Genomic DNA, 72,089 nt, shown 5'->3' with positions numbered 1-72,089 from the left:
AGGCAGTTTTATAAAAATGTAATGAGGTGCTATTATTAAAGCCTATTAACTTATACAGGCTTGTTGCCTGATGAGAACTCAAATTTTATTTTCCTTAAGCAGCAGGCCAGATTGCAATCAAGCAGTTTCTCCAGTGAGTATCCCTGCAAATTCATCACCCTCTTTCTTAGTCTGAGATAATGCCACAGTAGAGACAAAGCCAAAACTTTCCTTTTTCAGAGTTACAACAAAAACATATTTACTCTTTTCACAGTAATTGCCTGTAGTAAGGCAGTTCTTTCCTTTATTTTGTAGCTTCTTCTCCTGTTTTCCAACTTTTATTCCAGAAATTAGACTGAGATATTTATGAACTGTGCTGAGCTCATGGATTTTAATTAAGATTTCTACATACCTGAATAATTTCTATAACTTACCTCTTCTAGCAAGACTATCATTAGGCTCGTGCAGCCTGTGTAGGCACAAGACCACACAAAGCAGGAGGCTTTGCATTCCAGGTCCCCATCTCCAGAGGCCAGAGAACAGCAAGGGCTGCCAAATTGGTTTTGATGGGCCCCAGCTCCGCCTGCAGCTGTCAGGGCCCTCCCACGCACTGACAGAGAGAGATTTTCCCACCCTCCTCTGACCTCCAGAGATGTGCCTAGTATGGAAACCTGCTGAAAGCACCAAGGTGTTAGGCATTTCTGCTTAAAACGGCTGGAAGAGGAGAAAGACCTTGAAAGCACAAGGTTGTTTGGCTTCAGTTCCTAGTCCTGTTGCTTGACTGACTTTACATTTTACTCCCTCTAATATTCTGTTTTGACTTTGTGTTTCATAAAACATGAGAAGAGAACTTCTAGCTGTGATTCATGGAAAAACACAGCCATCAAACTGTGCTCAGGTTATTAGTGAACTTGTAGAAATAGGTCAAAACTTAAAAAAATAAGGGGGGGGGGGTGGAGTTTTTCAATATAGACTACAAAACACAAAGACCAGATTCATTACAAGATAATGTTATACATTTAAAAAACATTAATAATTCAGCAGCTTGAATATGTGATTCTGCTCTTCTAAAAAAAAATTATATTTCATGCATACTGGGCTCCTGAATCTCAAAAAACCAACATCTTCTGGCGCTGCAAATATCTCATGAGATTCCTTAATTCGAATCCACTTGTGAGTGTCCAAAACGTGCAGATTTTTGGAAAGCTACTTTCATTGAACTGGAATTCTTCCTAAATTTCCTTGGCACTGATCTAATGATATATGAGGTAATTTAACAAGTATTTCACAAATGCCAGGCCTAAGACAAAATGCTACTTCAAGTTATCTCTGTGGATAGGTTGAGTGGAGATAGACAGTGGGATGGCTGAGCAAGATTTTCATGGCAGACCCTTCAGCAAAAGACCCAGATAATGGTATATTCCTAGCAGGGAAGTCACTTTTAAGGAGGTTTCTATATTTCCTGTTCAGTCAGCTGGGGAAAATGCAGTGTCTTCAAGGCATCTACTGAAAGACTCAAATCTCCCTTAGTTTTAGTTTTAGGCACAATAGAGAGGTGAATGGGACTTCCTTTAGAGTAGGCACAGGTTACTGAGGCAGGAGAGACACACCTTCCATTACCAAAGGCAAGCTGACCTTGTTTTATGTGAGGCCTTTCTGTGGCACCAAAGAGAAAAAGAGAACCACTTCACACATCAGTCTATTACATCCATTCTTGAACTTGGCTCTGCCCATGCATCTCCTTAAATCAGCTAAGAAGCCAATCCTGAACAGAACAAAGCCTTCAGCGTATCAAATTTACATCTCCCTCTATAAATTTTCTGCATACTAAAGCCAGAAGAGATTATTATGGTCATTTGATCTGTTGTATAATACACCACCTAGATTTGTCTTCATAATATATTTTACAATAATATACTGGCTTTTAAAGCAATTAATTTCTAATTATACACTTTCAAACTCCATGTTTCCTTAGCTAAGCTGTTCTAAACTTTCATTAATTATAGTTAAGCTCAAGTTTCACATGACAATAACTTGGAGGAGTGCGATTTAAAACAGAACTTGTGAAATTACCACTTCTGTGAATGCTGGTGTGTAGCTAGACAGCAAAATATATACCTCCATATAAAAATTGACATACCTATTTCTGATGTGAGCCCTGTCATTAAATGGAGTCAATTATTCCTTTTTGCTATTCAAAATTCTACCAATTCCTTCCAGTACAACTCAGGTTCAGTTCTTGGCTGCTTCTTTATGCTTGCTCTGTGATTTTCTCAAATCTAGCTTTTCCACTCATTAAAGTCACAGCTAAATTCTCCTTTCCCTCCTGTGCCTCTGCTCCCAAATCTCTTCACCAGCATGTCTGATATGTCTTATCAAGTCAGAAGCAAGCTCCTTACTCATGTCAACCAAAGCTCTGGAATACAGCTCCCCCCTACCTCTGCAGCCTTCCCTCTGCCCATTCCCACGGTCTCTCTCCAAGCACTTCCCAAGCCTTCAGCCTATCTACTCCAGTTGGCTCTTTTCCTGCTCTCTGTGGTCCTCAGGAGTTGCCAGCTGGCCTGCTCTTCAGTCTTCCTTAGAAAATTAGATACTTTTGCTGTCCCCACTACCTAATGTGGAGTCAGGTTCATGTAACCCCATCTTCAGAAGGAGAGCTCTGAACTCATCTTTTTTCTCTTGCCTTGCTGTTGACACCATTTCTGGGACCACTCCAGTAAAAGAAAATCAAAAAGTTGTATGTGGTTCTTTGCAAAGGTATAATGAGCTGGCTCATGGACATCAGTTTCTGGATGGAATCTAAGTTCCTTGATGGTTTTATGAGCATGTCACCAAACACTGATTTGCCTGCAGTTCCAAATCTTTATTATTTGTTTGGGAGGCAGAAGCATCTTAGTTGTATGCAAAGATGGTGAAAAAACAATCCATAGTTGTCATTAAAAAGAGAAGAATTGGCTAAAATTGTTGCCAGAAAAAATACTTAATTTGCAAAAGAAATAAAAAGCTCTCTTTCTCCCTCCAGTATTTAAATGTTATAACTGGCCATGCAGTTTTGTTGCAATGTATTTGGTAGCCACTGATTCTTCACTTTGGAGTGTTAATACCTAGTTTACAAATTTCCAAGTGTTGAACTACTAATGATATGGTTATTTAATGTTTCTAGACAAAGGGAATTACTTTTCTCATATGTTATGAGAAATAATCATCATGGGAACAAAAGGAAAATTTGGCTACTGAACCAGAGGAACTAACAGATCCATTACTTTCCTGGAAACGTTTCCTTTTAGTTGGCTAATGTGCATCATGAGCTAACGATAATGATGCACATGACTGCATGGAAGGGATAACCTTTTTCTCTCTATTCTCTGAGAAGACAGACATAATCTATCTCCACTTCAGACAGCACACAGCACATTAGTATGTTTTAGCGTCTATTTACACTAGAACTGGGTGCTAGGACAGCTCAGTAATTTCCAAGTCACAGATGGTTCATGTCTGGGCCATTCAATGTACAGCCTGCACCCATTTTTATGGCCATACCCACACATGAAAAGCTCGGTTCTTTGAATATCTTTTATTTTCAAACTGCCTTCTGGGAGTGAACTTGATTTCATTTGGCAGATGAAAATGAAAAGAAATTAATATCCATTTCCCCCTGTGCCTTTCTCCCAAATGGTGTTCTGAACCTGGGTTGCTTTTATTTCCTCTATTCTGGCTGAGGTGTCTCATTCTTAGTCTTCCAGCTTCATCTTATTTTTGATACCCATGATATGATGGAGGGGTCAAAGAACCCAGCTCATCCTTTTTTGTTCTCAATCAGCAGGGAAAAAATTGTCTCATTCTAGAATTGTGTCCTCTTCCTTCATTCCCTCCCTCCACAAACACAAAAAGAGAAGAGGAGAAATACCTGGTTACAACAAAAGACAGGACTGGAAAATTGCTGTATGAATATCACCATGTCATGTAAGGCTTAAATGATACTCTGTGTCATGCAGAGGAAAGTACTCCTGTCAAAAGAATTTTTACACCCCCATGCCTCTTAGTTTGAAATTGTTCCACTGAGGAGAAAGGAAGATTTTTTTTTAATGTACTTAAAAATTATAATGGTGCTGAAATTCCCCCCTTTAATCACACAAGTCTCACAAATATGTTGTCATGCAGACCCTTCTGACGTTTGAAAATTCGCTTTGTTCTTCAGTCTGTTAACCATCTTTTACAGCAGGACCTGTGAAATCTGAGGCTGAAGTAGCATACATGTTTCATAAAGAAATATATTTTAGAGACAGCATTACGCAGGAGGATAATTAAATAGGGCTCCTGAATTCCTCTGTGTGTGAGGCAGGGCTGCACTTGTCTTTGCATGCCAGAAAATATCTAAGATGAAGCATGGGACAGTTAGTTTTTAGGTTATGCCAAATTCTGTATAGAAAAAAGAGATATGGGTTAGGTACTATGTGAAAAGCTGAAGGCTTTACTCTCTGGTTTGGTCCCTGATTTAAAGCAGTCAATTTTTTTCTGGAAAACACAGAAATTTTTATTATGCTTGTTGATTGACTGCCTCTGGCCCAAGACAGTAAATGAAGCACAGTTACTCTTGGATTAAACCCAGTTTCACCATTACTGATTGATCTTCCAAAGAGAAATCAGCACGAAAGGCTCATCGCCTGCTACTGCTTGGCAGAGAGGAGACAGCAGTGTCAGGATGGGACCACTGTGTCAGGAAGACAAAAACAGACTTCTGAGAGCAAGTCCGATTTAATGTCAGTTTTGTAATTCACCTGTGGCATTACATCCTTTACAGCTGGGAATGCTTCATTAAATACCAGGCATTGTTTAAAAATAAGTTTGCCAAGCTTTTTTTTCTTTTTTGTTTTGTTTTGTTTTGTTTTGTTTTGTTTTTCTTTTAAGCCTAGAGCCAGCAAAGAAACTGCTTTCTCAACAACAGAGATAGCTTGACTTCAGCAAATGTACTAATGCTGATAGTGTTGAAGAAGAAACACATCTCTGATAAGGACTGAGCAGAGGCTGCACAGCAGATAAGGAAATTATTTTGTAAAATAAAGCCAAAGGAAAGAAAATGGAATAAAGATAAAAAGACTTTATAGTTGGGGTTTTTTTTCCAAGTGACAAAAATCTGCCAGATTAATACAAAATCAACAGGACTGCCTCCTTAAGGAACAAAGTTATCTTGAGACTTGTTTATCAAACAAAATATTCTAAGAATCTGCTTTAATTAAGAACATTACTTCTATCTTTTATCAAGTGCAGTCTTCTATTTGGCACAGCTTTAGTAACAAGTGGCAGATATTTAAACAAATGGGATTTTAGCCATGGAAGAGCGACGATATCTATCCATTTGGTTTGTTTAGAGCCCATTCACACCTTGAGTGATATCTATAGGTCTTGCACAGATGTAGCAAGGCAAATGCATGCTTTACTTTGTGTTGTTGGCTCTCTGCTACATAGGAGTGCGTTGATATTGCAGGGCACCGGCAGAAGCCTGATTACACAATGCCACTCTCTCCCCCTTCTGGCAGAATACACTCTCTCCCCTTGCAGGAAGAGCAAGGCAGGACATAGCCCCAACAGCGATAAACAGCTGTAGAATTATCCCTTCTTATATGACACAAATCACAGTTGCTGTGTTATTGAGGAGTTCATTGCTTTTAATTCTTCCTTCTTTTTCTCCCTTAAACTTCCTCCCTCTCACAGGCAGGTTTGTCCCAGCCAGGCACACCTGGCCAGTCCCATGTGTCTTCCCATCTTTGCCCTGTGAGAGAAGAGTCCTGGAATTCTGTACATCAGAAAGGCAGAGATTTAGCAGTGCCATTCCAAGCATACATCCTCATTTAAAGCAGCTACCTAGTTAATTCAGTAGTTAAACTTCAAGTGCTATTTTGGAGAAAAGCGTGGGAACTGAGATTTGCTAGATGTGCCCCAAAGGAGAATTTGTCTGGTTTTAGATTGTGAAATACTCCAGCTTCTGGTATTGTTGTTCCTTTTTATTTCTCAAAGTAAACACATATTGCTACTCTGACGTGTCTGGTCCTTCAAATGTTAACACACAAGAGTAAACTTTTATGGTTTCACAGATCAAAGGGTTTTACAAAATTAAGAACATGCATAAAGTATTTGCAAGATCAGGAATGCAATCAACTATGCCCAAAATAAAAATTCAGAGAAATTAGAGAAAACTTCGTAGAAATTTTCTTCCTCTTGAATTCAAATACATGAGAATGGCCTGAAGCTGAATACGAAACTTTGGAGTTTCAATCTGCTTCATGAAATCTCTGTCTTAGGCAAAGAATAAACAACTCTACAGAAAATGAAATTCTGGTTCTGGCTCTGCAAACTAAATGCCTGTGCTTAACTTTATGAACAAAACCTTTGATGTCTGTGGGTTTACTCTATAATGGTTTGTCACACACTGGATCTGGGGGACTTTTTATGGCTTGGCATACTTAGGTGTACTTTTTTGCAGAGCGCTAAAAGGAATCATTGGTCTTATATGTGTAAGTTTAGCTTTTATTCAAGGGGATTTTTTAAATACCTGGATTTTGTTGAGCAAACTATAATACAAAAATTCTTCCTTGCATTTGAAAAACACAGCTTCTCCAACACTAGCTGCTGTACTTCACATGCGTATAATATTGCTATCAGCTGCTTATTGACTTAAAAAATATTTGATTTCTCCCTCTCTCTCCTACTTAGCAAGATTAAAGGCTTAGATGTTCTGTTATACCATACCATATGTTAAGAGGAAAGACTAATTTTGGCTGCCTACAACATTCCAAACCCTATTTAAGTAATATTAGCTAAAAGCTCATCTTGTATAAATGCTTAAATCTGCAGATGTAAAGCTTTGATTAACAAAGTCCTGTAAGGAACAAAATCTGCAATTTACTGCTTTTGAAAAGTCTGCCATGCTCCAGGGAGATGTACTGTTTCTTGGTGGAGCCCTGGCAGGACTCTCTGAGGTATTCACAGGATCTGTTCACACCCACTGGATTTCACTTAGGAAAAAGTCTGTGGAACTCCCCTAACCACATCATTATGATGGTTAAAAAGCTCCAAATTAAAGCCAATTTCTACTTTTCTCTTGCTTAGCTCACTGACAACTACAAGCAAATGCTGGAATTTTTTTCTGTATTCTGTTCCCCTTGCTGTTAAACGAGGCCTGAGTGAGGGTTTCCTTTCTGGTGAGTAAGTATCACACCATGCAAGTACAAGGATAAGAGTGAGCAGAACTGCTGACATCAGCCTTCTGCCAAAAGCTCATGAGCTGGAAGGTCAGATTACACAAATCAGCCTGTGATAAAATGCTAAGGGGAGATGATCACATCCTCATCAATTGGAAGAGTTCAGTAACTTTTTACAGTGTGTTCTCAGACAGCTGCTAGGATTAAATTTATAGGCACTAAGTTAAGGATTTATGGTTCTCTGATGAGTGTAGATTCAGTAAATCTTCATTCTTAGAGAATTTGGGGGCTGTGGGTTGCTGCAGTAGGCAAGGAGAATGCTGTGTTTCAATCTCAAATGTCAGATTGTTGCTTGAAGAAATCAGATAAATATTTTTTCCATCCTGATGAATAACTTCAAGCGTTCTTCTGTTTATTTGCTCATTTTCTGTTTAGCTAGTGGGTTGTTGTTTTGGATTGTTTGGTTTGGTGCATTTCTCCTCCCTCTGTGACACTGCACATGGGAAACCTTGGGAGAGAACAGCACTCTGAGAGGATAAAAAGGATTCCTTTGGCCAGCTGGAGCTTCTACATGAAGATTAAGGCATAGATCAAATAATACAACCATACTCTCTAGCATTGAGTGTAGTGAGATACAAATATATAAATTCAGATGTATTGGTATTGCAAATTATAAATATAATTCCATTAAACTCTGTTATTTTAACTGGTATTATTTAAAAACAGGAAAGAAAATATAAAACCTATGATCGTTATAGCACACCCTTTTTTATGCCATGAAGTCATCATGCTTTGCTTAAGTACCCCTCTTTCCATACAGATTCACTTGCTAATCCTTCCATATCTTAACTTAGATGCTGGATCTGCTCTGCTGCATGACTGATCCACATCTCTCTCATGTGCATGTATTTTACCATAGTTAGCCATGGGTGACATCACCTCAACAATCAGAGAAAGACTATTAATTACCCTGAAATTCCTTCAGTCTTTCACTAGAAGTCAGTCTAAAGCTCTGCATTGGAGCATAAACACATCCTTATGGCCTTTTCTTTTAAAACTTGCATCTTGCTTACAATGACTTCCGACGGTAAGCAGTAGCCAATTGAGTTTTAATGTGGCACTGTAAATATATGTGTTCCACAATGCCTTGTACGCACAAAGCACTCCAGCTGATGATCTACATCAGACCATACATCTGGCAAGCATCAAGATATTAAACCTGCTGCCTTGAAGAAAACACCACCAGCAAAGTCTGATTGTACTAGGAATTTCATACAAATACCTATTTCCATTTTGGTATGTGAATTATACAGTGTATAAATGTCTTCCAGGCCTGTCCCAGCCACATGTCATGGGTGACCCTTCAGATCCCACCTCTTTGGACCAGTTCCTTTGTATACTTCACTGTACAGCCAGTAAGTCACCATTAGGCTTTTCATCAGCCCACCTGAGATGGTTCCTAGGAAGATGGGAGAGGCGGTGACCAGGGAATATACACATGCTGTTGGCCAGTCCTGGGAGCCTTCTTTACAATTAACAGACACAACTACAGATTCTGGTTTCTTAAGGAAAAAGTGCCTAGGGGCTACTGCAGATTAGAGAGACACAGTCATGCCTTGCATCACACATTAGCATTATATGATACATTCAACAATTATACCCAGTCGGGTTGTGTTTGAAGTTTCTCTATGTAGTACTTTTCAGTTTTCTTACAGGTATTGATACAGATTTAAGCACTCTTTTTTTTTTTTTAAATAATTGGATATGCTTTTTTTTGAATGATCTGCAAAAATACCAGTGACTTTGCTTCACATGTAGATTAATAAATTTAAAGGACTATATTTGTGCTCAAACCTAGGCCTGTACTATTTATTATTGCATATATTGTCAATTGCTTATTTGCTTATTTATCAATTGCATTTATGGAATTTTGCCAATTCTTCATTCCTGATCCTCTAAATGTACTACTTGGCTTGGTAATTGACGTTTTCTTTAACCTAAAAGAAATTAAAGACATTTACATTGATGTGATTGTAACCATAACAGTGCCAAGTGAAAAAATACTTCTGGAATCTCAAAATATCTCCATATTTCAGACATCTAGATGTGTTACACTCCCAAAAGAATTAATAATTCAGGAAGCCAAAGCCCTGTCTCATTCAGCTGGGCACGATGTGCACAGCAAAGGCTGACCAGAAGAGGCTCAGCATAACTGTAGCAGTAGATGTTGTTAACAAAAGAGAAAAGCTGGAAAGGAGATTGGTACTACTTCTCATGGAAAATTCTTATGTGTTTCCTCCCAAAGCCAGATGTGCATGTTCTATGGCACCTCAGAGCGTTATTCCTACACTGCTCACATCAACTGTTGCTTTATTTTAAGGGTCCAAACAGGACTTGATTTTTTCTGTCTAGGGAGAAGCTTCCCCCACAAGGGAAGCAGCACCAGAGGCATAGGTTGGTTTTATGCTGAGTTCTTTCTTTACATATAGAAAAGATACAAACTTATCTAACAGTGGTCTATTATGATATGTCAAAATCATAGGATTGTCTTGGGCTGGGCTGTTAGGATATACGAGGCTGATCTATGTCAGTATCATTTTAACTTGGTGCCAGTTTTAGAGGTGTTTTGGACTCTGATAATGAGACACAGGATGGGAGATAGAAAAACAAATTGAGAACAGAGACAGGGGGTTTAAGGGAGTAAAATGCAATCAATAGCAAAACAGATATTCCTAGCGATTAAAAAAAAAACAAAAAAACAAAAAAACACAACTTTGGAAACCAGCCATTCTTAGTATAAAGTATGTGCAAGAAGGAGAACCTGAGTGGTTCCACTTCATCTGTACCTTCCACTGTTTTCATCACTGTAGCTCATGATGAGCCCTCTCCTCCATCCCTGTCAGTCTCCCTCACAGACCCTTATGATCTTTCCTCCTCTTATGGTTTTGAGCTTTTAAATTGCTCTACGTCTGCCAGTAAAAGAGAATGTCTAAATATATAACTGATACACCCATTCACCTTGGGATGAATGTTTTATTGGTTTGGATGTCATCGTATTCCTCACAATTACACGTTCCTCCCTCCAGCACATATGGAAAGCAGCTGTATCATACGGGCACTGCTCTTACAGTTTAAACCTGGGAGACTCAGAAGCTCAAAATTAAAACAACAAAACAACTCTGACCTCCTCTTAGCAAGCCCTAGTTTTAATCATTGCAGAAGTGAAGAAAATCAATGAGAAAGCAGAATCTGAGCAAGGAATAGTAGTTCTCCTGTGTTCAGAAGATGTTATTCCAAAGGACAAAAGGCACTATTACTCCATATCTGTGTGCAAAAGTTCTCAAAAAAAGAAAAAAATGCCCAAGTTTCTGATTCTGTCTTCTTCAATTTTATTGAACAAGCAGGAGTGGATTTTTGCATCTGGCATAGTCAGATGGCAGAGTGCTCTAAAAATAACATTCCGTGTTTAACTAGAACTTTTTATCCAGATATCTTAAAGCCATTTACAGGGGGGGATAAGGTACATTATCCCCACTTGACAAGACAGAAGAATCAAGATTCTGTTGAGTTAATAATTCACCTGCCCAAAGATAGCCCTTGTTTTCACCTAAGGGACAGGACCAGATAAATGGCAATCCAAGAAGCTGAATTCTGTTTTTCCATTCACTCACATTTCACACTAGGTGATGAGGGAGAGGCCATGGGACCTTCCATGACACCCTCGTGCCATGCACACCCAGCTGTGCCTGGCCCTGTGGGCTAATAATGCCCCACAAACTGGGACATGGGTGAATACTTCAGCAGGTGAACTGCTGAACATTTAGTCTACAGAAAACCTTTAAATCTTTAAATAAAATGATCACCTAAATTTTGTCCTTTAAAGTCCATGAGCAGACATGGCCAAGACTGCAGAGGCTGTAGTTTGAATCAAAGCCTTTGAATATTGCAAGCTCTTGGCATAAATTGCTCAGTGCAGCAGGAAATCCTCTCACACATGCACAGCACTGGTGCCTGGTTGCAAAGAGCCTCCCACTCACATGGCTATCAGGACAGAAACCTTTCAGCATGACTGCACAGCACATAGCAATCAGCCAATGCTATATTTAGACTGAGAAGTTTTCTTTCACTCCAGCTGCATTGAGAGACTGGAAATTGCATTGCATACAAGACCCAGAATTAGCTCCTTGACTTCATCTGCTCCACTAACACACCAACTGCTTTCTCCTTCCGTTCTGATGTCCTGACTTTGGTGAGCCACAACAAAAGACCTTTTCTGTAGTTGAAATGGGACTGTGGTGTGTGGGTATTTTCTTGACACATCTATCCATTCATGCTGCATAATTATTGACACATCCACTTTTACTGACAGCTTTTTTTTTTTGCTCTTTTTTCTTTTTAAACTTAGCATCTGCCAGTTCTGGGTTACTACACCTCCTGTTAACAGCAGTGCCTTGCTCTAATCCTGCATTTATTTTTTTCTCACATAAATCAAAATTCATGCATTTTCCCTATGTTGTTTCAGTTAATAGAAGAAAAAAGTCCTCCCAAGACACAAAAGACTAGAGAGTATCAGGCAGAAAGAGTCATTACTGTCACTTTTCAGGATAAACACAGAAACTATCAGAATATTTTCTCTCTTCCCAAAGCTTCCCTGCTACCATTTCCAATGGGGCTGTTCATGGCAGTCTACAGCACTCATTATTAAGAAAGTAATAGATGCTCTTCCAGTTCTCAGGACCACAGGATATGCTGCAGCTGAGCTGCTTCCTCTGCTGGTCACACTGGTGCTGTTTATAATTTCATATTATTTGTCTTGCTGTTGCACCAGAAATCTCCTGGTGTCAAAAGATCTTGGGAGAGAACTTAAATAGACCTTCAGTTACAAGTTTGGCTTGGAACTTTTCATCTCTGAAAATGAGAATGCTGTGAAACTACACTGATGATTTCACACGTGACCTCTCTAATATAACAAGTCATCTTCTAATGGGGCTGAGATGAAGAGATGTCAGGTGGTAGAGGTCAGAATCTCTGCTCCATATCAGTAACAGGAGATCATCCAAGAACATGGCAGGGAACTTCTTGATGGGTACCAGCTTAGGAAAGGCAATCAAAATCTGAAATAGTTATGAATTAGTAGGATATCCAGCAGAAGTGCTCAGACTGTGAAGTGGCCAGCACATGGAGACTAACAAGGTAAATGTGCAGAATATGCTCACTTAATTGCTAACTCATCTCTGTGTCTCCCTTTCTTCCCTGCACATTTATTGCCTCTTGATGGTGTTTTCCAACAGCACTGTAACTTTTCAGTGTACAGGCTGATGGGCCACAGTGTACATATAAGAGAACAGTGAAGCCTGGGTTTTGAATACTTCCAGATTTCTGGGTGTATCCTTCCATTGTTCATCTTAATAAGCACATAATACTGGGATGACAGGATGGAGCAAGGGTGAGGAGATGCTGAAGGGAAGTGCAGCCATCCAGTGGTCACTCCGTGCTCAGCTACACAGCGAGTGCTGCATGGAGCTGGGAGGATTTCCTGGGACTGCTCCTTAAAGCTGTGAGACAGAAAAGCTCCTTAGAGCTCTGGCAGAAACAGTGCAGAACACAAACTCACTTTACATTTTAGTGACTATATTTTGGCTTCCATGAGATGACAGGAAATACGTCAAAACTTTAATGTAAGTCTTCCTATTAGTTAGTTTACTATACAAGATAAATATGTAATATTCCTAGAGTGTTACTTCAAATTTGTATTCTAGTAGTATCAACATGCTCAAGATGAGCTCAAAGCCTGATGATCAGTGATAATACAATGATTTCTAATGAATGGCAGCTTTGCCCATAAAGATTTTAAGATCAGACAGGGAAGAAATAAAGAAGTGCCACTAGTCCTCTAAACCATCAGAGACTCCACATGCAAAGAGTGAGTGTGACTTCCACAGTCACCCCAGGAAGCTGTGGTCAATACATGAGATGAATCTCCATGTCCTGTGTTTTAGTCTAGTCTCACCCTCACACTGCTTTATTTTCTGCACTGCACATTCTGCATTGAGAAACACATTGATTTAAACTCACATCACCTTACATTTGCCAAGTGGCTATTAGGAAAATCACAGGATCATTAAAAAAAAAACAAAAAAAAACCAAACAAACAAAAAAAAAACAACAACAACAAAAAAACCACCAATATATTAGCAATTCACTTATTGTGAAACAATTGTTTTTTTCTCGTCACAGAAATAGAGTGGTTAGATTCCAGGGTTTTATCTTAGGTGGAACAGACAAGCTTTTTGTTTTGGGTTCCAGATAACTTTGGGCACTGGACTGTTCATAAAGAATAAGGTATCAACTATGTATTTTGCTGACATGTAAGAAATTATTTTCATAAAGTGCATTGAGATAACTACAAAGGAGAGATCATAAAACTACAGAATTATCATTATGTAAGGATATTTGGCCTCAAAGGATCACAAGTGATAAAACTATTCATTGTGATAAAGAAAGTCCACTTTTTTATTAGAAAGAGGCTGATAGTGTCCAGATCTAGGTTAGGGTTGTAATTTAGGTTTGAGGGCAAATTGGACAAATGCTCAGACATATTAACAGCAATATCCTGAGGCTGATTTTATGAAATTTAGGAATGTCTGAACCAGAGAATAGGCCCCTTCCAGTATTGGATCCATCTGCTATTTTGATGTTAAACAAAGATATGTATAAAATAAAATGCAGAGAGGTAAGATCAAAAATTCTACTTGGGTCATCTTTATTTTTCAACTTTAATAAATAAAATTTTAAAAAAAAATAAAAAAAAAAAAGAAAAAGCAATTTTACTTGATCAGAGCTTGGATATGATGCAGTTTTTCCAGCCTTAAATCCTGGAACCTTAATGAAATCTCGGTAGTAAGCAATGAGTAGACATGTTGAGTGTTGGACTGTCTGGGGTTAAGCCTTCAAAAAAACCCAATCTTGTTGTGGTTCCACTATTGCTGAACAGCAAAAATAAACCCTATTAACTAAGGCTGGATAATCATCAGGTCATCATTAACCCTTTAAAAGCACACCACATCCTCTCTTTTACACAGAATTGGTATAAAGGTGACATATTAAACCTCACTAATCTGGTCACAAACCCCTCTCTAGTTATTATGTTAAAACAGAACTATCCTGGGAGACCTTGAGGAAAGAGGAGATGAGCCATATTTCCCTTGAAGCATCTCCTGGACACTGGTTGCTGTTGGGTACTGGCTACTGGATTATATCAACAACTGATCTGATCTACTGTGGCAATTCCTATTGCCTTCTTCCCAAAGTATGCTAAGTTTTCAAACTGAGAAGGAAGTTTTCCTCTGAGAAGGAAGAGGTAAACTATATTAACAATTAATTGAAACATGCCACCTTCATTTTTATCTCCTAAGGTATTTCTAGTAGGTAAGATAGAACAACTTGCTTCACAAAAATCAAGAGATTTCCTCACACAAGTTGAATCCCCTTTGCCATTCACATGAGTGAATTCTTCTTTCTCAAAGATCAGAATGAATTAAGGCATCTGTTCTTGGAAATGCTTTATTTTATATATTCATATTTCTCTAAATAACTCAACTGGCAGCATCATCCTCAGCTACAAGTTCAGGGCCCTAGGAAGATGTTCATAAATATTTATCTTCCTGATCTGTCATGAACTGTCCTAAGAAGTGGACCTCACTGTACAGCTTTAGGAATGTTTTCTCTGGTCCAAATATCATATGAAGCATGAGAGGTGCAAAGAATAAGCTTCAAACCACAGCATAATTGTTACATAAATATTAAAAACCCCCAAAACCCAAAATCAAAACAAAAAAAAGGTCCTCAAAGTAAAAAAGCTAATTAAATCTATTTTCCTATGGCTTGGGATTTCAGGGATAGATTCTCCATTTCCTCAGATAGGGTTAAGAATGACTGATACTCTCTTTCAATCACCGTGTTTTTATCCATAAAGGCAACTCCTTTGACAGTCACATTCCAGCTTTCTCCTTCAAAGAGAACCCTCACACAGACCCTACATAAAAACTGTAGAAATCTGGTATGTTTAGTAGTTCTTCCTGAAATTAACCAAAAATAGCAAAAGCTTTCAGAGATACAAACACGTCTTCACATAAACTCAGCTTCTTTCAGTCAAAGTCCAAGGTAAATGACGTCCTTTTGATTGCTCCTGGAAGCCATATCCTGCTAACCTTAAAGATCCAATTTTGCATTCTGCAGAGCTGTAAGCAGTTTTACTCATGGCCAAACCAGGTCTGGCTGCAAAAAAACTACATTTGCTTCCAATTGAGTAAAGTGAAACTTTTGTACAAGTATACTTGTGCAGAGTTCCTGAATGACGTGCATTAGTGATCAGTGCTTTCTCAGTTGTGACAATAATTAGAAATGGGGTCTGAACCAAAATTCTTGGAAGTAAATAACCCCATTCTTTGATTAATTTCCAACTCAAACCCAGATGCAGCTCTAAAATTCATAAATTTGTTCCCCCTCAACACAGAATAGAACTAAAACTACATACCAGATCCCCCAAATTGAAGAATTTTAAAATCCAGCTCTGTATTTTGTGGTTTGGACACCAGTCTCTTTCTAGAGATATTTCCAAGTTAAAACCTAGTAACAGGCAAAGAGTTTCTAGTGTTTTTCTCCTCAGAAAATACATGTATATATCTTTCAGCTGGTCAAATTATCTTATTTGAAATGCATTTATAATGACTGAGTGACCTGGTTGTGAGGCTCTATCTGATCATTTGCAGACCCTGTTAAACAACAGCTTGTGCATGACTTTAGCAGATGGTTTAGCTAACATATAATTTCTATAGGTATATAAAATAACAGTTGGAATCAGAAAGCATAATGGCCTCAAGATTGTCTCTCCATTTTTGCAAAGTCATTTTCTTCTAGTTGTTATAGCTCAGCAAAAGACCATACAGAGAAAATGGTGTTGGGGTAAAAGAAGCTGAACAAGGACACTATTTAAGTATTACTTTAGAAACCTTATCAATGTCTGTATGAAAACGAGCATTTCCCAGATAGTTACAAAAGGGAAGGCCTAAAATGTCGATCTCAAGCAAAGCAGTTTGATCAGCACTGATGCGGTCATGGTCATAAATACCTGCAGTCTCCAGAGAAGCTTAATTTTAACATAGTCAGCAGTAAAGAGCTGGTCTATGAAAAAGAATTCCATAATTTATTTTCAGGAGATAACATATTTTAAAGGATATGCATTATTAAAATTAAGAGGCAAGATATTGCTCAACGGTGCTTGGATTTTATTCCATATGATAAAGAAACAATATCTGGATTCACAGCTGATGCTTTTCAGAGTTTGGAGGGACAGAAAATCCAGAGCATAACTTCAGAAGTAAGTAATAATCCATGCTATACTTTATTTGTATTTGACTGAGGGAGTTAGAGGTCCTGGAGAGCAAGAGGCTACTCTGCAATACCATGAGGGTACTTCATTGTGCCCCTTGCAGCCCTGATCCCAGCATGTGCATCCATACAGCAGGAAAGATAATCTGCAGTCTGCCCCACAACTTTTTCCATCAAGGCATAAAGTGAAATAGTATGTGATATCCTCTGTACCTGCGGACTTGCACTTCCCTTGGAATGAAATGCTGACGTACAAGTGAAAGAAACACAACCCCCACCTACCCCCCTCACAGTGCTGGAATGAGGCCATGGTGCTGCATGAGCTGAGCCTGCAAGGATCCTGCAAGGATCCTGCAAGGACCTGTCAGTCCAGTAGTGTTGGCTCAGCCAAAGAGTCACAGTGGGAAATTTCTGCTCTGGATTGTCCCCTAGGAGAACCCACCACTCCCTACCGACCATGGAGGAAACTGAACTCTTCGTCTAGAGTCAGCCTTTGTTATCACATTTGTAAATCATTTATCCTCTGTTAAATGCATGGCATTATGTTAGCTAATATTAGTTCTGCTGTGAACAGCGGTGAATATCTTGTGTGCAGAGTTGTGGGTGTTCTGCACATGCATTAATGAGAGAATATGTCATCCTCTGGAGCAAAGTGAACATATATCAGAAAGTTCTGTCAAAATGCCTCCTCAGATGTATTTTTCTTAAATATTACAGGCAACAAAAAGAGGATACAACTTTGCAAAAATGTTTACAGTTCCCATTCTAGTTTTTATTTCCAACCTGACCTACCTTCTCATAGTATTTAGGGTGTTGTAATTGTCCATCTCAAACCTAAAATCAATCCAAAATCATTATTAAGTGGTGGGAATAGTTCTGCTCATTGACATCTGTGAGTGTGGTGAAAGAATCCCCAATACTTTCAGAAAATAATAAATAACAATCAACTGCAGCAAATGAAGACAGAGTTTATAAAACTATCAAAACATATAAAACTATCATTGCCAGTCCTACAACACCCACATACACAAGTCTAATTTATATGAATTTTTCCAAGCCTCATTTACCAAAGAAAATTGCTGTCATTATGGATACATCAGTGAATTGGTCAGGATCATTTTTGTTCTACTTCTCAAATTAGAACATATTGATTACTTCATACAATATTTTTTCAAGGGGAAATGTCAGTTTTGGGAAATGGATTAAAAAGCATTTGCAAATGTTTTTTGAAGTAATGAAGACTTTGTCTCTAAAAATGGCCATTCTATGTCTCAAAATTACATTTCGTGAAGAAATATAAGCAACTTGAATTACAAAGTATATATTGAAAAATACCAAAGTATTTCCAAATTGCCAAAACAAAATGTTACAGCTGATTTGAACCAAAACCATATCTTCTGGATTTATAGCTCATGATGTTTTTAGATTTTTGACTGCTTTGTCTTGATTCAGGACATAAACATTTTTCCATACTGTTACATTTGGCCAGAATGTGAAACCTATTTCCTGCCTGTTTCTTTTTTACTACCACACTGATGGCCGTTCTCCTAGCACAGTCACAGCTGTAAGATATTGGCTTTGCTGCAACCGTAAGGCTGCTTTTGCTGAGATATTTTATATCAGTTCCACAGACCCAAAAGATAACTGTGGTGCAAACCCAGTTTTTTACTTGCTAGGATAACTATATAGTCTTACACACACACACACACACACACACACATCCATCAGATCTAGCTTGTGTTAATCATAAATTTGAGTAGATTTTCCCCTATTTACATCAATTAATCTACTTCACTGAAAGCATTCCTGTAATTCAGCAAAGTGAGTGCAGAGGGTCTCTTGGGTCCCATATAAGCAATGTTAATGTTACTGTAATCCATATTTTAATACTTGAATATAGTGATAGGAGATGCATTAATACCATGGAAATACCCCAAATACCCCTGTTAAAAAAAAAAAAAAGAAAGAAAAAAAAAAAAAGAAAGAAAAAGGCAGAATTATTAGAGGTTAATAGACTTGCTATATTCACTCTGCTAATTTTGTGTCCTGCTCCTCTTTTTGACCTCTTTCTTGCTGCTCCAGTTGCTATCTGTGAGCTCAGGTAAGGCTGTTTGTATTCCTTCTGTTCTCCAGCACTTGGATGTGAGAAGAGCTGAAGAGGGACCATGGACTGTGTTCCTTTCCCTGGCCTGGATGTGCTTCTCTGTTTTCCAGTCACAACACTACAGCAGAGGGGTGCAGCCCTCGGTGGAATTTTATGACACATCTACAATAAAAAGCAGTTTGGGCGCTATTCCTGTATTCTGAGGACTGCTGGCAGGGCACAACTCATGTTCACAAGGGTAACATTTCTTGCCTCCAAAAGCAGAGTGTCTATATGGAAAATAGTTTGCTGTCCCATTAAATCCTTGCAGAAGAGCAATGTTGGAAGAGCCCTGTGTGGCACAGCTCAATCGTGCCCAGGAGCACCCTGAGAGCAGAGCACTACAGGCAGTCATGGGCTCAGGCCTGAGTCCTTCCCCTGCCTGGTGTTATTTACTAGCGTGGACCTGTCTGTCCAGCCCAGCATCCCAACAAGATTGGGAAGAAAAAAAACTTTGCTGGCAAAGGTTTCCAGGACCCCCAGCCAGCAGACAAAGAGTTACTGACAAGAATATATATAACTTCCACCTGGAGGTTGAGCCCCAGAGACAAACCCCTGACCATCCAGAGGGTGAGGGATCAGTCAGAGAACCTCACCTTGAAAGCTCACTGAGCCCTCACCTACAACACTTAGCAAAGGGTGGAGTGATATTGGTGGTGAAGTGATATTTTTTGGCATTGGTATCATGGAAAGCTTGAAAATAATTATTTCATACAATTCCTAAAATAGTATTGTGATGAATTTCAGCTAGTTTGAATGAATACTGATTTTTTTTTCCTATTGGGTGAGCTATTCCTTTAAGCCTATAAATACCTAAAAGCAATTTTTTTTGTGGTTTGTTTGTTTATGTCTTGTAGAGATCTTGCTAACAAAGAGAGGGCAGGGAGCATGAAAGATGGAAGAGAGAGGTTCAACATTTTTAATTTTGACACTGGACAAACCACTAAACAGTTGAGTTTGCATATGATATAAATTTCTTAGCCCCTTGTGGGTAATGAGAGCTGCAGGATAATTAATCACATCATCACTTCAAAAGATAATATGTACAACCCTAATGTTTTCAAATTTCATAAAGATGACACAAGGGCAGCTGGAAACCTGCCAAACTTCAGAAGAGTTATTGAATTATATGCACAGTATTGAGGCACGACATGCATGGATGAAAAACCAATGTTTTGTAGAAAGAAACAGAAACTGGAAAATAATATGATAATGGATAAACAGACATACAGGGTCCACATTTTTGCTCTGTGATATTACACAGGCTGATCATGTCTTGTGCGTGATTAATTAGTCTCCTCCATGTTGCGATCCCCACAATGTTTCTAAGATGGTAGACAATTCTGTTCTTGCTCTCCCCATGTGTGCTTCAAACCTCTTGCAACTGCAAAAAATGGTACCAATGATCTCAAACATAGGATCAGCAGTTTTATCACATTTGTTGACAGGTAGCAGCTCTCAGCATAAAGTAAGCAAATGACCTAATACAGTTGTGTAAATATACACACTGTCATTAAATATGTGTAATAGCTATTATAATTTGATATATTCTTAGCTGTCAGCAGGTTTTGGACTGGGCTCTGGGTGTTCCTGTGTGGCAGTTCAGGCAGAGGTGGCAGCCAGCAGACCCCTGGCAGGCACTGCCAGCTCTGGGAGTGTTGGCTGCTGTGAACAGGGAGCTGTGCAGAGGTGAAGCGAGCAGTGCCCCGAGAGCGCCTTTGGGGGATGCCAGCATGGCCACGGGAGCAAACAAACTGCTGTATCTGGCCTTCCTCCATGTGAGGAGATCTCAGCTTTCCTGTGTGGCCATCGCAGCACTGAGGAGTCCAAAACACCACCAGAGCCAAAGATGGCTGTTACAAGCAAAGTAAAATATAATGAGTTTTCTTTTTTGACTACCACTGAAAGATATAGGGCTTGTGATTGTCTTTGTCTGGTTTTGTGTTAATACTCGACAATTCTGCTTGTGCAAAACCAACAGTAGTATTTTAGGATTTTATTTCAAATACAGCATGGGGAATGAGACTGACCAACTTCTTTAGTTAGGATAGGTCCCATTTCTATATATCCTAGTTTTGCCTTTTCACTGAAGGAGAAAAACTATTGAGAGTTGGAAAATAAACAATTAGATTTTAAGTGAAGAAAGGCATAGCCTTCTTTTTCAGAGTTGGTGCCAGAATCACTTCCAGGTATGACAAAAAATCGAGAACTTGCATCTAAGTCCTGGGATTTAATTTTGTTCTTCCTCATTTGCCATCAAAAGGATGAAGGACTCAGGGAATGCTTTGCACTGGAGGTGGCAATGAGGATTTCAAACATCCATTTAAATATAAAACAACTACATTTAAAAAGGTAAAAATAAGGGCAAAATGTGCAGGGCTTTATTTCATCTGCCCATTATCACTACTCTAAATGGGGGCTCAAAATTACTATTTATGAGATATTTTACTCTAAATACTAAGGGAGAAAAATTTGGCCAAAACTCATGACAAGCCCTCTGTTTTGTCAGTGTGAAATACTTGATAATTTGTAATGCATTTAGTCATTAATCATTTTAAAGGGCTTTTAAATGGGCATGGAAGTCCTTTGAGTCTTTTCCATATACAGACATTGGATCAGAAACCTTTGCTACAAATTACTTTTGTCTGGACTTCTAATACAAAATCAACTTGAGAACAAGGGAAATACATCACTGTTAAATTTTATTATAAGACAGACCCCTTATAACACATCATGGGAAACATTCTTGAGCTGCTCTATTAATAACAGCAGTGCCTGATTTCTTTGGTTTAAACTTACCTTTTCACATTTTCTTGTGACATTTTCCAGATATAAATTGTTATGATGAAGAGTCATTCAAAGCAAGGGAAAAAGCTGTAATTATGTTTCTCTTTTCTAAAAGAGAGTGGGGCAGGAGGGGGATTATTTTACACAGATCAGTGAAGGACACCCTAATAAAGATTGGTCTGGAACATTTCTTTTTATGACAATTGACTTATCAGCAAGAGCCATTGCAGCAAATCTGGAAATTACATAATTGCCAGAAACTGTAGATATTTGACTTGGCAAGAACTTTAGGTGTCTCTGATTTATTATTTTAAGAATTTGGCTCTGCAAAGATGAAGAAATGTTTAATGAAAGAACAGTAGAATTCAAATGAAATAGGCATAGAGCTTGTTTTCAGAGACTATATTTAAGGCTACATTGTCACTTCTACTGTAACACAAATAAACTAAATTTAAAATGTCCAGGGTGACAAACTGGCAGAGAGATCAATCTGCAAGAAAATACTAATTTCAACAGCTACACACTCATCTTTTCCTCTCCATTTTGTATTACCCTTTGTGGGTCATTCATTATAATATTATCCCTTTTAGCACAGGCAAAATAATAAAACTGTAAAGCTGAAAGAAACTTGTTTATGAGGAATTGCATTTTTTTAATCTGACTTTCACAAGGCACTGAATAATTTTCAAGCAGCAAAGTTTAAAGACATTAGGTATTATTAAATTTAAGAGAAATGTAGGTGACTAAGATCAGAGTGGTGAAGTGGGAATGTTGTAAGCATTTTAGGTTTGGAGGGCTTGCACACCACAGCAATTCTGAAAACACCCATGATTATTCTCTGTATCAGAAGACCAGGTCACCACATGGTAGATTAAGGTGAAAGTCTTTGCTTAAACCATTTGCATCAAAGAGATTTACTTTGGCAAGTCCTCCAGGAGACATTTTCCCTTTGATAAACTTCAGCCTCTTTCTGGAGAAATGCTGTTTCCTGAAAATGGTTTATCATCTGCTATTTAATATCGCTTAATGTTTCTCATGTTATCTTACTACCTCACTGAGGAGTTGCTAAGACATCCCACAGTTTATGTGTCTTGGCATTCAGCTGGGCAGCAGCAGCTGGAATCAATGCCACCACTGCTGCTCCTGGCAGCAGCTGCTGACTGCTGCAAAGGGAAGAAATCCTGCTGTGGTGTGAGATCGACATTCCTGTCTCTGAGAAGACACAACAGCTGGCACCACCATCACCCATTAGACCAGAAGCTTTGAGTCTGCTATCAGGCTGGAGCTTCTCTGCTGGCACTTGGACAGACCACATCCCTGCCAGGGCTCTGATCATCTTTGTTATGGAGGAGTAAAAAGCCTTGTTAGAACAAAATGTTTCTCTTGAAGTGGAAAACTCACATTATGTATTTCAGTGTCAGAAGATTAGGAAGAAATATAGCAAAAATATAGCCCCTTTGTTATCTCCTTATTTTTTTCCAAGAGTCAATGCTGAATAGATGTTAGTGGACATGTTGGGAAAGGGGAGAGATACCAAAGAGTCTTATTTTTCCTAAATGATGGAGATATTAATAGCAATAAATTAAAATTGCTTCATATTTCTCCTGTTCCATATCAACCCTGATGTCATTAACTACTGATGCTGCATAGACAAAGATGTCTCCAGACACCTGAACACCAAAATCTTCTTTCCTCAACCTTGACTAGATGATTCCAAGTAAGTTTTTAGCAAATAGGAGCAAATGAGTATTCCTATGTTCATCAGCAACAAAATATGGAAGCATCACAAGATGGAGCACCTGTTCAGCCTGGACTTTACCACCCAGTCCATGTAATCAGGAGTAGCATGGCTTGTGCTGCATGTCGTGCTACAGCTGAATGGAATAGCTTATTTACTGGAGAAAATTCCACTTGATGCTGGCCTGAAGCCCTACACAAGAGTCAAACTTGTATCATTTCAGGTGAATCTTAACTAGTTTGGGGCGGAGGGGACGGGGGGTTGTGTTTGTTTGGTTTGCTGGATTCCTTTTTAGAGAATTTTTAGAACAAACTGGAAAAAGACTGTTAGATATAAGAGCTATCTATTCTTTTTTTTTTTTTTCCTCTTGGTTTTCTTTTATAGCTTAGTCTATGAAGAATGTTGATTTTCAGTGCAATTATACAAATGGAAACATGAAGTATTTCAAAATGGTAACAGGATTTGAACTCTCTACTGATGCCATAAGACCAACTCACAAAAAATTGTCTCAGAGTGTATTACATGAAAATTTGTGCCTATTATAGATTATTATCTTTTTTCATTATATAAGGAGGGTTAGCATGAAAAACTTTATGTGTGTTTTCACATATTTCGCACTATTACCCATCCTTATTCCAACATACTATAAAACTGGTATTCAAATCCTCTAAAATAATTCAATTTATGCTATGTTTTTTGCTATAACTTATTTGACTACTTACCTTCTTTTTCATTTCATCAGAATCATGTACAGTGTGTGGTCTGCTAGTTAGAAGCTTTTTCACGGCAATAAAAAAACCCACAAGAATTAGATTACCAATTATTTTGGTAATAATACCAAATATCAGCTGCAAAGACTTCTCTCATTTTTGAGTGAATACATTGTTGGTAGAATACATATAGTTTATATGCTATAGCTCTATTTCAACCTGGACTGTTATTTAAGCCAAATTTGCTCTTCTCCTCTTAGAATATAGCTAGGGAAAAATATATAATTTGGGTTGCATTAATAATTTAAAGCAACTTTTTTCATACTTCAGAAAGCTAAATTTGCCAAGTTTTGAGGCTTTGGAAAATCTGTTTATACATGCTCAGGAGAGATGTACTTGAGTTAGCAAAAATTAACCTGCTCTGAGAATATTCTTTTCTCACCTAGATGCCCAAAAACCTCCTGCAACATGCTGCAATTCACAGGAAAAAAAAAAAAAAAAAAAAAAAAAAAAAAAAAAAAAAAAAAAAAAAAAATCAAAACCAACCAAAAAACAAACAAACAAACAAACAAAAAAAACAAAAACCCAAACAAAAACAAAATCAACAAAAAAAAACAGCCACCAAAAAATCAACAAAAGCAAAAGATAAAATCTATTGTAATGTATCAAGAGTCTTTTGTCCAATGTTTCTGAGCTATTCAGATGCTGTTATAGCGAGGTAAACTAGAACTGCAGGATTTAAATTTTTCCCTACTCTCAGTGGTACTTTTTTGACATTCATGACTGACAAGGATTCATAATTTGATGTAATTCAGATGAACTGGAGATCTAAGGGACTTTACAAAGGGTTTCTAATGTAAACAATTCTTACAGGACAGAAAAAAACCAACCAAACAAAAACCTATTGCTATAACAAAACAACTTTTCCCTTTGAAAAGAGTTTGCCGCCAACAAAACAAACCCAGTTGCCCTTTGCCATTTTCCATTTCTATGATGGACTATTAAGTGTTAAAGATTTAACTTCTGTGTGGGCTGTATGCAGCCCTTATCACTGGAGGTCTGCTGTGGCTCATTTGAGATTTCTCCTGATGAAAATACCCCACTACTGGCAGGAAAGATAGGATTTTGACCATAGAACTTATTTAAAAGATGTGGAAGAAGGTTATGCATAAGGACAAATATTTTAAAACAAATTAAAGAAGACAGTGATAAATACCATGTTCAAACATCTGTAATATTATTTGAGCTACAAGTATCAAAGGAACTGTGTCTCTTCAGTAGGAATAAATGGATTCAGACTGGAGAACAAATGGTACCAGTAGTGATAAGCACTACTTCTGGATTTTCTAAACAACAGATTTCATCACACACCTCCTGCCTGGATAGGAAGACATGTTATTTTTATTTGATTAGCATAAATGGGAAGGATATTAGAGAAGCAGTATCTACAGAGAGAGAGATGGGTATTTTTTTTAATCAAAAAACTAGCAACCAAGTCAGCTGAAAATAAATTGAAGACACAAAGTAGTATTCAAAGCTTTGAGTCAAAAATAGAACGAAAGAAAAATTGCATTGATTTACTAGCAGTGTGTATTGCAATAATGTGTCTAGGGGGTGAATTCAGGACCAGCTCAGCCTTCTGACTAAACAGTTGCATCCCAGCATCATGCAAATCCTGATTTACAATAATCCTCTGAGTCTCTGTGAGCAGACAAGGCAAAATAAAAGGACATGGCTGCAGGTCACAAAAACTTTCAATGCACTTTAATTAAAAGCAAAAGCTGGCAGTGGCTAGAACTCTCACCAGAGAACTGACAAATCTGAACAGGCCACTGGGACCTGTCAGGGTCTCTCCAAATACTACACTCAACCGGATCCCCCAGTGATTCACTGAATTTAAATGCACTAACAACTTCCTATCCACTTCTATAACCTCTCTCATGCCACAGACCACCAAATTTCACACAGTAATATACATACAAGCCCAGCAAAATGACAGAATATATATTTCAGACAAACAGAAGCTACTTGTTGAGTTGTGCTTACACAGCAACAGGCTGCCAATGAGTAAACCTGAACTGATACTGCCAAGAGCAGGCACAGCAGCACTGGGCCAGCACAGGCTGTACAAACACTTCCTAGTTGCCCTGTGCTCTTTACTGCTGCCACATTGACACACCAGTACCCAATATAACTACTTTGAAGACCCTTCGGTGAAGATCCTTGGATAATCTTTGACTGTAGTTCTTACAAGCTCTCCATCTTTTGATAAGTCTGTAGTTTCTAGCTTTGGAGCCCTCCACAGGGCTTGCCAGGCAAATTCCTGCAGTACCTTTGGAGAGACTTCACATTAGTCTTGTTGAAAAGTCTCAGATTCAGAGGTCTGGATTCATTCTCCCACACTGTGCCAGCATTACACACACATACTTTTGCCAAAGGTATTGACTTCAGCAGGACAGTCACCTGAGGCTCTCTGTGTGAAAGAAAAAAGGGTGCAAGTTAAGCCTTCAGTGTAATGAACGGTCCGCTACACATACTTTTTGTTGTTGTTGTTGTTTTTCCCCTTTGCAGAGAAAGAACATACTGAATACATCCAACCTGGAAATTTTCTGTACAGGAAGGAAAATAGGATGAAAGCTGGACAGTTAATGTATTTTCTTCAAAGTCAGGAGCTGAAGTTGATAACCTCTTTATATGATCTATGACCTACTGAAATCTCATTGAGTGCCTTTTTTTTCTGCAATTTCACACCACCACTTAAAATGAGGTATAGCACCATGTAAAATTATTTTGTGATATAGGTACTTACTATTAAATTGTAGAAGCCTCTGACTGAAAACATTACTTTTATATTTTTACTGGTGTTGCTCTTGTCATTGTTATCTTTCCACACTCTCAAGAAAAATATTGAAAACAGAGAAATGTAAACACTGCTTTAATATAAATAATACAACTTGAAAGTCACTTTCAAGGGAATTAAAAACAGGCTGCTGAAGTGTTCTCTACTGTGATGCAATCACAGTAAGAATTGATGAACGTGTCTGAGGAATGTTCAAGTCGCTAAAACAAAAGGAGAAGCCATAGCAGGAGGAGATTTTGAGTGTGGGTCTCACCTCAGTTGCAGCTGAGTCCCATAACCTCAGCTCATAACCCTCTGCACCAGGAAATTCCCACTAGCGATCACACCAACTAGGTCAGCCCAGTTTTCTTGGCTCTGTGGGGGCCAAGTGCAGGAGTGGGACTGAAACACTGCACTGCAAATGCACAACACAGCAGCACAGCTGTGGGAAAGCATGCGGAGAAGGGCAACTGTGGGAGCCTCACACTTAATGCTTGAGCTTGGAAAGGTCTGCAAAAATAATCTTCCTTCTACTGAGAGGATTTGAGAAGGGAGGAGGGGTGTCATATGGGGAGCACCTTCCTGTGTGTTCCTACAGCAGCAAACACAACAGCTCCCCGAAGCTTTCTGAGGCCCTTGGAAACTAGCACAACACAAACAATAACGCATTATCATTTCTTTTAGTCCTTACCTGTTTTCTCCCAAAAGCTTTACTTGCCAAAAGGAGGGAGGGGACCTGAACCAGAAATGGGATACACAATCCCTGAAAAAGAGAATCACATCATAACTCAAGTAACAGAGATGTTGCGTGCAGCTTGCTGACAGGTTTGAAGCTGTAGCTTAGAGAAACCCTAAATCTTCTCTTCTATTTACATTTCTGGCTCCTCTTTCCCCATCAGGAGTGCTGCACTAATCACTTACATTCCTATTTTTGGACCTGGGCAGTAACTGTGCAGCCAAAAGCATTCTTGCTGCAATTAAACTTTGTCTCCTTTATGAGTAGGTATAATCACATCATCCCACACCCCTTGCTTGGATAAACTGGTACATTTTATGACTATATTCCTATTCTTCATTGCCTAGGAGATTGTAGAAAGTGTATTTTTTTTCCTCATATTCATAAAGAGACAAACAAAAAGCTTTGTTCTCAAGGACAGCAGCAGGATGGCTGGCTATGTAAACAAAATTCCTGTTGCCCAGTTTGCTCTGTAGGTGAGTTACACTGTGGCTTAAGGCTCAAATGAGACTTGGTACGTGTGTAAAGATGAAAGGCAGAAGTTCTGGTTTTGGAATGCAGTGGATCTGTTTTTCCAATGTGCGAACAGCATCAGTGCAGTAGCAGACAGTGGATGATTTTGCTCTGATAGCTCTGCCATTGCTCTTGCTGTCCAAAGCCCATGGGACTGCTGTGCTGTCCCATCAGGGGTGCCCAGCAGCTCCATCAATGTCACTCTGGTGCACACGTTGTTTGATACCTTCCTCCAATTCAGGAAATGGGTGGGAAACCAGTTTGCTTGAATGGGTTTCTCTGAACGCCTGGAACAGGGGGAGGAGAAACACATTTAAAAGACTTCCTTGTTCTCCTCATTATTAAAACTATAACTAACGCAATGCAATAGAGATTAAGTGATATCTTTATGGTAGTTTTGCACAACCGCACAAAAAAAATCTAAGAATCTTTTTTAATAAGATGTTCTCATTAAAGACTTTAATTTAATTGAATACTTAACATGAACCCTCGTGGACAATAGCACAACTAAACCATGAGTATTTAATACATAATAGGACATGTAATTACCAGAGTGAATCTTAGAATAGTTTAATGTCTTTTGTTATGGTAAAATGAATCAATAGGGTTTCAACATTTAGGTTTCAGTCTTGCACAGACACATCCCTGTGTGGAGCTGTTTGCGTGACTAGACCCTCCATTAATTTCCATTAATAAAGAGATAATTAGTGCATAATGAAAAATGCTCAAACAACTGTCTCTATTATAGAGAGCTGAATCTAAAATTTTTCATTATATTCAATTTTTTATTCAGTAGGATCTTGGAACCCCAAAGGGTTTGTATGTACAATTTATCTACATTCCATCTTATGTGTGGTTGTTTTGCAATGCAAACATTCTTGGAATATTTGCTTGGAACGGGGACAAACCTTTCTCCAGCTCATTTTTTTCCCCTTGTGTGCTAAATGCCTACTAGGTGATTCCTACAGAGTGCAACAAAGTCAAATCCTGAACAGCTGAACCTGTTATTATTGATATGGTTATTGTCATTTGTCTTTGTTTTTATTGATACAAAAGTAATGACTTTACTAGAGATTTGTTTTTAACTCAGAAAAAACCACTATATTTTGATAGCATATGTTCCTTATTTAGTGCCTTTTCTGACCACAGATTTTCAAGAAGACTCCATTTTTGTCCTATTTGTCATAGTCCACATTCCTGAAAAGGTGGCCAGGATTGCTTGCTCACTGAATGCTTCTCAATTCTCCCTGTGGCAAACTACTAGATGGGGCAGACATATTCAGCTTTGGAGATAAGACACCATTTTTCTACTTTTTTAGTTAGCATCTAGGTAAAAATAATATTTTATCTGAATCTCACAATTCTTCTTGATTTGTTTTTACGTGTCACAGTTATGTGATGAGTCTTTCTTGGGGTAAAGATAGGTGAAAAACTGTTGTTCAGAATAGCTGGAAGAGAGTTCAGTTCTAAAAGTTTGGTTACAGTTCTATTTTCCTAGGAAGAATTATATTAAGTCCTTTAAAGAGAAGAAATCTCCCAAAAGCCAAAGATAAAATTTGGCTGCTGATTTCCTTCTGAGAAGATTAACGATTAGAATTAACTTTAGTAATAAGGCAAGTGAAACTTGTATTGCAATGATTAAACTGGATTTCTTTGGGAAGAGAGTTCATGGCTCAGCAAATCTTACTGAGCATTCCTCTGCATCTGTGCTGGATTCAGCTTTCCTTGCCACCTGTCTCATGAATATTGGAATGACTCATGCTTAGAATGATGGAGGTGGAATAGATCATCTAAGAACAAAATATCTGTGTCATTATGGGAATTTATGTGGCTGTTGCAAAAGAATATATTATTAAAGACCGTAGCAAAGCAATGCCAGGGGAAGATGAAAGGCAGTTGCCATAGATTATAATGTGATGCCACAGGTTTTTGCATTGTTGTTTCCCTGCACAACACAGAGGGTGGGAAGTGGTAGAAGAAGAGAGAGAAAACGAAAAATAATGCTTCAGAGGGACCAAAAGAAACTGTCATGAGATAAAAAAGGAAAATGAATACTATGATGCAATACCAAAGGTTTCTTCAGCATATAAATGTGCCTTCTAGGCATGATGCGGTTTCATATGCACATCCTTGGCACAATAGAACTGTTTTTTTATTTCTGCCTGTGTTAAAATAAATTTGATAGCAGCAGGCAGGCAAACGAAGGAATATAGACTGCCTGAGATCCACACTGAGCATTTGTAGAAATCATGTAGAAATGCAGAAACACATGTAGGAAATCAGCTGTTAACTGTTTTGTAGAATCAGTTCCTCAATACTAGGATTGTATTATAGGTCCTTATACTATCTACAAACAGGAGGATTTTACAAATTATTTATCTGGCTGGTCAGATGTAATGTGGCAGTGTTATCACACATTTTGCCATGCCAGGTAGACCTAGATCAAAATCATTCTCAGGTTCCTTCCTTCTGTGAACACCACACTCACGCTACAGGTCTTGGGCTCTCAGCATGAAACATCACAATGCATAGATGAAGTAAAAGTCAGTGCAACTGCTCTCTGAAGTGACCCTGGCATAACTCTGGGAGAGTTAGGTTCTGGATTCTATATGTTTGTGATATAACTAGGCACAATACATACTGGGATCTATACATTTAAAGAGAAATACCATCCTTCCAATAAAAAAATTATTGTAATTTTGCTCTCATTATTTTAAATATTTGGAAATATTTAATGTCTTTCCAAAGGAAGTAGGCATCAAGAGAAGAAAAAAAAAAAAAAACCTACAACTTTTTTATTATTTTCAGTGATGCAATTTGAGCTTCTTCTTGAATAAGAACGTATAAATCATTCTGAGTGGTTGTTCTTAACACAGGAAAAATATCAGCAGGTCAAGCAGGGGGACTTTCTTTTTATTTGAATACTTGTAACACACTTCAGAGAATGTGCATGACTAACTATAAAAATATACATACAAAGATAGAAACACAAATTCTTTTTTTTTTTAATGTAAATGCCCTACAAATTAATGCATGATAACAGAAAATTCCTTTCTTCCCCTTTCCTTTTTAGCTTAGCTCAGAAACCACAAAGTCATTCAGTTTTGGATCCATTCCTATTTCCCAGACTCCCCAGGAGGTTTAGTGAAAGCAAGACATAGCTCTTTCCTGGAACCCCATGGGCATTACTACATGTTTTAGATGTAGATAAGGCTGCTACACTCTGTATTTGGGAAGTCAAGATTTCATTTATAAGGTGCTGAAGCTGAAAGGCTTTCATGTCAGGCCCTCAGCTCACAATCTCCAGCAAAAGAGGAAATGGAGGGTATGTCAGCAGCAGGCAGCCAAGCACAGAACAGAGACATGGCAGCTCAGTGCATATGTTCACACAGCTGAGTGCTGTGTAGCGATACCACGTGCGTCTGGCAAAGTATTTCTGTTATCATAGCACTGCTTTCAGCAGCAGCGCATCAACAGCACTGCTTGGCCCCAGCACCAGATTATCATCTTTTAAGTTTTTAGATGTCTTGCATAGGTTAAAAGGAGTCTTCACTGTGTGATGACTCTTTGCTTGGGTGGACAGGAAAGGGGGGTAACAAAATAAAAACCAAGAATGTTACTGAGGAGCTTTGATTTTGCTCCTGAGTAGATGCAGGGTGGTGGGGAACACAGAACGACAAGTCCACCTGGGCACGGCTCTGTAAAAGTATTGTCCCATGTTCACACAGAGAGGACAATTCAGTTTTGTAACCACCAAAGAATTGCTTCCTGATTCCTCCTTTTCTTTTCCCCTCTTCTTCATGGGCAATGTACCCAACAGTTTAACTAAGAATTGTCTCTTCTTAGAGATCATCTTCTTAGACTAGTGCTGAAGTCTCTGAGCAGGACAGCGGTAGTGACTGGGACCAGGAGCTGCTATTTTGTGTCTTGAACCCTTTTTCCAGGTCAGCCTGGCTGCTCCACCTGATCTCACTGTATGGAGGGGAGCAGGTGTGGCATATGACATGCTACAGGTCTGAGCTCAGACATGGAAACACACTCAGAGTGAAATAATCAGAATAAAATTCAAGGAAAAAAAAACACATCTATCAGTAGCAGAGCTACTAAAATCAGGTTTGTTCAGATTGAAGTTTGCCTTTTGCAGCTTCCCATGACAACAGCCACTACAATGATTTCCTCTAACCTCCCCATTTTCCATCACTTCCCCATTTCCAGATCCCTCCCTGGTTAGCTGGACATCAGGCAACGTAGCAGATTTGTAGGTGGCAGATCAGCCAGGCAGTATTTGTTTGCTACTACAGCAGGGGAACAAGCAGATAAAGTGCTTTCCCCAGTAGGGCAACAAATTGCATGTTACTGTTGATTCTCATTAAACATTTTAACAATTTAAATCTCTTTGAGATCTTTATCCTTCTGTCAAATTTGTTTGCAGTTGAACATCACTGGGGAAAGACAGACAGATGGTATAATCACATAAGCCTCCTTTCACTGGGAAGCCACATTAAAAAAAAAAAAAAAAAAAAAAAAAGGAGGGGCAAAAGTAACAAAACCATCCTGTTTCTTTTTGGAGACTGGATGGAGGCAGAGAGATCTCACAATCAGATACAGATTACGTAGTGATCAAGGTTGGAATCAATATTTAGAGTCTTCATTCAAAATGTTAAAGGGGCTTTGGATGGTGATCATATGTGCTACGATATAGATATCACTATGGGTCTGCTGTGCCATATCCTGTACTGGTTTAGGAGAAAATCCGATTCCTTCTTCACTTTCCGCTCTCTCCTGCAGCTTATCAGTGCGGAAACCTTCGCTGTGGTTCAGATGGTGATCTGCAGAGGCAGACACGACCATTTCAGACAGCTGTATGAGTATTAGATGCTGCCCATAGCTCTGTGTGGGACTCTGGATTTTAGGACCACGCCAACCTCGTGCCAGAATAAGTTTTTGTGGGTGTGAACACACTCTCAGCCACACTGCCCACATTGCTCTTTCTTGAAGGTATTTTCCATGTGGCATAAAGGACCCAAGGTCACAGACATCGAGCCCATTTTGACTGCTAAAACATATAAGATCTCCTGGGAATTTACTGCAGTTAACATTAAGTCAATTAAGCCATTGCAGTTAAATAATACATCTCTAATGCTGCTGGTACACTGAGTGCTGCCGGCTCCTGCCGGACATCAAGCAGCGGCGGGCATCGCTCCCCCGAGCACTGCGGAGGTCAGCGGCCGGAGTCAGCGTCCGCTGGAAGGGGCCGCCACAGGTGCCGTGAGGGCGGCGGGGAAGGGCCGCAGCTCCGGCTCCCGCGCACCCCACGAGCCCCACGCTGAGGGGAGACTGCGGGCGGGCTGCGCCTCGGGGTCTGAGGGGCGGGGGGGGTCGCCGGGGCCAGGGCCGGGGCTGCTCCTCTCCGGAGGAGGGCTGCACCGCTCCGAGCCGCGTCCCCAAGCGCCCACAGCGCCGGGGAGAGGCAGCGCCGGTGCCTTCCCCGCCTGGCCGGGGCGGGGCAGGGGGACGGCCGCTGCCGCCGCTTCCCGGTCGCCCGTTACGGCCCCGGCCGCGCCCGGAACCATGAGCGGCTCGGGCTCGGAGGAGCCGCCGCCCAGCCAGGCGACAGAGGAGGACCGGCAGCAGGAGGCCGAGCGGGACTGGGCGGCGGCCAAGGCTTTCTACGACAATCTGGTTACCCAGAAGCCCCGGCCGGTGAGTGCGGGCGGGCCGGGGGTCCGGAGCTCGGGGGTCCGGGGGGAGGCTGGGGGCCCGGGGCCTGAGGGCCACGGGCCGGCGCTACCCTGAGCTCGCTCCGCAGCCCAAGCCCCAGAACGCCATCACGGTGGCCGTGTCCTCCCGAGCACTCTTCAACCTGCTGGAGGAGCAGCGGATCTACGAAGAGCAGGGCGTGGAGAAGTACGTGGAGTACCAGCAGAAAAACGAGAACGTCATCTTCAAGCCCGGACCGGCGTTCTACTTCGTCAAGGTAGCCAGGAGGCGGCCCGGAGCGGGTGGCCCGGCGGGGCAGGAGAGCGTGTGGGGTGCGGCGGGGCGCGGGGGATGCCACAAGGCCAAACGTCGGGAAGAGGAGGAGCACGAAGCCTCCTGCAGCGGGGATAAACCTGCCTCGGGGAGATGTTTTTGGGAGTTGTTCTCCCAGCGCCGAGCTCGTCGCGGCGGGGCTGCCCGGGAGCATCCCCCGCATCTCTGCGAGCCCTGGCCCCGCGGCCACCGCTTCTCTCCCCTCTCCCATTCCCTCTCCTCTCCCATTCCCTCTCCTCTCCTGCCCTCCCCTCCCGTCGGCTCTAATGCCGAACGCCTGCGGCAGAGCACGTACTGCTCGCGTCACCGGGACCGGAGTGGTACCCTCAGCATCCCGTTCCTCTCTGACCCTTCAGCCTGCTGATAGTGACAACTTCACCACCCTACAGCTTTGTCTTCTCCTTTGTATCCCGGCTCACAGCACCACATCCCAGGTGTGGGTAAGGAGGAACCTGCTTTTTCCACTGGACATGGGGTGTATGAAGCACCTTTCCTTTTAAGACCATTTCAGTGAAGATAAGCCCCAAATTTTTTTGTTTAAGTTTGTCACAACCTCCTCCTCCCCAAAACCACCCAAAACAAAACAAATAAACCAACTCAGTTCCTCTCCCCACCTAAAAAAAAACCAAAACAAAACCAAACCCAAACAGTGGGTGTTGATTTTAATTTATTTTGTTCAGCTTTAAATTTTCCTTGCTTTTGTTGTCACCCTGGAAATTGTTCTTGAGGACCAGCAAAAGAGATGGAGTCCCTACTTCTGAGTCAGGGTTTAAAAAGAGCTGAAATTGAATATTTTGCTTTCATTGCACAAAAAAAAGAGAAATGGCCAAGGAAAACACCCTCCAGCATGGAAGCAAGTAAAATTACAGAAAAGTGAAAAAAATTGAAAATATTTGAAGTTTTTAAAGAGCACAAGTTTTAGTAGGACCGTCTTGAAAAAACACTGTCTATAGAGTTAATTTAATTACAGTCCATTGAGAACTGTTTGCTGAGCTTTACCACAGGGACTTTAGAAAATTAATGAAATCATAATTAGAAATCATACTTGCTGACATCAGAGTTGTTGCGGAACATTTCAGGTTTTAAAAGTAGATTTTCATTACTTCAGTTTTGGTCTCAGGAATTTAAAACATTTTCTTCATTACTCACTTTATGAACATACACAGTGGAAAAATTACTTATGTCAATACCCATGCATGTAAATATAACATAGCTATTAGTAGCATTAATGGCACAAGCACTGTAAAGGTGTTTGTAACATAGAAGTGTGGTCATAAAATAATTCACTGTGCACACCAGTGAGGGCAGACTGACTTGGGAATTTACTGCATCTTTTCCTATATGTAGCAGCCCTGCTAGCACAGTTAGTTTTTAAGATTGAAGTTCAGTGTCAAATTTACTTAAGAGTATAAGCACAATTTGACTCTTTAACTGCTCATACTTTGGAAATCAGAGCTGTTAGCTATGCCCAGCTAAATGCAGCTTGACCTCTGTTCCCTTCTGATATGCTGTTTCCATTTGAATTCTTTATATTGCTTAGTCACAGGAATCATTAGGCTAGAGAACTGTGGCTTTGTTGAGTCATCCTTTTTACCTGGAGACAAAGAAAGCAAAAAAGAAATAATATGTTTTTCTTTGGATTCCCTTATTGAAATGTTTAAGGTACTAACTTAAAAGCATTACATCTCATGCTTGTAGTGCTTAAGATTTATAATCACAGGCCAGGGTGTCTTCAGACTGCAAAGTATAAAGACACTGGACAATAAATGGAATCCCCTCCTCCACTCACCCTTATTCTCTAATAATTTAAGAAATTGCCTGTGTAATAGAGTATTAACAATAGAAGTGAGTTATGATCACATACCAAGATTTTTTTCTAGGCCTTACACCAGGCTGTAACTTTGAATTTTCCTAAGCACAGTCCCATAATAACATAGCTTTTTAAAGTGAGAGTTCCAGAATTTAATTATGAAATCTGTGGTTTAGTTCTGAACAACTAGCCTGAGTTTTTAAAGCATGTTAATAAAAATCACATCTTCATTTGATGATTCATTATTGATTTTGTTGCTGTAATCCCAAAGAATTCCATTCAAGGGTCAAGATGAAATTCTAAATAGGAGAACAGATGGATATAGAGAGAGATAGACAGATGAAAGGTCAAGGAAATAAGAATGCCAGACTGTGGGTATAACATGTTGGCCAATTTGAAGAGCTCTCAAATCAAAATGTGTCTCATTCATCGATGCAATTAGAAACTCTCAAGCTAATCAAGCTGACAGGATGTGATTTTGTACTCATTACTTAAGGATGGTCTTTGACACCTAATGACCTGCACTGTGTCAGTAAAACAGCAAAAGTAAATTCCATAGCTCAAAAAAAAGAGAAAAATGTACTTGATTCCTTTCAAATGAACCCAGTCAAATGGTTGCTGGGGGCAGCAAAGCAGAAGGAGTAAAAGAAGTTCAGCAAGTTAAACTATCAGGTATTTTACACTCTCCTTCAAGATAATCCTATCACTAAAACTCCAGTGACTAAGAAAGGAGGCACACTTGACTGTTGACTTCCACATTTTCAATCTGCAGGCACTGGAGCATGTCAATGCCCGGCTTCTCGAGCTGTACCCTGATGATGAAGAACGGTTTGATATTGTCCTGATGACTAATAACCATGCCCAAGTGGGAGTGAGGCTCATAAATAGCATCAATCACTATGGTAAATAAAAAGAATTACTGATGTGTAGAATTGCCACCTGTTACATAATAATATGAATTAATTTTATAGTATTAGACAGAATTTGATCCAGTGGTCTAGATTTGTCAGGTGTGAACCATAACTTCTGAGAAGTACTTAAACTTTTTCATATTTGATATCTATGCTCCCTACACATACATCTTCACAGCAGTTACTCTGCTGTCACAGAGGGAATTTTTCCCCTAAATTCTCAATAAAGATGGGCTGATCAAACATTGTAATTGTTTGAAGTTGTGTAACTTGTTGAAATTACAATGAATGTATTTTCTTAAGTTTACTGTAAGCTAGGCTAGTGTACCTTTTCACAGGTTCCTTTAACAGCTTTGTAGTGTCAAGGCAGAGCCACACCTTGTGCTGTTCTTACTTTAGGCTTAACAATTGAACGTTTCTGTATGACGGGAGGAGAGAGCCCCATTGGTTACCTGACTGCGTACCTCACGAACCTGTACCTCTCAGCAGATTCTGACAAAGTGCAGGAAGCTATAGAAGCAGGTATGAATTGACTTTCTTTTGCTATCTGTTGATATCTTTTGTTATCTTGTGGAGCTTGTTCAAAAATTATATATATTGTGTGTCTTTCACAGAAATTAGTGCTGCTTCATCAAATGCAGAAAGTCACCACTTTATATGGTGCAAGCTTATAACTTATTTTTACTCAACCAAATAAAATTATGTGATACAGTTCCTCTCTGACCCTTCAGCCTGCTGATAGTGACAACTTCACCCTACATCTTTGTCTTCTCCCCTTCAAAAAGAAACAAGACTCCCACCTCTCTTCAGCTTCTGTTTGAATAGCATCATATCTTTGATACAACTTAAAAAAGCAACTTCTGTGCTCCCTTCTTGTTAAAAAGTAACAAATACTTTGATTGAGTGGTCTCCGTGGGATTTCCTGCTTTTCTCTCATTTGCAGCAGAGCTTGGAAGCATTTTTATATAGTCTTATATGAAAGTGGAAGGAAGCATGTCCAGGATGTTTTGGCAGTTGGACAGCTTCCATGCATTTGTGTTACAGAACAGGCATCTCTAATTAGCTTTTGTGATCGGTCGTGCTCACCATATATAAGAGTCACCAGCAGTAAGTTGTTGGAACCAAACTGCTGATGGTTTCATGACTGACTTTGCAGGACATGCTAACTGAGGGTCTCTGATCTATTTTCAGGCATTGCATCAGCTACGATGTTCACTGCCAACAAAGACATTGTTTACTCGGATACACAGCTGAGGGTGGCTTTTGATGGGGATGCTGTTATCTTTTCTGATGAATCAGAACAGATTTTCAAAGAGCAAGGATTAGATAGATTTTTTGAACATGAACAATTGAATGAAAATAAGCCTCTTGCACAGGTTTGTATTTCTTTAATTTCTTGTTTAAAATGAGTTTCCAGAAGATCTGATGACTTTTCATTGCTGCTGTATTTCTCCATTTCCCCAGTGTGGATGTGTTCTTTGTGAAAGCTGATGCCCCTATTTATTTCCTTCTTTGAAGATAATCTTTAAAATGCATGTTTCACATAAAAGGGGCCACGATTGCAGTCCTTTTACCAGGCCGTCATTGCAGTCCTCTCTCATTTCTCTGAGAGAACTGCATATATAAGACAGTCACTGACAGTTGTCTTTTAATAGTATCTTTAGAAAAAGAAATGTTAGTACTGATTTCACTGATTTTTTTTTTAATCACACTGTAGGTAATGTTAATTTCAAGCACTGAGATATTCTGGTTATTAAAACAGGATAATATCTGCTTAATCCCAAGCAGAGCTATGCCATTTGTCTAAAACCACAAATATTTTAACATTAGCTTAAACTGAAATACCAATTCTGCTATTGTTAAGAACAGTGTAAATTCAGAGTAAAAGCTTTATTTATGAAAGAACTGGACAGTGTAATTTGAACAAAACTGTCATTTGCTTCTAAAAATTGGAGTATAGTATAGTCATTAGTTTGGAAAGAGTTCATTGATGGCTTTGTAATTAGGTCTTCCACTGTTTTTTGTGCAGGAAAAAAATTACAGCTCATGGTTCATAGCAAAAGGACTTCTGTGTTTTCAATGGACATTTTATTAAAGACTGTAATTAAAAAATAATATTGTAAGAGATCTTGTAAGCCTTAGTGAGAATTATTTTCCCACTGATCCTACCATGTAGTGTTATGGTTTTAACTTTTTGCCAATGTGTGAATTTCTAGTGAGGATGCAGACCCATTTGGAGATGTTACATAGAGAATTTGTGGAGTAGCACAGCATTAGGAAAAGGAATTCTCTGTGCAACTGGCACTTGGGAAGAAAGCAAGAGAATTATTTGGGGAATTGTGGACATATACTAAATATGCTTCTGGTATTTCATGCTCAGGGTCCTTTGAAGGGTTTTCTGGAAGATCTGGGGAAACTCCAGAAGAAGTTCTATGCAAAAAACGAGCGATTAAATTGTCCTATAAGGACCTACCTGGTCACAGCCAGAAGTGCAGCGAGCTCTGGAGCAAGAGTGCTGAAGACTCTCCGTAGCTGGGGTCTGGAGATTGATGAGGCACTGTTCCTAGCAGGAGCACCTAAAGGACCAATCCTGGTGAAAATCCGCCCTCACATTTTCTTTGATGACCAGATGTTCCACATCGAAGGAGCACAGAAATTAGGCACCATAGCTGCACATGTCCCCTATGGCATTGCTCAGAAGTACCACAAATCTACATGACTGGAGGGTGCTATTAAGGATAAGGTTCTTAACTCAGCCAGCCTCTAATCTACCAATAGTTACATCTGAAAACCTCTACATTTGTGTTTTGTGAGCACTGTGTCTAAAGATTTAACTTCTGGCTAGAACAGCCTTTAAAGGAAGTGTTTTTAATAGAGTTATTTTAATATAATTCTTAAGGAGTTTAGATTTTTTTTACCTGTCTGTATCTAATACTGTGGTTTTGATATTAGGAGATTTGTACTGTTTTTATAGTTTGAGACATATTCTGAGAGACAGAACAGTTATATTTTATCTAAAAAACTGTTGATGGGTTATTTATAAGAAAATTCATTCTGCAATGCTGGTTTTTGACAGTTATTTCTGAAGTTCCCAAAAGCACAGTTTACATGTAACTGTTTACCTGTTGGTGGTTTGCTGGTTAAATATGTGTTCAGTAGGTTTGTCACCACACAGTTTTGGCTTCTAGTAAAATATTCATGCATTTGGTCGTGTTTGCATTATTTTTCTATATTGTTTTCTTATCTTAATAAAGCTGGCTTTACAGAACATTGTCGTTTTTCTATGTAGAGGTTTTAGCATCATTTCCTAGGCAGAGTTTGTGTAATCAGAATGTTCCTGATGTTTAGAACCAGAAATGACCACTTTCAGTCAAATCTGAGAGCTCAAGGTCTCACCTTGACCTAACATACTTCACAGAACTGGGCAGAAGTCTGAGATGCTGTGAGTGTATTGGCTGAGGCAAAGGCTGAAGCTTTAGAGCATGCCTTCATAATAGCAGATAATCTACCTGGAAGTAATGTTGTTGATGGAACTACTTTCTTCTTAACTAGATTCCCTTGGGATTTACAATCGTTCTGTGATCTGCATGAACTCAGTTTGGCAACTTCTGATGAGTTTCCAGGGAACAGGTGTCTGTTGCTGCATGACTTCATATTTACACCATAGATCTATTCTCTCTCTTTTATGCTTAATTCCTGTATTTCATTGTTATCCATGTAACTAAGTGATATCCAAATGACACCACTAACATCTGTCAGGTGGTGTTTGTTCTCTTTCTCTCCCTAGTGGAACAACTATCCTATTTTATTATTTATTGTTGTCATATATTCATACCAGAAGAGACAAAACCAAAAGAATGTACTTTGCAGTGGGAGTAGAAATGGTGAATCAAGCTTCTCATGATCTGTGGTTCCTGGGGGAATTCGGCCCAGAATCTCATGCTAGCCTCTGAAAGTTTAGTGTCCTCTGTCCAAATGAACTGTCTTGTTATTGCAGAAAGCTCCACTGCATCAGTTATAGTTTCCCTCCCAGGAACATAGGCAATCATTTTAATGTTCTGGGTCCAAGCCACAAAGTTCTTTGGAAGCAAATGAATGCTGCATGAAACACAAATAGATACCATTGGAAAGATTTTCAAGTGTTCACACCAGTATGTGCTGTTGATGGGATGCACTGCAGATTTCTGGTGTACTTGGAGCTTTGTATGTGCTAAAGGCTTTGTGCCCAAAACATATCACATTTCCCAGCCCAGCCAGGAGGTGAGGAAGATGTGAATTAACTCAGGCCTGGTCATTGTCTGCCAGGATGGGATAGAGTTACCAAATAGAGATTATGAAAAATGTTATTAGCAGATGTTTTTATGCGAGAGATCAGAGTCCACAAGGAATTAAAAAATATTCCTTAGCTATGGAATATAAATTGTGTGTGTACCTTTACCACAAAAGCATGGCTGCAAATTTCAGAAAGACCAGTCCTGCCTTTTTGAAGCAGAACATGTGTTATCTGGTTTTCATCCATGCATTGTTAGAGCTGTAGAGATTGGGTGCAGGAAATAAAACTGGCATTTGACTCTCGCTGAACAATTACGTCTTAATCATGAAAAGGTTAATGGAATCCTTAATCCCTTATAGGAGTGTAGAGGTGAGTCTCATACCTGTCAGGGCAAGCATGCAAATCAGTGAATAAATTGGAAGCCGAGTCTTATGGTCTATTATGTTTACCTTTATTTCCAATGAACCATCCACGTACAGCAAGAATGAAACCTACTGGCCAGGACACCGGAGCTTCCAAGTCTTTTTTGTTCTGTGCACACAGTACTAGGGGACTCCCTCTGGCAGCATCCTCCTGACAGCACTAAAGCATGTGTAAAAAGTGTTCACAAATCTACATAATAGAATTTACATTCTTAGTCACAGAATTCAAATTGACATTAAAGTTCAGAAGCTGATGTTAAGGCCCACAATCACTTTTCCTAAATTAGTTGAGCAAAATGCTCTTAAATGTTTCAGATCATACACTGTCTTTTAATTGTCAGGCAACTGTCCCCAGGCTCGATGGCTGTGTCTCTGCATATCCAGCTGGCAGCATGGTGGGGGAGTGGAGCCTACTAGTTCATGCAAGTACCTTCCAGACTAATCTGGATGTTTGGGGAGAATCAGGCTTGCCAAGCAGCCTCTGCCTGTTAAAATTATTTTCTTCTGCTCCAAGGCACAGCTTGGCTAGTGGACTGAAATAATCTTTTTCAAGAAAATTCTGTGAAGTGGGGTGGGAGCTGAGGGAACGTGTTTTCTATTTTTGTAGACATAGAAGAGAATTGTCTCTTAATAGCATTCCAATCCACAAAACAAAACAAACAAGCAAACAACAACAACCACAAAACTCAATAGAAATCTCTTGCTTCTCATGCTTATCATGCTACCATGAGTTTATGCCCTCATAACCCTAAGCCAGTTACAGTTAAAACAACAGAAATATTTTTCAGTAAGGGACTAGAAAGAACTGTCCTTTATCAGCATGTTTACAACACTGGAAGACAGACTCATGAAAAGGAAACTGTCATCTTAGACAAAATCTGCAGGAGGATTAGTAATAACACAAATGAATTGTGTGGAAACAGAACTCCGTCAGGGAAACCTGGTTCTTGTTCCCTTAGTTTCCACTGCATAAGAGTCCAGGAAAGACAGTAAGACAAATGGGAATGTCTCCAACTGCTACCAACCCCTGTGGAGAAAAATGTTTTAAATAGGATTCTGAAGGTGTCTTCAGATTTTTGTTTTACAGAACATATTCTCAGAGTGTGTTAGATATTTTCCACCAGACAAGACATCATAAACCCATGTTCCCAGTTCCTTCCCATCCTTAAGACACCCTTTTAATTTCCAGGCTAGCATGTTATCTGCAGGAGCCAAAATATAAAGTATTTCAGATAAAAAAAAATTAGAGATTGTCATCATCACATGTCTTCCAACATGCATTCTGGACTGTGGTCTGTTCTGAGGATGTGGGATTCAGAAGGCTCCTACATTCTGAGGAGCATCCTCAGGTACCCCCTCAGGCTCCTCTGCCAGATCCTGTAACCTACACTGGTCTGCAGTATTGCTAAACACAACCTTGAGTGCAATAGAGGGGTACAGAAATCTGTGGAGCAGATCAATGTCAGAAGAAATAATTTCCAGTTATCATGCTCAGTATCTGGGACCAACATCTGGATGCACACATCATTCCTGCCTACATGAGCAGCTTCTGGTCACCACGAGCTTCTGAGCACAATGCTCCTTGCACTGAAGGCTGGACTGGCATCAACAAACACAGGCAGCACCCTCGAGGCAGTGCCCTCTCCAACACATCTGCAGCCTTCTGAGTAGGGGCATCAGAGATGACTGGAGAGTCCTCACAGCCAGGTGATGAACAGCAGATTCTTTAGTTCTCACCAGGATGATTTCTTACAGAATTAATCTGTTCCTCTAACAGGGTGTTCCCTGGTTCTCCTATTTTGACATCTCTTTGGCAACTACTGTTCCTTCCTCATGGTCCTTGACTGGGTGTGGCTGCAATGCCTCCCAGTACATGTTTACTATGAGAAGAACATATGGAAAAACACCCCAACATGGCTCTTACACCACATTAAGGATGTAAAAGTCCATATTTCATACACAGATGCAATGGTATGGCTTGGCTAAAACACCCTTTGGTGTAACCGCAAGGCTCAAAATGGAGTGAAGGGCCGAGAATGAAGAAAATGTTTTCTGTGGTGAAAACAAAGACAGAAGACGTCTGTCAAAAAATTTGGAGTGTTTAGATGTGGTGCTGCCTATACAGCCCTTAAACTGCCTGAGAAGTGCGAGAGACAGTCAGAAAAGACATGGTAAGGGCACTTCCAGAAGAATCTGCTGTTTCTGCTGCTGTAACATGAGCTGAGGTCAGCCTCAGAACTGACTGCAGCCATGTGACAGCCTGCAGGTAGCACCAACGTGTGACAATTGAGGGGAGCTTGTTATTGCAAATGGTTGTCATGTCCAGACAAGCCACAAGAAACCTGATTAAAGGCTCATGGGTTTCCTCTTGGGTTTCTTAGTCATTTCCCCAAATGTGCCAGGCCTTGACTCAGGACAAACATGCTCCTTATCAGCCAAGTCAAGCATGTTTCTTGTCTCCCTATATTCTCCTGCTTGCTGGCCTCTAGTTCCTCATCACAAAGTTCTCTTAATCTGTGTTGTTCTGTCCTCTTTGACTCTATCTTATTCCTAAATCTGCACTGAACTCCAGTACTGTGGTTTTGTTTGTTTTTGTGTTTGTTTGTTTTTTTTTTTTTTTGGTTGGTTGGGTTTTGTTTGTTTGTTTGTTTGGTCTTTTTTTTTTTCGGGGGGGGGGGTCTGTTTTGTTTTTTTTGTTTTTTTGGGTTTTTTTTAACCTACCTTTTAATTCTCTGTCTGTACATTTCTACTACTGACTTTTCCCTGGCTAGGGGGAAAAGGACCTTGAGTGGGGGAACTGCAGGGGCCACTCCTGCCTCCCTGAATGGGCTCATGATGCCCCGGTTGAGATCATCAGGGTCTGGAATTAGTAACAGTGTCTAAAAACATTATATGAAGTCGATAGCAGAAAACAGATTTTGGGTTAAGGATTCAAAACAAAGTTGGCAGAGCTGAGGGACCGCCCAAGAGCTTCAGGGCCAACAATTAAAGAGATTCAATCAGCCTCCAACCTGCGCCGATACTTGGGGTTGTTCCCCACTAGGCGCAGGACCCGACACCTGCCCCTGCTGAACCCCATTAGGTTTCTCTCCGCCCAATTCGCCAGCGCGGGGCGGTGCCGCGGGCAGAGCCCTCAGGTGTCGCAGCCCGGCCCGCGGGCAGCGCGCAGGCTCCCGAGCCGCTCCTGGACCACAAACCCCAGCAGGCCCCGCGCGGCCCGGCCAGCCCCGGCATGGCCGCGGCGCTGCCGGCGCTGGCGCTGGGCGCGGGGCTGCTGGTGGCCGCCTGGCGCTGGCTGCGGGGCGCGGCGCGGCCCGGGCGCGGCGGCTCCATGCGGGGCAAGACCGTCATCATCACCGGCGCCAACAGCGGGCTGGGCCGGGCGGCGGCGGCCGAGCTGCTGCGGATGCGGGCCCGCGTCATCATGGGCTGCCGCGACCGGGCGCGGGCCGAGCGCGCGGCCCGCGAGATCCGGGCCGAGGTGGGCGAGCGGGCGGACGGCGCGGGCGAGCTGGTGGTCCGCGAGCTGGACCTGGCCTCGCTGCGCTCCGTGCGCGCCTTCTGCCACCGCGTCCTGCAGGTACGGCCGGGCCCGCGGGTCCCCGCGCCGCGCTGCCCCGGGCCCGGAGAGGGCACGGCAGGCGCGGGCTGCGCGGTGCTGGCGGCGGCCTCTGAGCTCCGCGCTGGCGCCCGGGTTTCCATGTGGGTTGGACGAGGCAGTTCCTGCTGCCAGCAGCGCGCTCGGGGGCTGGGGAAGTCGCTGAGGTCACCGCAGAGCTTGGGAAGAGGATGTAAGCAAACTGGCCGTGAATTAGCTCCTGGAAGCATGAGCTTCGTGATAGTTTGGCTCGTTTTGGTTTAAATATTCTAGATATTTTCTGTTCTGGGAAGGAAATGCTTGTTTATGTGTGAGATTCTTCCTTTCCTTCTGAATTAACTAGCTTAACGTTTGTTGATTTAAATTAGTGTTACAGCTCAGCTTTGCCACCGGAAAAATAAAAGTTGACAGATGCACTGCTGACATGCTCCAGACATCCTCCTTAGGTTGTATCCCCACAAGGATTTAAATCTCTCACCCACCACCAGCAGAATCTAGTCAATAGGCATTTTTGAATATATAAAATTTTTGCAGATTCCCTGAAAACTTGAGTTTAAGGAGAATGGGTACATCCAGTTGCTTTGCCTGATGGAAATGCCACTAGATTTGTAGAGCAGAGAGAAGCACTGTTGGAGACATTATTTCATTCCCATCAAAAGCATCTTTCTGGACTTTGATCTCACCACATCTACCTACTCAAGTCATGAGACATGAAGTCATAGGAAGCCAGGCTTAATAAATTCTACTGCTGCTCAGGGATTTGTTAAGTACTTAAAAGATGCTCATACCCTGTTGTAAGAGGGGAAGAAAATAGGGACTGTATTGTATTAATTTTAAAACTGCTTTTCTAAAAGTCAAGTGTCAAATTTTAAGTTCTCTAGTGGGACACTTTGTAGTCTATATATATATATATATATGAATCCAGTGGTAAGGTCTAATGTTGTTTAAGTGCTGTGGGAAAACCTGCATGCATGAAAGGATATAAAATTTGTGTAATAAGCACAAAGTATCAGAGTGGCTCTTAACTGAGAAATAGATAAAGGAAAAGAGAGTGCGCTGTCTTCAGAGTACTGCTGATGCCTGCATTATAACTTGAATGACAAGGGATGCAAGCTCAAGAGATACTTACAAAAACTTTTCCACCCAAGGTTATGTGATTTACTGTCTCTATTTTTGAGTCCTTTTTGGAGCTGTTATTTAGGGATTTGTTTGGGTGTTCTTGTGGTTTTTTCTTTGACATAAAGAAGGTATAAATATCGGCAGGATGGAGAGACAGTGCACTCCCACTGCTTAGCCTTATTTGTGGGAGCTTTACTTTGCATGACTGAAAGTGATTATATCTCTCACTCCTTAGTCTCACTGAAAAAAAATAAAAGACTGAAGTATTGAAGGGTTCCATGGGAAAATGGAGAAAGTGAAAGTGAGCTTAGAGGCTGCAGGGAATAACACTGCCCATCAAAGCAATGTTTTGTGCACTCTGCTGCCCTTGGTCGTAGTAGCTGCCTTCTTGGCATTGATCACATACCTCTAGGTTATTACATGTAGGAATTTCACAGAATAGCACATGGGGAGGTCTTGCTTCTTGAAGTGTTAAGTCTTGCTAAATAAATCCTCCAGTCAGATATTTTTCTCTAAAGAAGAAAGAAGGATCACTTCAGTGAGCAAATCTGTAAGTCAGTATTTCTTCACACCTGTCCTGATTTAGTGATAGTGTCTGACCATTGTGTCCCTTTGGGTGAAGTGGAGAAGCAAGTTTGGTGCTCTTTGGATCATGTCTTTGGGACCCAATTATATGAAACACTGAGCAGCCACAAGTTTCATGGAAATCAGTCTGAGATTGAAGTACTTGAAGTTTTGAGTGATCAGATGCCAGCACCTTTAACTGAATGCCAAGTGCAGATTTGGGGTTTGCTCTTTGTATCTTTGCTGCTAATGGCAGTGAAATAAAAGGGAAATGGTGCAGAATTCATTTATGAGGCTCTCTATTTTTATCATCAAAATGGTCCAAGATTGTCTCGGCTCGTCTTCCAGTCCCTGCATTGGCTTTAAAGAATTAAAAGCTAAGAAAACTGCCGGTGCTCTTAGAGAAAATCAATACCTTTGCTTCTGATTCATGCAAGCATAAATTGTGCTTTCACAGTCTTTTGTCAGAGGTGGGTAAGTGTTGAATTCAGAGCTTATTTATGCAGCATACTTTAATTTGTTTTGTTTGTTTTTTTTTTTTTTAATTACAGTTTTGGGTAAATTGGAGAGCTCTTAATTTTTGAGTGGATTCTGGAGCATGAAGTGCATGATGCATATATCTAAATCATCAATGCCATCTCTCTGTTAATTACTTATATTTTCTGATCCTGAAGAGTGTAACATACATCCTTGAGTCTGATTTTTACTGACATGAACCAGAATAGTGATCCATCAAATCTCATGTGCTAAGCACCTCATGGAGCCTCTGTTCCTTAGTTCCTGAGTAGACCTATTGGACTTGAATTATGTGAAACATGAGTGTTACTTTTCTATGAGTACTGTTCCATAGTTCTCACTCAGCAGCAGAGTGATGTGTACTGGTTTTAAAGTAAGACAAGTTTAAAATCATGAAAACAGTATTTGACAGAGTTTTCAATGGTTCCTCTTCAGCCTTGATGTTAATTCCTTGTGCTAACACCTTGTGTTCCATGCTCATGTGTCTTTTTCACACTAGATCCCTCTGCTGTAGCAGAAATTTGCCATAAATTAATGTGTGTCCTCTTGCAGTACAAAAGACAGGTTGCTTTTTAAAGAGGAAAAAATTGATCACAAAGGTAATTTATCACTGAATTGCTGTAGGAAAACCTATTGGCTCTTGGAGAAGCCAATAGTTGTGTTCTTTGCCTGCATTAGAAGTTGATACAGACCTACTCTCAGGTACTTGCATCCTACTGGGGTCAAGTGCACAGTTTAGTGGTAGTTCAACTTAAAGGTGTTTTTTTTTCCAGCAATGCTTTAAGAGATTGTCAGAAGTTACAATTCAGAAAACTAGAAATGAAATTATTTCTTTTTTAACAATGCCCAGTGAGAAATTGAAACATAATAATGTTATACATGGGACTTCTAAACCTGAATGATTTTTTTTTTCTTTCCTCTTTAAAGGAAGAATCAAGGCTGGATGTTCTGATAAATAATGCAGGGATATTCCAGTGTCCATATATGAAGACAGAGGATGGTTTTGAGATGCAATTTGGTGTAAACCACTTGGGCCACTTCTTGCTCACCAACCTTCTTCTGGGCCTCCTCAAAAATTCTGCCCCAAGCAGAATTATTGTAGTGTCCTCAAAGCTTTACAAATATGGAGAGATCAATTTTGAAGACTTGAATAGTGAAATAAGCTACAATAAGAGCTTTTGTTACAGCCGAAGTAAACTGGCTAACATATTATTTGCCAGGGAGCTGGCCCGTCGCTTGGAGGGAACCGGAGTCACCGTCAACTCCCTTCATCCTGGGATTGTCAGAACAAATCTAGGCAGACATGTGAATATTCCTTTGCTGGCCAAACCTCTGTTCAACTTGGTGTCGTGGGCTTTCTTCAAAACACCTCTGGAAGGAGCCCAGACATCTATTTATTTGGCTTCCTCTCCTGATGTCGAAGGCGTGTCAGGAAGGTATTTTGGAGACTGCAAAGAGGAAGAACTTCTGCCCAAAGCCATGGATGACTTGGTTGCAAGAAAATTGTGGGATATTAGTGAAGTGATGGTTGGCTTACTGAAGTAAGTGCCAAGGAGTGTCTGCAAAAAAGAATGCAGATAGCTATGCAGTGCGTTTTGGCAGCAGTGAAATTCTCACTTTAAGTGCTGTGGGAATACAGAATTTTGCTCAGTAAGTATGAAATAAGAGAGTGATTTATTTTGGAACTTTGTTTTGAAAGACAATCTTCAAGAGACACAGGCATTCAGAAAAATTAAAAAAAAATTGTGGGTGTGAGTATAAGTTCTGGTTAAATCTGCTTAGAAACTCATGTTTTACAAATAAAAATTATGCAGAAGTTTGTTTTACAATATATAAGTGTATTTGTCCATACATGTCTTGCTGGACGATGCAGGGTACTGATGGTGAAACACTTCTATAAAAAATTATTTGAAAATAAGTCTTAGTAATCTTTTTTTGAGCCATCACAATGACAAATGGAATTAAGAGTTTTCCTGATATCTTGCACTCTAATTGTTGAGGCCTCTGAGTGCCTTTCAAAGGCTTGTCAGCCCCATGGTTCAGTGAACAAAATCGTTGAACCGTGTGCAGTTCTGCTGTGAAGCACAAAGTCAGCTATTTTGTGATGTTGCTGCTGTTCAGTGTGTAAATACACTTGATTGTGCAGGTTGTATTTTTATTTTCACATGTGTTGAACTTGCTGTTTCTTGAAACCTTGGGTTTCATTAAAAGGGTAGTTGCAAAATGTATTAATGGTCTTGACAGGGCTTTGCATGGTATGAACTGTGTAAGACCTCATGCAAATTAGACCGAAGAGAATAAGCTTCTCAGTGTGTTTGGCTTGACTGATGGCACTTTAATTCAGTAATGAGATTCCATAAATGTCTCATACAGCTGACTGAATATTCTTTAATAAAATCTTTTAAAAAGAAGACATAGCATTCATTCTTTTATTGTGGGAGATGTATCAGAAGCCAGCAGCCTTGGTAGAGTAGCCTTGTTTCAAAGCAGAAGATGAACCCGTGTGTTGGTTTAGGGAGCCTGTGCTGTGGGGTTGGTAGAAATAAAATGGGCTCCAATTAAATACATGAGTATTGCATGAATCTGTAGTGTTTTTTTTTTTTTTAATTCATACAATTTATGAATTCATACAATTTACAAGTCATATTGACATTTATGCCTTTTTGTTTTGGTCTACATTATTAAAAAATTCTAGTAGTTAGGATATATAGTATAAATACAGAAGAATGGTTTAGAGTGATCTATGTTACTATTACTCGAAGGAGAATCAATAATAAGTTACGTATTCAATAGTTCCTTAGTTATAAATACATCAGTTCTGCACTTCAGGTGGTGACCTACTAAATTTTTTAAATTCTTTCTCTGATTGTTTACTCGGACTCACAGCATACTTCAGCTTTTGCACAGTGGAGTGGACTTGATCTTGCTTTCCTGTTCCCCAGCAAGAGTCTATACTGGGCAAGTGACATGGGTGGGGCAGAAAGCAGCATTCCAGAAAATCAAAAGGCAAGCTACAAAGCAGAGCAGGTTTGTAAAATCATGTAACAGGTTGAACTTTGCACTACTCACTGTAAGGCAAGGTGTAGAGGTGGATGTGTTGTCAAAGCGCACTGTGAGTGTTGAACAAAATTCTCTAAGTGATGCGGAGGGAGTTGTGCTACACACTTAAAGAAGTCCAGCTTTGATCTTCAGTGATGTATTTCATGTTTTAATTTTAAACACTTGTAAATGACTGCAAGCAGTGCCTTTAGCAGGCAGCTGAAGAATAAAGACTTCATTAACTTCTCTGTAAAGAGTTAGAGAGAAGCTAAGCCAAACTTGGGTTTGTATTTCAGTACTACTGTAGTAAGTCTAAAGAAACACTACTGCATTGTTCCTCTGCTGAAATGTGTGTACACCTTTTGCAAGGAAAGCCTTGGATGACAAGGTGGGCAATGGAGAGGATGATTATCCTCAAAATACTGCAGTAAGGAACTGCACTGAAACTGCCTGAAGAACAGAGATATATGTAATTTTCAGACTGAATGACCTACATAGGATGTGCACTTGCCTTCAAAACAGCAAAGGTGGATTCATACTGAAATAGGAGATGCAAAATAGGAAGTCCTAGTTGTGTGTAGCAGGCCATACTTCATACATCTACCATATACTGATTTTTGTTCTTTTGAAATGTTTTTTTAAATAAGAGCAATTGTCGGAAAGGGATTACATTTCTCTAATCATAACTAAATTACAGCCTCATTCCAGAGTAGACTAATACTTAATGGAGGATGAATATTGTGTGAAAACAATTTGAAAGGATGGATTTTTGGGGGACTTATGGAAAAGTGGGCTTTTTTCAACATCTGAAATAAGTAAAATTTATTGCTTTCAAGGTTGAATGTCATTTAACTGCTGTGGACTAGAAAGCTTTGATTACTCTCTTGAGGCCACCATGAATGTTTCTGTATGTGATGCCTTTGTTATTCTAGCATCCAGGAACTAGAGACCTCACAGGTCAACAGATCTACAAAAGCTAAGTGCAAAACCAAAGAAGAGTCCTTATTTCAACAAACAGTAATGCTGACTGAGTTTAGGTAAGAACCAAACATTTTGGCTAAGGAAGCCTCTCCCTCTCCCTCTCCTTCTCCCTCTCCCTCTCCTCTCCCCTCCCCTCCCCTCCCCTCCCCTGGTAAACCCAGGTGTATGTGTATGATTTGATGACTGTGGGCTGAATGTCTCCTCTTGGAGCTGGTAGTACATAAAGAGAAGATCAGCACCTTCTCACTTGCCCCCACTGTAGCACTGCAAGCTCTCTGTATTACTGTTGTATAAGCAATTTGTATGGAGAGCATGCAGCTGAAAATATTGCGTTCCAGTTGCCTTCTTTCACCATCACCACCATTTGAGCACTCCTATCCTCAAATTAAACTTAGTTCCTGTGAAGAATTAAAGTGTTCAAAATAAGGGTGAAAGAGGAAGGCAGTGACCAGGGATATCAGGCAAAGCCTGTGGAAGTGCAGCTTTCACTAACAGGACACTGACAACATAGCTGGCAAGTACATTACAGATATGGAAGTACAAATATCTGATCACCTGCAGATATCACCTACAAATATCTAATCACCTGCAGATAGATACAGTTAAGAAAGCCACAGTTGAGTTTAGGATCTTACTGAATTTTCTGATAAACATAAATGTTCAAAGGCTGTTTTCAAACACAAAATGTACCTTCAGCTTTCCTTGGTAAATGGTTGAATTTGAATGTTGATTTTTGAGTCCATGAGCAGTGTTGGGCCAGCACTCCATACCTATGTCCAGGGGATTTGAAAACAGGCTGGGACATGTCTAGGGCACAGTGACTCCTGAGAACATGTTCCCTGCCATTTTTGCTTTTCCCAGGGAGAGTGCCTCTAATAGCTGAGAGGTGGAGAACCACAGCAGGGCTTAACTGCCTAAATGCAGGCTTTCCCTAGTGAAGTTTTGGCCAGTGTCATCAAGGTATCCAAGTGGCCCCATTCCTCAGTGGTCACATTTTGTATGGCAGCAACATAGCACACTAACTGCATTCTAAAAGCCTGGGATTAGAATTGGCATTTTGAGGGGTGGTGTGTGTGTGTCTGTGTGTGTGCAGACACGTGTGTAGGTGCAATTTAATCTCTCAGTTTAAAAGATAGACAGAAAGAGCAGTCAGTGATGTATCAAGGACAGTGGGTTGTTAGCACAGGAGTGTCACCTGCCACTGTGCTGCTCTGGTAGGTGGTGAGGCATTGGGCTGGGGACAGAGCGGTCAGGCTTGGGCTCAGTGTTGAGCTCAACTGCTCGAAGCCACATCCAGGTATACAGCCTCTGGAGAACACACAGAGCTGAGGGTAGGAAACATCTCTGTGTAGTGGTCAAGAGAAGTAGACTTCAAGTATCTTAAGGAGACCACTTTCTAACTGTTTCACTATAATCTATTCACCTTTGGCTGTGGTGCTTTGGAAAGTACTTGTAATAACCAACTTCCCTCATGGACAGACCAAGAATTTAAGAAAGAAAAATTGAAAAAATCCCTTTAAAAAAAAAAAAAACAAAACAAAACAACAACCTTCTAACTTCTTTATTTTGATTCTAAATTGCAGGCCCTAGCTGTGAGCCAGCTCTCCCTGCACATGTGTGTATTATAGCTGAGGTTTCTGCAAGCAAACTAAATTGAAATTGCATGTATTCATTTTATATGTCCCATCTGTTTAAGCCAAGGGAGACTTACTTACGTTTTAAAAAGCACTCTGAATCTGTCACCAATTTACCTTCCTTACCTTGCCACAAAGGCCAACATCTATCCCCAGGCAAAGGGACAACTCTGCTCTTTCAGTTACTCCAGTCAACACAGTAGGCAAGCTTATAAACCCAGTGGGGGTTCTCCAGTAAAAATTCTCCATCTTAATGAGATAAATGTTCAGTTTTTTCCATGATGCAATAAAACCAGAAGTATTTAAACTCTCCTCTTTTCAGCAGTTGCCTGGTTTGCCTAAGCTTGCTACTAAGTGAATGTTTCACAGGCTCCAAAGCCTGAGCCCTCTGAATGTGTGGCATGATTATGCTTTTGCTGAAAAATGTGGGTAATTCCCACTTCAAACAGACTTAATTTCTTTTCACCTAAGGCTATAAACAAAATAAACAACTTGCAAGAGTCATACAAATAACTTTAAAATGGAAGGCCTGTTCCCTTTTTCACATAACTTTTTCCAAACTAATCATTTAGAGAGTAATTGACTTGCAAAACGATCCAGGAGGCCTCCACAGTTGAATTATTATTTTTGATCTGTCCCAGAATGGTGCTGCTATTTCTCATAACAGAAAATGATAGGCTCCCTCTAGACTTTTTACTTACAGCTTTAGCTACCACTAGCAGCCTCACACCTGTCGTAACTGGATTCAGATCAGAGAAATTAATTAGAGAAGTTAATTAATTTCAAATGTCCTGTGTAACATGGGGAAAGGAATGCTTTCCTAATTGCCCCTTTTGAGGGAAGCCTGGCACAATGACTACCAAAGAAGGTTTAGAGCCCTTTCTTTCCACATTTAAGAATGATTGTTTCAGGTAATGTGGAAGAAACTTAGTTAATCTGCATAAGGAAAGCATCAATAGCTTATTTGCCATGAAAGACTCAGGAGGCCATCAGGTGCTTGAATCACTTTATCAGGATCCTGAGAAAGTGATAGCTTTTCTTGCTGTCTGCTTCTTGGGCAAAACAAGCAATCTGGAATCATGATCGCACTAAAAGCACTGGGAGTCAGACACCTAAATATTTTTGATCTTGATCTCCCAGCTTTAGGTTTGGGCAGTAGGACCCTTACAGCCAGATGGATGATGATTCTTTTAAGCTCGATGAATGAGGCGCTATGCACTCCTGTGGATGTATGGCATTTTTAAAGAAATACTTCATAAATTGTGAAATTAGGAGGGTGGGATGTGATGGCAGTAGCAGTGCTATGTATATATTAAATATCCTGCAACATTCTACAGAAAAGTGTGGTTTTTTCCTCAAAGAAATGTCAGCTCATTGTTGCAGTTGTTGAGATGTCTGCCAGTCCAGTCACCTGGACTGCAGTCTGATGATGACTGATGTTACTTGAGTTTATTTAAGTCCTATTGCAACCTTCCCCAACCCAAGTGTCCTGGGTCCTCCTAAGTCCCAGCATGACCATGACCTCTCCAAATGCCATCTGCCTTGGAGATAAGCAACGCCAGGGTCTTTCTAGATGCTTCAAGAAAGAGATCATGAACAGCATCTGCAAAATGACAGGTGACACACCTGGAGGCACAGAACCAACATGCACTGCAACAAGTAGTTTTGGTATCATTTTATATACTTATTTACAGACAGAAATGCCTTTCCACTGTACATGGATAGGTATTTTAGGCTTCAGGCTTCCCTGAAGGCCTCTATATGCAGCTCTGTACCCGTATCCCATGAGTAAAGCATAGTAAATTGAAAATTGCTTCAGTACAACCAACCCATTTGCTACTCTGTAGGGCTGAGATCCTACAGGTCCAGTAAAAGCTATTGATAGTTCTAGTTGGCACCTCACCTGACTTTGAAAATACTTGGGAAGAGACTAGAGCTTCATTTTCCTTCAGTCTGCCTTCCTCAAAATCTTCAGAGTTCTAGATGTGTCTCAGAAGAACCACCACAGATAGGGAAATAAAAATAAGATTGCTTTATGGAGGCTTTTTGTCCATAAAATTTTGCTGTCAGCGGAAAATTTTAAAAATTTCTTATTTTATATAGCAAGATGTATTATGAAACAATTGTATTACCATAGCTAAGATTGGGGTCTTGGGCCAGTAGAACAGACTAAGAGATACCAAGCTCATCTGTAGTCACAAAAGAGGCAATTTGAATACTCAAAAGGAATAATTGAAAAACTTTGATTACAGTTATGTTGTTTCTGAATTTGGATTTTTGGGAGGGGTTTTGTTTGTTTGATTCTAGATACTTGCTACATTTATTAAAAGGGTTAAAACTATATAAAATATGAAAACATCCATGTTTCAACAAAGAGGCACAGTTCTTCACTGTGGAAAATCCATAAAATGACAGGAAATGGCTTAATGTGGTAGGTGTTCATTTTTAGGGGTTCTGTTGACAGAAGTTGATGGATGAAAATATTGTATTTCGTTTTTGCCTTTTGTTCAGTAAATAGCATGGAATTTTGATGCTGCCTAGAGGGACAGCTTTGTACTACGGTGGTCTAAACTGGGATTTTTCATTAATGTAACTCAATCAGAGCAGATGGGGTTTTTTTTCTGTTTTTTTGTTAATTTTTTTTTAGGAAAAAGCTGAAGTCAAAGAGAAGACCAAGAAAAAAGCACCACAAAGTTTATCTTTTACTCATCTGGAAGAGTTTATTTTAAACACGGAACATTGTTTGCTGCTGTGGAAATGAAAGTGAGAGAGTTGCAGCTTTCTTCCAATGCCATCTGGCAGATGATTTACTTGCGTATGGTATTCACTAATCCAAATAACCCTGTGTGTGGTAGCATTGTCTCTTTACTGATCATGCAGCTGAGTTGGCTGAACCCTACATGGCTCACACAAGGCTATCAACAGCACAGTACAATAGGTTTTTTAAAATTAGAACAGCATTATGGAAAGGGATGTGCCAAATTCATTGTGCCTTTACCTATATTAAGCATATTCCTTGAGTTTGATATTTCCTTTTCATTCTCTTCATGGTTTTATTCACTCCAGATCTACTTGGGCTTTAGCCCATTTATTTCTACACTTACATGTAGCTCAGATGGGGCCAGAGTGGTGAGCATCCAGCCCTAGGATGGTATCCTTGCCCTGATGGTAATTGTATTATCTCCTGTAAAGTCCCTTCTCAGCCTCATGAAACTTTTATTTCTGCTGGGAAATAAAGCTTTTTTTTAGCAGGACAGCTGTATGATGTAACCAGTAGTTTTATGGTTAAGGAATTCTCCCAGTTCTTAACCTGAGCCAGAATTTTATCCAGATCAGGATATTTCTATTTATCAGGCTACAGATCTACCTACTTCATTATTATATTAATATTAGTCTGTCACCAAATGACACAAGCAAAAACGACACACCACAGCCTTGGTCACAATGAAGAGATTATTTTATTTTTTCTGACTCCAATCTTTTATAGTTCTCAAAAGATGCCAGTGGATTGGAGGGTGCTACCTCTCCAACGACACTGGACAAACTACCTGTACATCAAATTTCTCCGCCTCTATGAAAGAATGCAAAACAATAGGTTATTTACAGAAAGTTGTGTGAGAAAGTTCTCTACAAGAATGTAAACTCAGAAGGCTTTAGAAAACTCTTGATAACCAGGGCGACATTAGTCTGCTTCCTCTTGCTGTAATAGAAAAGAAAGAGCCTTGAATGGCTATATCTGGAAGTAAAATAACCAGGGGGTTATGCCTTGAGAAGCAAATCCCAAGCTGTGAGTAAATAGAAGCATTCCCTTATATCTTTTGTTTAAATTCTAAGGAGAGGTGGGTATTCTGATGCTCTTCTATGCTTGAGAAAATGTAATGTCTCCTCAATGTATTCCGACTGAGTTTTCCACAGTGCCTAACTCTATGTGCATAATGGGTTTCTTATTTTGGATTGAAATTCTGCTCTCTGGTCTGAAGTTCTAAAATAAAAGTATTAAGTGTACCTTATTTTTAGTCACTTCTGGCTTTTAATTGGATCTGGCCTTGATAGGTCACTTCAAATAGTTAATTCTGTGGTTCCATTTGCAGTTGAACAGTTTGTTAATTGCTGATTTTCCTCAGAAATCAATCAATATAACTCATATGTGAAATTAAAATATACATAGTGTAAATATTTTTGTAGAAGATAGGGAAAGACTTGAGAGCTCAGCTCTCTTTCTGCAAAGCAGTTGACACTTTGAACTCACTGGCTGTATCTGTATTACTGGGCATTTATTGCCAGAATAAATTGTTTCCTTGATCACATGTTGACAGGGATATTTGGGCAATGTTCATGTTGCCATATCCTGTTCTCTCCCAGAAGATGTGTAGGTGCATCCGAACTGCTTGCTGGGAGTGTCCTTGGCCCATGCTGATTCCTGAATGATGCAAGGAGTTATTTTGAAAAGTATTAGTTGGCTAGAGCCAAAATTGTGCCAGGAACTGCCAGAACTGTTGAACAGCACTGACGATTGAATTTCAGTGCTTGGGCTGGTGCCCTGTAACTCCTTAATGGAGTGCAATAAGCATAGCCAAAAAATGCCCTTCTTCCTTCAAATGTTAATAGATAAAAGTGATTTTTTCAATTTATATCCATGACATTCAGAGACTGGTCTAAAAAGCTGAACCATATTTTCTCTTAATAATTTTATAGTGTGAAAATTCCATTGACTTTGCTGCAATTTCTATGGACTGACTCTCTAAACACATGGGAAATTGTTATTATTAATATCACCATGTCATCATGCTTTATTTGTTTCCAATTTTATAACGATAGTCTGATCTCTTGGAATTGTATCTGCTATCACAGCACTGGACTATGGAAACCTTATTTTATCAAAATGTGTTATTCTTGGACTAGAATTCAGAGTTATGCCATTTCATTTTATAGATCCATAGATTTTTTTAAAGCCAGAAAAGGCCCTTAGATTATTTAGTCTGACTTCCTGAATGACACAAGACATTTAATTTAACCCAGTTAGTCCAGCAATCTGTGTTTGGCTAAGGCTTATCTTCTAGAACGATGTGCAGTCAAGATCTAAAGCCATCAGTAGTTGGGAGAATCTATTACTTCCTTTGGGAGTGCAGCCCACCCTCTTAAAAATGTGTGGTTTGAGTTTTGCCTGAATTTGTCTGGCTTTCACTTCCAGCAATCACCTCTGATTATGCCATTCTGTGTGAGATAAGGGTGCTGCTGTTATTGCTCAGTATTTTCTCCCTGTGCTGATACTTGCACACTGTAATCACTGAAATCACCACTGGATGTTTTTATTAAATTCAACAGATTGAACCCCTTTATTCTCTTATTGCAAGGCCCTTTTCCAAGATTTCCAGTACTATCTGTGGCTCTCCTCCACATCCCAGCCAACGTTTCACCTCTTTTGTGGCACAAGGAAACAAGAACTGGATGTAATACTCCAGTGTGTGTCCATTTATGGGCAATCCTAGTGCTTCTCAGTGCTTTTCCTCAGTTGCTCTAAAGCTATCACTAATTTAGATGTGCCTTGGGCACTGATGTCCCCTGGCACTGAGGCCAGCTGGAATATTACAGTTTGCATCACTATTCTTGAATGCTTTTTATCTTTCACAACAGGATGTCGACATCCAAACTACTTTTTGGTATTGCTTCCTGTCAATTTCTGGTACTGAGCTGGTGTTTGGAAATCATCTGGGAAAATGTTGTCAGAGGCCAAAACCATCCCAGGGATGAAAAATAAACATTCTTTGGTATGTGTGCTCAAGGGCTCATCTCTAGGAACATTTCCTAGGATTTTTTTGTTCAATGTGGTAGCCTACAATGGACCAGTTACCTTCAAGGCATCACTTATATTTTAGCTTCAGTGAAAGGATTAAAAAAAGACACATTTTTCATTTTTGCTTTAAGAATCTAGAAGACAGATGTATAGACTCAACTGGTCACCTCGGCTAGCGGAGATATTGTCAAGTTAGAGATGTCCTGATTTTCGTTCACCCCATTTTCCTCAGATGCCTGGTTTTGAACAGTTTCTCTCTTTGGTAGGATTTGCCTCTCCCCACTTCACAGCTGACAGTAAGGGTACTTGGACAATTAAGAGCCCAAGTCCATCTTTTCATGAGAACACTTAGATAAAATAACTCCTGCTCAACTTCACTTTTGTGCACGACTACTAATCCTATGGAGATGACTCCTATGTGTGACAGTTATGCATCTAAATCACTGAAAGGGTTTTTTTGGTTAAATTACCCATGAATATAATATATTTGCATGGATATGATAAACAGACTTTTAATTCATTTTCTCTGACTCTTGCAGTAAGAATTGTACATGAAATTGTACCTTCTATCCGGAGTTTTCAGAATTCATACAGTAGTGTGTTCGTGCATGCACCTGGTTGGGTGAAAGCCATGGAAGGTCCTTGCACCTGGTTTCACTGTCTCCAAGAGACAAGTGCTACTGAAGCATGGAGTGCTGAGCACAGCATATTCAAATTGTCAATATGAGACTCTCATATTTAGAGACTGTCACCAGTTTGGGCTGTAGAGTGTGCTATAGATTGTGATAGTTTGGGACCAAAATCCTGCTCTGTTTAGTCATACTTTATACAGGACGATTTCTCTTTGTGGAGAGTGGAAGGGATGGCAGATATAACTCTCAGCCACTTGAGATAGATCTATTGATAAACATGAATAGCAGTCTTGACTTTCTTCTCACTTAGAAAACAGCTTTAATATTCATTTCTGTGAGTATTGAAAAAGTACAAATTGTTGTTCTTACCTCAGAAACACCTGTGTTCAGGAATAATTTGAAGTAATAGCTGATATGGCATGAACCAGGGCAAAGCCTGTTGCAGACATACAGTGGGGATTCATTATTACTTTCATTGCATTTATTATCATCACCTTCAGTGACACGTACAGTGTTTCTTTCATCACCCTGTAAGGGAGTTAAACACTACAATTGCAGTCTAATATTTCTCAACACCTGCCCATCTGGCAAGTCTTTCTTTGCTGAAGTTTGTTCTGCCACCGTTGATTTTAGATTTGAGCTTTTATAGCTGATCAAAGAGATGAGATTACTTAAAACAAGGGCTTCGTAAGCAAATATATCACCATTGGTCTAGTTTGGATTCAGAGATCTCTGGCAGTGGAAGACCTCTGGGCAGATTGGGTTAGCAAAAATGAATGTGTATGCAGATATTTATGATGCCACTCTGTTATTTTTAATGCACTGTACATTCAGTATTTTCCTCCTTTTATAGTGGAAGATCATTTAGATGTTTCTTTGAAGACTAATTTAGAAATGTTGGCAAGCATGTAACATGTGCAATTTATTATATTAATAATATCTGATGAAACAACAAATGTGACTAATCCTGCTGAGTACAGAGAAAACAAATGTGCTCTTTTTATGCTGTAGTTTATCTGATCTTGGTAGACTACAGTTAATATATTTTGAAGCAAAATATGCATGGCAAATGTTTTCATAATACTCTAATAAAAGTATTTCTCTTTCTCATTTTTTTCAGGTTTTTTTTCTCTCTCTCAATCTTCCCTTTGTTTTCTTCAAATAAAAAAATTACAAAACATGGATGTTACCATCTATAAAAAACTAAATTCTCCTCAGCTGTGAACTCTGTTCCAGTAGGTTCCTTTTCACCCTATGTACAATAGATAATATAGCATGGAAAACAGTCTAAAATCCAGTGTAATTCACAGAGATATTAATAAAGTCAATGTTTCTTTTCTAGTAGGGAAGCCAAGCAGCTGAGCAAGTTGGAGCTCCACTGCTGAAGATGACTGAAACAGCATAAAGTAGGGCACAGTCAATAGTGAAGCCACTAATATACAGAGAAATCCATTTGCATTGTTGAGTTACTAATTTATGTGGTGTGCTATTGATTTGATCTCTGCCAAGAGAGACTAAGGACTTGGTCACAGCTTTGTTGAATGCATTTAGGGCTTATATAGAATGGCTGGAAGAAAACTGTAATGGGCAGGCCATGATTGGGCTAACTTGGAAAAGCCTGGGAATTTTTCTGACTCTAAAAGCTGGATTCCTCTCTTTGTTCCTCCACTCCTACAAGTTGCTGAGCCTTCTCCAAAGAGCTGAGAGTGCTTCACTGTCAGACCCCATGTGCCCACTGGCATCCCACCAGACATACCACTGGGTACCCTTAGAGCATTCCAGAAACCATCCTTTAGAGCAGTGAATCAGAGAAATACTAACTCAAGTGTCAGTCTTTCTGCTTAAAACTTTCCACTGCTCACTGGGGCATATTCAAAAGTGTCAGACCCATTGATTTTCCTTTCCCCCCTCCCCCACCTTTGTTCCTAATTCTCTTAGATGAGTTTTTTTTTTTAAAAACCTCCTTCCTGATTGCTAACTGCCAACAGGGTAGCTTTTGCCATTGCACTGGAGGAAGTCAGCAAATGAACCCATGTGTAAATGAATGTCATTAACCATCAACTTAACTTCCTCAGCAGTGAGGAATACTGTATTTCATTAAAGTTCCACTCCTATTGTCAATTTGCATCTAATTTACAATTTTAGTCTAGGAAAGTTTGTCCCTGTTTTTTGTTAGCTTGATTAACTTTAAATACAGTACTTAAATTATGTTTTTTGGATCTTTCAGCAAGTCAGAGTGGCTGCCAGTTCTCTAGAAATGAGCAAACTGGCTGTTTCTTATGAAACATACTGTTTGCTTGAAATGCACACTGGGGCATGGCCATGTGATTGTACATATGTTTCAAGGATGCATCTGCTCTCTGTTCATAAATTTAAAAATTTCTTTTCATTACTCCCTACGAATTCATCCTGAGTTTGATGTTAGCAAAGGATTCAGTGAGATTTCATGGAAGAAATGAAATAATTTCAGATCATTTTGCCAAGTTTATTGATAATGATAATCAGCCTCTGATGGTAACCAGCTAAAAACCCCAGTCTGTAGAATTGTCTGTGGTTTTGAGATTTTTATAAATGTTGCTCAAGATATGTTTTTACCCTATTCACTGACATGAAATGTGGGCCTTCTGTTGCCTAGGAAAATTGATAAATGAATGGTCTGGAAGAATAACTGGTGGCTGGGAGATTTTCAAAGTAAAGGATGTTTATCAGACTTATTAAAATATGTTGTTATTGAAGACTGACCCAATGAGCATTTTGAGTAAAGGAAGTTTTCTGTTTAGCTTCTTGGTAGACACATATGCCTAACTCATTTTCCAGTAAAATTGCCTTTTTTTTATGTTTCTAAATTTTAGAAGTAGCAGAAAGAATATGTTCATACTTTTCTTTTGCATTTTAAGAAGGCAGGGAGAAATTAAAAATTTAATGTTCCATGTACTTTGAAGGGCATTTGGTATAAAATACATTGGCAAACACAAATACATGTGACAGAGGACACATATTATTGATGCCTTCATATCCTAGGAGACATTTTTCTATTTTCAAGCTGGTGTCTAGAATATTGCAATGAAATTCTCATTCTCACTAAATTTAATATGTGCACATTCTGCCCATTCTAGCCTTGAGATCTGAATTCTACAGCTTTGGTAATGCTGCTAAATAAGACAGAATAAAAAGTATCCTAGTGATTTGGGATAGCAACCTTTATCAGCAGGGTACTGACACATATGTCTAAATTCCGCTGAGGCTGACCAAAACATAAGTATTTATTGACTTAGGACTCAGACTACTTGGGACAGAATTAAGCTTATTTCAGATGAAACTTATTCTCACAGGTATTTGTTATCACATAAGAATTTTGACTCATATCAAGAGGTAGTAGCTAATAAACATAAACATTTTTCTTTTTAAAAGTTCTGTCTCTCCTCTTACTCAGAAAATAGATTTGCTTCTTCTGGAAAATGGAGACATCCAAATGACAACTCAGGATTGGCACTTCCTTTTTAGCAGAGTTGTGGCAACAGTTCTTTGAAGCATTGATAGCAGCAGTGAGGAGGAATCTCAGATCTGTAATAGTTTGTAATATTGTATGTATAGGTTAGATGTGAGCTGAACTAAGTCAGTGATGTGAGTCAGTCCCTTTGCCATGTACCTGGTAGCCACTTTCTGGTCACACATGATATTCTGGTTAAATATTTTCTCCAGTCAAATGTAATTTCTGGAACAGGTAGTATAAAATGTATATTTTTTATCTTTTATATATAATATTTGAAAAATTGCTCTTGCTCTTGCTTTCACAGGCAAACTGCTGAAGCAGGTCAGAGTTTGTAGTTTTCCTGTCAGCACAAATTAATTTAAAGGCCTCTTGTGTAATAATAATAGATTTAAATTGTTTATAGGGTAGATTTTAATAAACACTGCATAACATAGAGCAGTGCCTAGCAAAACCACTTGATTCAGTGCCAACAAAATATCATATTTCTTTGGGGCTCTGAAGAAATAGCACAAACAATGAAGATGTCTGAGGTATGTCACAATACCATGATCAAAAGGATTGTATTATTTAAATATTATAATAAGCTCAGTGATGTCTTTTGAAACAGAATGATTTTAATTCAGAAACATCTGCTTGAAAGTCCAAGGAGATTAGAAAAGTCCGTTCCTGAAAACATACTAATTAAAGGCTTTAAATACTTAGAATAGTTCTATGCCTATGTAAGTTAGTCCAGCTGATAACAAAACTCGACATGTTTCATATTATTTCAACTTCTTTTATTTGAACAAGGGAATAGATAAACAAAAGGAAATGATCCTGTTGTTTTTAAAATTTTGTGAAAATATAACCCAAACCAAGGTCATTCTTCAAATGCATGGTCCATATGGCTTGGCTGACACAAATAGCTGTAAGGATAATATCACTTTGTAGGAACAGTGGGACTCAGCTCACTCCAGCTCTGTGCAGTAGCAGAGTGGAAAGAAAATGTAAACTGAACTGCTCCTTTATCCACCATTTTTGATACCTCAGATATATCTGCGTCAGTAGAAGCATAAACTACTGCAGCTTCTGGGTCTCTTTAATAAAATTTCCAAAAATAATTATCTTCTACTTCATGTAAAAGTATGGAATAACTGTTTTGTGTTTGGCCTGCAAGTCATCAGATGTCATTATTATAAGTGGGCTTCACAAGCAGCTATGTTGTTAAGGGAATGGAGAAACACTACTGTTAATTGTGGCATTACTATTTGGAAGAAGCTGCTGTTTAGATTGCTGCTTTACAATTTTACTTGTCAAGTGCAGTTCCATTACACTGGCTGAGCAGAGACTTTCCTAGGCCACATTGGGAAATATTGTTTTCCTTATTCATCAGAGTAAAGAAAATTTAGCTGTGTGTATGTTGTAATCTCATGTTTCCTTGAAACACTAGGAAAATGAAATACATTTATAGTCAAATGCCTGTTTCAGATTTCTTAACATAAAAAAAAAAAAAAAAAAGGTGAGCAAGGCAAGGTCTCTGGGTGACTGATTTGTCCTGATAGTCACACACATCCTACAGGCTGCATGTTGGGCATAGTGAAAAAAATTAATACAAGCCAACAACACAGTCATCAGGGCTACATCTCAAGAGGTTTTTGGGCATCCATCCTGTAGAATAACCAGTCAAGGTCTACATATCCTGGCATTAGCTCACTTTCATTTCTGTCTTGCCACATTCAGTGTGATGCTGTCTGCTAAGACTAAAGATGTTGCTAGAGCCAACATGAAGGTGGTGTTTCCTTAAATTGTCTCTGATTTATAGAGTGAGTTGCTGGACACCTGGTGGCCAGCCAAGCCAGCCTGCCACAACTTCATAGTAGATGCCCCTTAGACTGATAACCTGTGACTGGAGTGCATATCAGGGTGCTACTCTCAGCTGCATGGACAAACTCCAGTGTTGCAAGTCTTTACATTCAGATGTGTCCCAGGCTACAAAAATCAGAAGACAAAAATTATCTGTCCAGTTTCTCCACAATCAATCACAAAACCTGAGCATGGAAGAGTGAGCTCCCAGAGTGGTAAAACACCTCCTCTTTCAGGAGGAAATGCTGAAGAGACTGAGCGGAATTTCTGCTGACCCTCAAGAACTTAGTCCATCATGTATGCTGTTTTAATGACTATTAAATATTTTTTGGAATTAGGTGTCTTAGCCAGGACAGCCTTGGGTATCAAAACCTGTAAAGGATAACCCCTTATGATGCCCAAATAAGTAGCCGATTCAGATGGAGGCTCTGTCTATTGTAGAGATGAGATTTACAGGTAGGACAGCAGTCACTGGTCCTGCTGGCCACACTATTGCTGTTACAAGCCAGGATGCCATTGGCCTTCTTGGCTACCTGGGCACATACTGGCTCATGTTCAGCTGCTGTTGACCAGCACCCCCAGGTCCTTCTCCTCTGGGCTGCTTTCCAGCCACTCTTCCCCAGGCTGTAGCACTGCAGGGGTTTTTGTGACCCAAGTTCAGGGCTCAACTTGTGAAACCCCATGCTCTTAGCCTCAGCCCACTGACCCATTCGTTTTGCCCTGGACTGGATGAATCTTGTTAGATTTACCTCACTGTCCATGTGGGACAGCTGAGAGAAGCTAGTGTACTAAAGTGATGGAAGTGACAATTGTCTTTAGAATAACTCTAAGCAAGAATCAGCACTTCAGCCTTCACAACATAGTGTGACTTGCACATCTGACAGAGCTGACTGCAATGCTTAATCAAGGAATTTGCTTTAAATAAATAAATCTATAAAATTTGGATTTTCCCTTTCTGCCCCTTTTCTTGCAGCTGCAGATTCCTTCTCGCTGCTGTAGCGGCAAATCAAAAGAACTTTTCATAGACAGAACTGATCACATATAGTTCATCTTCCAAAACAACTGTTCATGGAGACTCAGTTCTTGGTGTTTGATGCTTGACACCAGTGATAATAAGCAGAAAACAGTCACATGTGTAGAAGAAGAAAAAAAGGAGTGGGTGCTTAGCATGATTCTCTCTTTTAGCTGAAGTTCCTGTGTTTCCGCAGACTCTTTGGGGTAGTCTCACTGGCTGCTTCAGAGCACTATTTTTGTTCTGCCTCTATGGACTCCTCTGCAGAACCCAGACTGTTAAATGCGTTTGTAACTTCACTCAGCTCATGAGTACACATCTTTTTTCATCTGGATGTGTTTGTACTCTCAAATGACTATGTCCCCACTTCCTTCGTCCATCATGGTGCCATGGCAATCTACCCTGCATAGATGCAGTGCAGTTCACTTCTGGGCTTCCTTCAGGAATGGGTTAGTTAGTTCCATTAGAAACCATCAGGGGTGTTTCTTGGGGAAATTTCACTTCCAGACTGCTACCAGTAGGTAGAAGAGATAAATGTAACTGGCTGGGATCTTTACACAGCCCTGTAACCCTCTCCAGGCAGGGTGCTTGGAGACTCCCCTGCACTGTGATATGCCAAGGAACACAGCACATAATGTCTGTCTCATGCCATGAAAATGCTATTGTAGTGGGCTGCAGTGCAGCACAGAAATTATTTTTAACATCATAAACTGATAAAAGTTATAAAATAATCAAGTCTCATGGCCACAGAGACACCACACAGGGACAGAGGAGTTCCACAGGGAAGTGCTGCCTGTGTGTGTATGGTCAGTGTGCTCTGGACAGCCTGGGTGTGACCATGCTGCACCCCCGAGCTCAAATTGCTCCCTGGGGCAAATACTTTTAGCATATAGAATACCAATTGAAGCAGCTAGTGGCTAGTAGCTTCTGTGGCTTAGTTCCTCGTCCTTCTTTCAAAGGGTTTTTGCACAGCTGTGCTTGAAACATTATGAATTCCCATAGGATATCGTGGGCAAGAGACCTATGAAGGTACAACAGGGGACATAATTGCTTTTTTTTTAAGCCTGATGGATCAACAAGTGGGTATGACTCTATGCCATAATTCTAAGAATCTTAAAACTGACACCAAGGAAATACAGGACAATAGAATAAACATAGAACTATAACTTCTCCAAAATGATGTTAAAAACCTGCCAAAGCACTGGTTTGTAGTCTCAAGTAAATCTTTCTAACTGTTTTTCAGCACACAAGAGAAAAAAATTTTGCAGCTGTCTTTGGTCAAATGTCACGCCTTCCTACCAACTACTTCTTTCAGTTTTAGAAACCTTCCCTACAGTGTTAAACATTTACCAATGATGCATAAAAGATAAACCCCAGTGTTTCTTTTTGCCTACAGAGACTAATGTATGTAAAGGACTATCCCCCCACCAAGATATTAACTACTGTTAGGAGCTCCTTTCTCTGGAAACCTTTAAATCAGCGAAACTCATTTACATAAGGTAATATTTATAAGTCAGAATACTAAAATTAATTCCAGTGGGAGACAAGCAAATCTCACTTTTCAGTCCAAATCCAACCTTTTTGCTTGTACTTTCCTTTCTGCTTATACTTCCAATCTGGATTTTGCTAATATTTTTTAGGCCTGAGCTAAAAAGAAATACACATCTCCCTTCATGGGAGAAATTATGTTAAATAACCACATTGTTTATTTTTACCTTTGGAAGTCATTCAGATATAGCATTGCTATGGTTATAGTATAAAACATCAACTGAACAGAGTAATAATAACACCCAGCTGTTAGACTAGTACTCTGCAGGTCTCAAGGTGCTTTATAAATGTCATCCATGTAATCACTCACTTTGGACAAATACAGGAACTGAAAGAAGAGAAAATTCAGATTATTTTTTTATGAATACTCACATGCCAGTAGTAGAAATCGGTTTGCTGGATTCCCAGACCATATCTAATAGTTACTCTAGGCTGTCTTTGAACACTTGGTACAAACCCTATTCCTGCTGTAATCTAATAAGTTTTACCCAGAAAACTTTTTGATGGAAATAAGAATTGCATCTTGCAAGTATAGCACTGAAACTGTTCCTCAGCTGTAGTGGCCAGACCAGTATTTTTAAGAACTAATTTTCTGCTTTGGGAACGGCTCTGGGTTCCTGGCCAAGAGCTCTGAGTATACTCTGCCAGTTCTGTGGGCTGGGCTAACTGGCCAAAAGCCCACTGGCGGCAACCTGGGAGTACCGTGAGTATCTCTGAGTGCGAGAGTCACCTTGGAAGCACCTCTGCATTTTACAGAGTCCTGGAAAAGAAGGGGAAAAGCCAAAAAATGAGATAGAAAAATCACATTTTTAGCACGGATTTCCATGAGGATTTTTAACACAACAGTCATTGTTTTGGACATACTGAAACAACAAAACAAAAGTCTTCAGTGAAAGCTTACTGTACTCAGGACAATGATGTAAATGCAACTAAAATACTTTTTAATAAGATTTTTAAAGTTTAACCTGGTGTCTTTTATATAATATTTTCTAGTAGCTATGGTAGGCAACTAGGAGTTGAGACTCCTTCATAACCTTGGGGTCTCCACATTTATTCACCTGCAGAATAATTAAATTAATACTCCTCAGGAGCCATTTCATATTTCAGTAACAATGCTATAGTTCTTGAAGGATTTCCAGATGAAGGGTGTATTAAAGGACAAAATAAGCTATTTTCTGCAGCAATTATTATCACCCATATGCAGACTGTGGCAAACTGTTGGCCCAAGTACATGGCCCCAGTACCAACTCAAGGCTCCAGCATAAGCTCATTCCAAGGAAACACATGACAAAGGAAACATTACTTCAAATCTATATTAAGGGAAAAAAATTGTTTGAATGAGATGTGATTTCAGGCAACACAGTTGATGGCACTGACCTCTGGTGTTGAGATCTGTACAAAGGTTTTCTTAGAAAGCAGAGCTTGCTGACTTTTGTTGACCTTCAGCCATGACCACGTTTCCCATTTTGGCTCACAGCCAGTGCTGAGCCTGGCATAGCTCAGCACATGGGGCTTGTTCTGCAAAACCAGGACAAACTCACTGCTTTGCTTTCACAAAATCCATGGAGAGGCTTATTCAGAACCTGCCCAGGACAATTCAATTAGCAAAATTTAGTAGCCTGTTCTGGTGAATGGAGAGAAAGAGGGGATGTTGGGCTAAATGCCCCCCCAGTTCAAGTGGGTTTGCTGCCATTGGAAGCCATTGGAAGCCATTCAGAGCCAGTGGAATGGGTCTGGATTGTTGTGCATAGTGTAGCTCTTTATAGATTCACAGAGTGTAACACCAATGAGATCACTGTGCTCATTTATTTGACCTCCTGCTTAAAACAAGCCACAGAACATCGCAAAATCTTTGCAAACACAAATCTCTTTTTCTGTAGAATGAATGTATATAGCCATAAACACATATGTTACTCAGAGGTACTTCTATTTACATTGCACAAGGTTGTGAATAATTTGGGGTCATTCTCTAGGACTCTTAAGTAAAAGGGAACTGTTCTATCTCAGCTGGATCACAAATGAAACACCCTATAATATGCATGGAAGCACTGGTATGGTATAAATAATATTTTTAATCAGTCATTGAAATAATAATATAAAGTTCATTTTATTACATTTGAAAAGTAAATGTCTTCACCTCCCTTCACTGGACTTTAAAGAAGGAAAGTTTTACATTCCCTGTGAAAAAAAGTAAAGTAAAAAATGTTTAGAGAAAGGAATGATCTGACTGGTTAAAGATTACAAATCACTAATAATAATAAGCTCTGAATATCTGATGCCAAACAGCTGCAGAACTTCTTAAACCTAATTCCTCTTTCTTGAAGGATATGGCAAGTTTGGAAATGAAATGATTGCCAAACTCACCATGAAATGTGACAGAAATTTTTCTTTGAATAAATCACTGTCACCCCTGATAAAACCATATACAAGTGTCTTGGCATGAGGGAATGCCACAAATTGGTTTGCACGGTGAAGACAGAGCCCTTGAAACCTGCAGACAGAAAACACAAATCCAACCCACAAAGTGTAGTAAACAACCCACTCATATGGAGGAGGCGATAGGTGTAGATTTTGTTGGATATGTTGCCTGGTATTGCGTGCTTTCCCTTTACACAACAAGGCACTGTGCAGTTTATTCTACTGCAGTTTGCCACCTGGTATAACAATGTATAAAATTCAAAGAGTAATTATTTGGAAAAGTCATATGAATGTTTAAAAAAGTATATGGAAGATGATTATGCCTGTAAGTCCATTCCTCACACTTGCACTTTACAGGGCAGGTGTCAAAATTGTAACTTATATATGTAAGAATTACTGAAAGTTCTAAATCCTCAATATGGAATATTCATTCCTACCAAATGCCAAATACCCAGCTTTATAGATACTGGAAAAGCAGTTCACCTACCAATCTTTGTCAACCTTTCTCATATCCCTCTCCGCTATGTAAATACAAATCACAGTATTAATCACTATGTTTGAGCACTTTGCATTTTGGAAATATGGTGTATTACAAAAAAGTTATAGAGTATCCAAGTTTCTAGAAACTTGCAGGAGAGTTATACAAGTCTCAGTCTGTTAGCAGCATCTAGAGTTCCTGCTTCAGAAAATATTTATAGTATGGAACACTTTCCTGTGCTTCAATCCATTTGCACTTTATCAGATATCAGAGCAGCAATGTTGTAAACTGTGTGACCTGCCAGTGCCCAACGAGCAAGAGGTTTTGGGTTTAGTTTGGGGATTTTTTAAACAATTTCTTCTGTTCAGTGCTTTCTTTCTGCACCTTTTTTCCTCCTGCATTACTAGTAGTAAGTAACATATTACCTTATCATGGGGAAACAAGCAATGTCTGACAGTACAAGAAAAAGTTGTTTTCTCTCTGATTTATTCAATAGTCATTTTGTCTGCTAAATCCATGTTCATCCTCCCAAGCTCCAAGGAGGATCATACAGAATTCTTAATTAATATAATCTAGTATGGTGGCAAAAAGTATTTAGAGAGAGACAGGAAGTATTCCTGCTCAGTGAAAGATGGGTTTGCAGAAAAACAGTGACCTGCACTACTGGAAAAGGCAGTTCTATTCCAATTCTGAAGCATGGTCTCAGAATGATTTGTCAAATCCAAGTTACTTAGTAGAAAACTGACCAATACAGATGATAGAAAATGGAACAAGGAAGCATGTGGCTAAAATCCTGCTCCTCTGGGACCAAAGCATCCCTCCTTCTTAGGATTCACATTTCTAAATGCTGCTGTGGAGCTCAGGAGCCAAGGCTCAGTTCAAAAATTAATCTAGACCATTCTTTTTTTTCACAGCTGAAAAAATAACATTTCCTCTTCATTTGTCACTACTGACAACACATTAGTTACAGCAGTTGTTTTGGATCAAGGCTGTCACTGCTCTTTCTTCATAGGTCTTTTGGAAGGATCAAATCTGGTCCTGTAGCATCACTGAATGGGAGAAAGGGCATCTTGGACACCAGTGAGTACTTAATATGATCCAGATGAAGCTAAAAATAGCCCTGCCAGAACAACCCCTTTGTGCCTTTGTGCTCACTTTTCAGCTGGTGTAGCTGGTTTTGCCTGTATGCTGTCTGAGTAGAGGTAGCCATCCTTCCAGCCCCTCCATCCACCCTCCCACACAAGTCCTACACAAAGCCACAGCTGAGCTAAGGATGAGAGGCCCCTTGCAGGTGCTTTATAAGCAGGACAGACAGTCGTGTGGGATAAAAGACAGGGAATTGTCAAGCTTTGCCTGAAGTCCATTCTGCAGGGTGTAGGCTGGGAGGGGGCTGAGAGGAAGAGTGTTTAATTTGTGCCTTCTTTCGGGGCACAGGGATGATGGAACCAATGGGTGTCTCAATGCTGCCAAAACTGAGAGAGCTGGGAGCTGGGGACCAAAGCTGAGGCAGCTAGAGAACATTAATACAGATTTGACTTCATTAACACAAAGGTGAAGCATTTATAAATACTGATATGTAATTCAGGATGAACCTAGCTGATTTAAGTTTTTATTTTAGGAATTTTCTCTCCATTTGTGATGTTGGACGAGCTAGGATACATGTTCTTGCCATTGTATGGAGAGCCTGTGGGATAAGGCAAACTGTTAGAGAACAGAGTAAAAGATACACATTATATTCATCACATATTATGGAAAACAAGATAGGGAAGAATGTTGCATCCAGGCAGTTTTTACATAGTCACAGCACTGAAGAGAAAACACCTCCTTGTTATTCCAAACAGAACCTTATTATAGGCAGGGTTTTCTATGATGAAACCATGTGGTATTGGAGCTGTCAGGTGTATTTCTTCCATACATAATTGCTGTGCTCTGTTATTT

At 39.7% G+C, this 72,089-nt stretch overlaps 2 protein-coding genes across 2 annotated transcripts; both read left to right on the top strand.

Annotated features, from left to right (window-relative positions):
* Positions 1 to 33,440: 33,440 nt before the first annotated feature.
* NT5C1B (5'-nucleotidase, cytosolic IB) lies at positions 33,441 to 40,056 on the top strand. Its single transcript, XM_053973541.1, has 6 exons — positions 33,441 to 33,737; positions 33,844 to 34,011; positions 36,650 to 36,779; positions 37,188 to 37,310; positions 37,980 to 38,164; positions 39,169 to 40,056. The coding sequence occupies exons 1-6, from the start codon at positions 33,606 to 33,608 to the stop codon at positions 39,505 to 39,507; spliced, it is 1,077 nt and encodes a 358-aa protein (XP_053829516.1). The 5' UTR covers positions 33,441 to 33,605; the 3' UTR covers positions 39,508 to 40,056.
* Positions 40,057 to 44,715: 4,659 nt separating this feature from the next.
* Positions 44,716 to 49,691, top strand: RDH14 (retinol dehydrogenase 14). Its single transcript, XM_053973542.1, has 2 exons — positions 44,716 to 45,063; positions 48,208 to 49,691. The coding sequence occupies exons 1-2, from the start codon at positions 44,716 to 44,718 to the stop codon at positions 48,823 to 48,825; spliced, it is 966 nt and encodes a 321-aa protein (XP_053829517.1). The 3' UTR covers positions 48,826 to 49,691.
* Positions 49,692 to 72,089: the final 22,398 nt, after the last annotated feature.

Source organism: Vidua macroura, chromosome 3 (genome assembly GCF_024509145.1).
Source record: "Vidua macroura isolate BioBank_ID:100142 chromosome 3, ASM2450914v1, whole genome shotgun sequence".
NCBI classification, from domain to species: domain Eukaryota; kingdom Metazoa; phylum Chordata; class Aves; order Passeriformes; family Viduidae; genus Vidua; species Vidua macroura.
The sequence above is the reverse complement of the archived record's forward strand: the minus strand, read 5'-3'. Positions and strand labels throughout refer to the sequence as shown.

Excerpts from the sequence above, each read along its gene's own strand:
- NT5C1B (XM_053973541.1), top strand. The coding sequence starts at position 33,606 with ATGAGCGGCTCGGGCTCGGAGGAGCCGCCGCCCAGCCAGGCGACAGAG. Across the intron at positions 33,738-33,843 it reads TTACCCAGAAGCCCCGGCCG|CCCAAGCCCCAGAACGCCAT; the intron begins GTGAGTGCGGGC and ends CTCGCTCCGCAG. Across the intron at positions 37,311-37,979 it reads GCAGGAAGCTATAGAAGCAG|GCATTGCATCAGCTACGATG; the intron begins GTATGAATTGAC and ends ATCTATTTTCAG.
- RDH14 (XM_053973542.1), top strand. The coding sequence starts at position 44,716 with ATGGCCGCGGCGCTGCCGGCGCTGGCGCTGGGCGCGGGGCTGCTGGTG. Across the intron at positions 45,064-48,207 it reads TCTGCCACCGCGTCCTGCAG|GAAGAATCAAGGCTGGATGT; the intron begins GTACGGCCGGGC and ends TCCTCTTTAAAG.